The sequence below is a fragment of the Equus asinus genome, chromosome 14 (assembly GCF_041296235.1).
Source record: "Equus asinus isolate D_3611 breed Donkey chromosome 14, EquAss-T2T_v2, whole genome shotgun sequence".
NCBI classification, from domain to species: Eukaryota; Metazoa; Chordata; class Mammalia; order Perissodactyla; family Equidae; genus Equus; species Equus asinus.
Genome location: NC_091803.1, coordinates 12,563,749 through 12,634,157, shown reverse-complemented (window position 1 = coordinate 12,634,157; position 70,409 = coordinate 12,563,749). Strand labels below are relative to the sequence as shown.

General features: G+C 39.5%; 1 protein-coding gene across 1 annotated transcript; it reads right to left on the bottom strand.

The window, feature by feature from the left end:
* Positions 1-25,793: 25,793 nt before the first annotated feature.
* LOC106832277 (cytochrome P450 3A12) lies at positions 25,794-59,208 on the bottom strand. Its single transcript, XM_014842976.3, has 13 exons — positions 59,030-59,208; positions 55,300-55,393; positions 53,344-53,396; positions 52,388-52,487; positions 47,099-47,212; positions 46,749-46,837; positions 45,242-45,390; positions 42,044-42,171; positions 40,890-40,956; positions 37,584-37,744; positions 34,902-35,128; positions 28,793-28,955; positions 25,794-26,348 (listed from the first exon to the last, which is right to left on the bottom strand). The coding sequence occupies exons 1-13, from the start codon at positions 59,098-59,100 to the stop codon at positions 26,253-26,255; spliced, it is 1,512 nt and encodes a 503-aa protein (XP_014698462.1). The 5' UTR covers positions 59,101-59,208; the 3' UTR covers positions 25,794-26,252.
* Positions 59,209-70,409: the final 11,201 nt, after the last annotated feature.

Below are 70,409 nucleotides of genomic sequence, written 5' to 3'. Positions count from 1 at the left end.
AATCAGTGTGTTCATGGGTCTGACTTTTCCCAACCAAACTGGGAGCATCTTGCGTCTGACCCAGAGGCAGTCAGGAAAGGTCTGTGTGTCTAAACAGAAGCCTGCATAAGAACCTTCCTCCTGAGCTCCCAAGGGTGATTAAAGTTCAGATGAACCACCTGATACCATACGTTGGAAATTCCCCAGGTACCATAAAGATGAGTGGTGCCAATGGGAGTCCACATGTTGTTTCCAATATAGGTTTCAAGAACAGCCATGTGCTGTTTTCACTGAAGTTCTACTATGTGCCCAGCACCATGTTCCAAACGGTGTTAACCATCTAGCACTTCCTGCCTGTCCAGCAGGATCCAAGCACATGCCAGAGGCACAGAGCATCCCCAGTTCCTAAAGCAAGGAAGTTCTCAGCATGGAAACTGTCTGCATGGATATGTGGGGGCACCAAAATATCTATTCCACACCAAGCATAACTGAGTGCTACTTTTCCTTCCCCTTTCTCCTTTTTTCCTGTAGCATATATCCACAAAGTTCTCAGGAGAATGAAATAGAGAATGGGTTGAAAATCTTGATAGAAGTAAAGTTGGGTTTCTCTTTCCACCAACAAGCACTATGCCTGGCAAGAGAGCTCAGGAAGACTTGTTTATCCAAATAGATGACAGTGAGAGTTTTTCTATGTTCAGCCTTCCCTCCTGGCATTCCTACTGCAGATGCTGCACTCACCTCTTGTTTCAGAGCCTTGTACAAGCCACTCTCAAGGGCCTTCACCTCTCTCCATGGAGTCCAACACACACCTGGAAGGCAAAGTCCCTCCATGGAGACAACACACAGAATTCCTGAGTTGGAACAGAGGACATAACTAGAGGGATGAATGATGGAGTTGGAAAGAACAGGGAAGCAGCATGAGTGAGCAATCCAGGATCAGACCAAGTGTCCAGTCTAACCTTCTGGATCAGCTCTTTTCAAGCAGAAGCCATCTCTGCAGGTGGAAAACAGATGTCAGAGGACAATGCCAAGTACACAAGCCCAGATCTCACATTGGCTTCACCCAGAAGAGTTTTGTAAATTGAGGCTAAGTACTCCTTCAAAGAATGTGATCAAGGGGAACAGAGGGTCTCTGAGTCAAAAGTGACCTATAGAAGTGGGCACTGGAGAAGGCAGGGAGAGGAAAGAGGGAAACAGCCAGATCAGACCAGACATGAGACTATGAGGAAATGAAGGGACGATTGTAACAGTCTTTTGGGGAGGATGTAATCACGGGAGTCCAGGCCCCGGGGTCCCACTCCAATCTATCATTCACTCAGTTAACCATTTCCAAGACCCTTCCACTCTCAACTCCCCTTCTATCACATAAGGAGGTTAGACTCCATGTTCTCAGTGCCAAGGTACTATGAGTCCATGAGCCAAGTTCAAGACTTTAAAGATTGCAGAGAGAGACAGGATAAGGTGGCGGTGATGGCTGAGATCAGTAGGCAGATGGAATATGTTGCAACTCAAATAAAGTCACCAGTGATGACACATATCTGATGTTTTCCTACAGCACTGCCTCGGTGGCATAATCCTTGTTGAATATTAAACAGTGGCCTCAACTTGGCACATGAACCTTAGGAAGTTCAGTTATTATCAGACTAGCTCAGACAGGTTGAGAATATGAATTCAGCTTACCCCAGGAACACACTGTTGTAAGACAACTCTAGTGCCTGCCACTATATGTCAAGATTTCTTTGACAGTTTCAATTCTCACAGAATGTATCCACTGAAGAAGAACCGAAAAGGCAGATATCTGCATGCTCAGAAATTATGAACACCAAAGAAATGACCACATGGGAGTTGTTTTAAATATAATAGGTTCATACACATTAAATTATCAGGAGAATTTCATCAATAAAACCTAATGTTGGGGAAGTCACTTAAGCAGTGACAGAAGCCAGAACTTTCTCAAATACCTCTCAGAAACGAGGCAGGGACTCTGTAACACTCCCTTAGTACTCTGGTGAGCTGGTAGAATGGATTTTCCTTTTTTTCTACATGGTAACTGAAAACCATACAAAAATGGACAAATATAAAAACCTGTGTTATAGTAACTTCAGTTTGAAATTCCACATTTTATTCTATTATAGGACTTAAAGGACAAGGGCATAAAAATAACTATAAATTTATATTAGTAGTTATGTTATTAATGTACACTACATATATTAGTATATATATTAAACACACTATATAAAGATGTAATTTATGACATCAATAACATAAAGTGGGGTGTGTGGAGCTATAAAAGAGTATAGATTTTTCATGTGATTGAAGTTAGTTTAAAATAGTTTGTTATAATTTTAGGATGTTTTGTGTAACCCCCTTGGTAACCACAAAGAAATCTCTATAGAATATACAAAATAGGAAGTGAACATGGAATCAAAACATGTCACTACAAAACATCCACCAAACTCAAAGGATGACAGTAAGGGAGGAACTGAGGGGCAAAACAGCTCTAAGACAAACAGAAGACAAATATCAAAATGGTAATAGTAAGTCCTTCCCTCAGTAATAACTTTACATAGAAATATAAATGGATCAAACCACCCAATCAAAAGACATAGAATATGAGATCAAGTAAAACAAATAGAATCCAATTATGTTATGTTTACAAGAGATTTGCTTTAGATCTAATGGCATGAACAGGCTGAAAGTGAAAGTATGGAAAAAGATACTCTGTGCAAATGAAAACCAAAAAGGAGTAGGGGTGGCTATGTTAATATCAGACAAATTAGACTTTAATTCACTCCCCACTCTCTCTACCCTAGACAGACCCTCATCACCTCTGATCTAGACAGTAACCACAACCTCCTGGCTGATCTCCTTTCAGAGGGCCACCTATGCACATCTAATCAGGGTGTCCCTTAATTTGACCCCTCCCAGTCAGGCACTGCCTGTGCATTGTCCAGTGAGAGGTGACCATCCCAGCTAAGTTGTGTGTGCTCCTCCACACCTCATAATGCACTAGATGGTCCTTGCATACCCTGTGCTACTTCACACCTCCACGTCTTTGCTCAGGCTGCTCTTTCTGCCTTATTTTCCCCTGAATGCCCCCCCAACTTTAAGATGCCTCTCAGAAACTTACACATGATGGATTGAGCATATGCATGAACGTGTGAAGCCCCCTGAAGTCCCAGTAAAAATTCACTAAAGGGCTTTCTTAAAAGACAAAAATCCACGAGGAAAAAGACAACCAAAGAGAAGACAATGGCCATCAAACATTTGAGCCTAACGAGTAGATGTAGCCAAGAGTCATCACAAGCTCTTCATGCCAGACACCTTTCTAAGCTCTCTCCTTAGTCCTCACAATAACCATATGCAGTAATTACTCTTATTATCACCCCCTTTTCACAGGCACAGAGGTTAAGTCACTTGGGCAATGTCACACAGCCACAGAGCCAGGACATCAACCCAGGTGGTGTGGCCCCAGAGTCTATGCCTGTGACCACTGTATGTCTGCCATGAAAGGGCACTCACTTGGCAGAGCAGAAAAGGCTGAAGCTGAAATCTACAGCATTGAGGAGACCAGAATCAAGCGGAACCAGGTGTCTAAAGCCCACAAAGACTCAGGAGCTGAATGCAGCAGGGACCTCTGAAATTGCAACGTGTAAGTGAGGATAAAAACAGAACACTGTTTAAAATCTGTAGAACAGAGTTAGACTTCCATATTCCCTCCTGTACTAGGTTAAATAGTGTTCCACCCAAAACTCATGTCTACCAGCAACCTCATGGTGTGGCCATATTTGGAAACAGGGTCTTAAAAGATGTAATTTGTTAAGCAAAGATGAGGTCCTACTGGAGTGTATGAGCCCTAATTTAATGACTAGTGTCCTTATAAGAAGAGACACAGAGAACCAAAGAGGAAAGGCAGCTGTGTGAAGATGCAGGCAGAGAAGGAAGTGACATTTCCACAAGCCAACGATTTCTGGTAACCCCCAGAAGCTTGAAAGAGGCAAGGAGTACATTCTTTCTCAGAGCCTTCAGTAGGAATCCACACTCTGACACCTTGATCTCAAACTTCTGGCCGCCAGAACAGTGAGAGAATAAATTTCTGTTTTTTAAGAGACCAAATTTGTGGTACTTTGCTATGGCCATGTCTTCTACCCTTCAGAAGACTAAAGGAAAATTCTCCACACATGTTGAACTGGAAAGACTCTGGACTTGGGGACCCTTGGCAGAGAGGAGGATAGTACATTGAACTGAAAGCAGGAGGAACCATGAGATTTCCATCACCCTCTGCCACCTGGCCATCCAGCCAGACATCCACCTCCTGGGAAGAAAGCCAGAGAATTCCTCCTTGGGAAGATGCACAGCCCAAAGGATCTACAGATACAGATATTTAGGGGGTCTCCAGCCAGATGGCCATACACTAAGCCCTCTATTGACAAATCCCACACACTCTCAAGTACAAGAAGACAGGCAAGGACAAGGAACACTTAAAGGAAAGACCAAAAATAAATAAATAAAACAGAGAAAGGAGCTCCAAGGAACAGAAGCAACAGTCACAGCAGCCTGAGAGCAATGCTCACATGAAATAAGATCAGAGAGCAAATAGGAACACTTGTAAATAAAAAAATACAACAAAAGATACAAGACTCTGTAGAAAGGAAGGAAGGTGAAGTTAAGTAATTCACTCCAAAATAAAAATAAGTAGATGAAAAATGGGAGAGAAAAATAAGAAAACTAGAGAATCATTCCAGGTGTTTCATCATCTGACCAATAGGGATTTCAAAACAGATAAAAGAAAAAAAAATTAAAGAATTAATTCAAGAAAATTTCCCAGAACTGAAGGCTGATATTATGCATTGTCCAATACAGTAGCCCCTAGACATGTGTGGCAAGTTAAATTTAAGTACAAATTTATTAAAATCAGGTAAAATAAATCCAATTTCTCACTCACTAACCAACCACATCAAGTGCTCAATAGCCTCATGCAGTGGAGGACACCATACTGGACAACATAGAACATTTGCATCATGGAAGAAATGTTGATTGCACAACTCTGGTCTAGAATAGTGGATGAAAGGAGATCCACAAGGCATATGATCATGGATTTTCAGAACAGCTGGGACAAAAAGAAGATCCTGAAAGCTTCCAGAAAGGGGGTGGAGGGCAATAAATGGGAAGAGTATCAAACTTCTCATCAGGAATACTAGAGGAATGACTCTGTGTCTTCAAATTCAAAGAAAAAAATCTAGCTCATGCAGATTCTTTTCCCAACCATCAACCAAGCATGGGGGTAGAGCAGAGAATTTTTCAGAGAGGCATGTTCGCAAAAAACAACAAATTTATTCATTGCATCATTCCTCTGATAGCTACAAAAAAGATGCTTTCTACAAAAAACAAGGGAGACAATCAAGAAAATAAAAGTCGCAGGATCCAGGAACAGACAATTCAGCACAGCAGAAGCAAGAGGAATGCCCAGGACAACAGCCCTGCAGAAGCCTCCACAGCATACGTCCTGGACTAAAGCAAGGAGAAAACCTTAGGAGGATTTGACCTTGCAGAGAGCAGAGTTATACTTCTGGTGGAAAAATGGATGATAGGGAATAGAAAATTCATCAAATTACAACAAGGAATTCTTGATTCCAAGGAAAAAGGAACCGTTGTCAAGAACAGAAATGAAAACATGGAAGTGTGTGTGGCTTAATTGTAAATACTCCAGTCATATTGATGTAGACACTGATTTAAAATCAAATTATTTTCCCTATTTTGGGGAGTCAGGAAGTGGATGTGAGACAAGGAGGACATCAGAAAACTAAACTCTCATCTTCCAGATTAATCAAGAAACAGGAGTATAAGTATGTTATTTAATGATACAGCATTAACACCAGAAGAAACTTCTAAACGCTTTTAAAATGAATTCTGGAAGGAAAAAAAATGGAGTGGGGATCAGGTAGCACAAGGTCCCACTAGTTTTGCCATAAACCTTGTAAGAACTTCGACATTATGATGCATATGCATCTATAAATTTGATTTTTAAAAATAAATTATTGAAAGTCTCAGATCAGATGTGACATCAGCATCATGCTGGAGTTGGTTATTCCTTTTGTCTCTCCACTCTAAGTTACAACCAGTTGGACATTCATTGAACAAAAAATGACTCCAAACACAGCACAAGAGAATGCATAAGAGATCCATGCATCTATATATCTGAAGGTAGATGGACTGAACCTCTGGGAATCAGTGGAACTAGGAGAACACCCCCCTCCCCCTCCAGGCAGAGGTGATCCATAACAGATCCAAAGTGTGTTCCTGCAAACAAAGGCTGCAGGAGCATACACAGCATTCATGGCTTAGCCCCTACCGACCCTCAAGTGCATCCAGCAAGTGATGCACACACGGATTCGGGGCAAAGAGTGGAGCTGGTGACCCAACCCCCTCCCACTCCCCTGAAAGTGGCCTGGTCTTTCCCACAATGGGGACAGAATACAAAACATATATATTCCCACAAGGGGTGGGGAGCCCTGACTACAGTTATCAAAACACAAAGTCTTGTGCCAGCAGCCAGAGGCTTCACAAGTGAGGAGCAATAACAATCACTCCTTGCTTAACCGCTGACACTCCCAGCAATAGCAAGTGGACCCTGCAACCTGAGACTTCAGGAACCACAGCAGAACTGGTGACAAAGTGCCCAGTGGCAGCACCTCTGACTCTTAACAGCAGTACAAATGCTTTGTACAAGCCCCTGGGTCCCTGCAGGCTCCTGGCAAAGATAACAACACCATTGAACACTGCACCACTTGTAGAGATCCATCCAGCAACCCCAGGCTACCCAGAAGCAGCAATAACAAGTTGCGTGTAGGGAAGCAGCATCTGAGCTTCTGGAGAACTTGTGGAAAGCCAGTGGGGGAACACAAGACCCAGACAATCTCAAAAGCAGCAAAAGTGCTCACAGACTGGGGATCATGATGGTAAAAACTGAGGCTGCAATGACATAGTAAGCAACAAGCCACCAGCAACCTAAGAGGAACAAGCAGCAGAAAGAGGGCACTGACAAAGCCTCTAGCAGAGGCAATGAAAGGTGAAAACTGCAGATTCTCAAACACAACCAAAAGCTTCTCAGGACCAAAGCAACCAAAGCCTTATGCAAATAAGAAATGTGGTTACTGCCACAAATGCACCAGCATAGGAACATCTCATCAAGTGTTGTGAAGAACTACAGTAGCATGACACAACAGAAAGAAAATTACAACTCTCCAGAAACCAATATTGAAGTCACAGAAGATTACAATCTAATTGACAGAGAATTCAAATTAGCTGTCATGAGGAAACTCAACAAGTTACAAGAAAACTCAGAAAGGCAGTTTAATGAGCTCAGGAATAAAATTAATGAAGAGAAGGGCTACTTCACCAAAGAGATTGAAACTCTAAAAATACACAAACAGAAATTCTGCAGATGAAGAACACAGCTAATGAGAAGAAAAATAAAGTAGAAAGAATTAAAAATAGAGTAGATCATATGAAAGAGAGGATTAGTGAGCTGGAATATGAAAATCTAGAAATTATTGACATGGAAGAGGAGAGAGAACAAAGATTTTTTTAAAATGAAGAAATTCTATGAGAAATACATGACTCCATTAGGAGAAGGTACATAAGGATAATATATATCCCAGAAGGAGAAGAAAGGGAGAAAAAGCAAAGAACTTATTCAAAGAAATAATAGCTGAGAACTTCCCAAACCTGGGAAGGAACCAGATATAAAAGTACAAAAAGCTAAAAGAACTCCTAAATATCTCAGTGCAAAAAGACCTTCTCCAAGGCATATATTAAAACTGTCAAAAGTCAATGACAAAGAAAGAATATTAAGGTCAGTTAGAGAGAAGAAAATGACTTACAAAGGAACTCCACCAGGCTTTCAGCAGATTTCTCAGTAGAAATTCTACAGGCTAGGAAAAAGTGCAATGATATGTTCAACTTATTGAGGGAAAAAACTATTAGCCAAGAATACTCTATCCAGAAAAGTTACCCTCCAGATATAAAGAAGAAATAAAAGCTTTCCCAGACAAACAAAACCTGAAGGAGTCCGTAGCCACCAGACCTGCCTTACCAGAAATGTTTAAAGGAGCCCTCCTACCTGAAACAAAAAGACAAAGGTTTAAAAAGCTATGAGTAAGGTGATAAATAATTAGAATTATCTATTTAGAAATAAATATATAAATAGAATTATTCAGACAGAATTAGAAAATTGCAACTTGATATCAGAATAAGTTAGTAAACACTTAATTAAAACATAAAGGCTAAAGGGAAAGAAAGTGTCAAAAATAACTATAACCACTTCGATTTGATCACAAACTCACAACACAAAAAAAGAATAATTGTTAAAATTTTCAATACTATGTTGAAAGTAAGAGTGACAAGAGTGGTCATCCTTGTCTTGTTCCCGTCTTCAGAGGAATAGCTTTCAGTTTTTCACAGGTGTTGCTGTGGGTTTGTCATGCATGGCTTTTACTATGTTTAGGTACTTTCCTCCTATATCCATTTTATTGAGAGTTTTTATCATAAATGGATGCTGGATCTTGTCAAATGCTTTCTCTGCATCTATTGAGATGATCATGTGATTTTTATTCTTCATTTTGTTAATGTGGTGCATTGATTGATTTGTGGATGTAGAACCATCCCTGCATCCCTGGCATAAAACTCACTTGACTATGGTGTATGACACTTTTAATGTATTGTAGTAGTCATTTTGTTAATTTTTTTTTTTGAGGATTTTTGCATCTTTGTTCATCAGCAGTTTTGGCCTGTAATTTTCCTTTTTTGTGTTGTCCTTGTCTGGTTTGGGTATCAGCATAATGTTGGCGTCATAAAATTAGTTAGGATGCATCCTGTCCTCTTCAATTTTTTGGAAGAGTTTGAGAGGATGTGTTAAACGTTCTTTGAATGTTTGGTAGAATTCAATAGAAAAGTCATCTGCTCCTGGACTTTTGTTTCCTGGGAGGTTTTTGATTACTCTTTCAATCTCTTCGCTGGTGATAGATATATTTAGATTCTCTAATTCTTCTTGATTCAGTTTTGGGAGATTGTATAATTCTAACAATTTATCAATTTTTTATAGGTTATCCAATTTGTTAGCATACAGCTTTTCCTAGTATTCTCTTATAATCCTTTGTTTTTCTGGGGTAGCCATTGTAATTCCTCCTCTTTCAGTTTTGATTTAATTCATTTGAGTCTTTTCTCACTTTTTCTCACTGAGTCTAGCTAAGGGTTTGTCAATTTCTTTCTTCTTTTCGATGAACCAGCTCTTTGCTACATTGATTTTTTCTATTGGTTTTTTTAGTCTCTGTTTCCTTTATTTCTGCTCTGATTTTTATTATTTCCTTCCTTCTACTTATTTGGGGCTTTGTTTGCTCTTATTTTTCTAGTTCTTTTATGTATAGCTTTAGATTGTTTGAGATTTTTCTTGTTTTCTCAGGTAAGCCTCTATTGCTACAAACCTCCTTCTTTGTACTGGTTTTGAAGCACCCCATAAGTTTTTGGATGTTGTGTTTTCATTTTCATTTGTCTCCAGGTATTTTTTTATTTCTCCTTTGGTTTCTTCATGGATCCAATAGTTGTTCTGTAGCATGCTATTTAGTCTCCACATATTTGTGACTTTTCTAGGTTTCTTCTTATAGTTGATTTCTAGTTTCATAGCATTGTGGTCAGAAAAGATGCCTGATATGATTTCAATCTTCTTGAATTTATTGGGACTAGTTTTATCAATGTATAATCTATCTTTGAGCATGTCCCATGTGCACCTGAGAAGAATGATATTCTGTTGCTTTAGGATGGAATGTTGTCTCTATATATATTAAGTAATTCTGGTTTAATGTTTCATTAAAACCACAGTTTCCATGTTGACTTTCTGTTTGGATGGACTATCAGTGATGCAATTAGGGTATTAACATCCCCTACTATTATTGTGTTGCTGTCAGTTTCCTACTGTAAGTCTGTTAACACTTGATTTATATACTCTGAATAGCCAAAGAAATCCTGAGAAAGAAAGAACAAAGATGGAGGTATCACACTCCCTGATTTCAAAATAAACTACAAAACTATAGTAATCAAAACAGCATGATACTGGCACAAAAACAGACAGAAAGCTCAGTGGAACAGAATCAAGAGCTCAGAAATAAACCCACATATCTATGGACAGCTAATTTTCAACAAGGGAGCCAAGAACAAACAGTGGAGAAAAGAAAGTCTCCTCAATAAACGGTGTTGGGAAAACTGAAGACTCACTTGCAAAAGAAGAAATGTAGACCATTATGTTATACCATACACAAAAATTAACTCAAAAATGATCAAAAACTTGAATGAAAGACTTGAAACCATAAAAGTCCTAGAAGAAATCACAGGCAATATGGTGTATGACATCAGTCTTAGCAGTATCTTTTTGAATACCATGTGTTCTCAGGCAATGGAAACAAAAGAAAAAATAAACAAATGGGACTACATAAAACTCAAAATCTTCTGCACATCAAAGGAAACCATCAACAAAATGAAAAGACAACACACCAACTGGGAGAAAATATTTGCAAATCATATATCCAACAAGAGATTAATTTCCAAACTATATAAAGAAATCATGCAACTCAACACAAAAAGATGAACAACCTGATCACAAAATGGCAGAAGATATGAACAGACATTTTTTGAAAGACTATATACAGATGACAAACAGGCACATGAAATGATGTTGAACGTCACTAATTATTAGTGAAATGCCAATCAAAACTGCAATGAGACATCAACTCACACCCATCCGGGAGGTTATTATTAAAGACAAGAAATAACAAGTGTTGGAGAGGTTGTGGAGAAAATGGAACCCTCATACACTTCTGGTGAGAGTGCAAACTGGGAAGCCACTATGGAAAGCAGTACGTAGATTTCTCAAAAAATTAAAAATAGAAATACCATATGACCCAGCTATTCCACTTCTGAGTGTTTATCCAAAGAACATGAAAATAGTAATTTAAAAAAGACATATGAGGGGCTGGCCCTATGGCTGAGTGGTTAAATTTGTGTGCTCTGCTGCAGGAGGCCCAGTGTTTCGTTGGTTCGAATCCTGGGCGTGGACATGGCACTGCTCATCAAACCACGTTGAGGCGGCATCCCACATGCCACAACCAGAAGGACCCAGAACAAAGAATATACAACTATGTACTGGAGGGCTTTGGGGAGAAAAAGGAAAAAAATAAAATCTAAAAAAATATATATATAAAATAAAATAAAAAAGACATATGAACCACTATGTTTATCACTGCATTATTCACAAAAACCAAGACTTGGTAACAACCCAAGTGCCCATCAAAGGATGAATAGATAAAGAAGATGTGGTACAGGGGCCAGTCCCATTGCTGAGTGGTTACAGTTCCATGTGCTCCACTTCAACATCCCAGGTTCATGGGTTCAGAACCTGGGAGTGCACTACTCCACTCTTCAGCCATGCTGTGGAGACATCACACATACAAAATATAGGAAGATTTTCCACAGATGTTAGCTCAAGGCGAATCTTCCTCACCAAAAAAATTAAAATAAGATAAAGAAGAAAAGATGTGGTATATACATTCAATGGAATACTACTTAACCAGAAAAAAGACAAGATTGTCCCACTTGTGACAATATGGATGGACCTTCAGGTTATTATGCTAAGCAAAGACAAATACTATTTGATTTCACTCATATGTGGAAGAAAAACAAATACACAGATAAGGAGAATTGGTAATTACTAGAGAGGGACGAGGTGTGGGAGGGCTAAAGGGGTAAAGAGGCACATATGTATGGTGACAGAAGAAAACTAGACTTTTGGTGGTGAACATGATGCAGTCTATACAGCAGCTGAAATATAATAATATGCACCTGCAATTTACACAATGTTATGTATGAGTGTGACCTCAATAAAATATTTTTTTAAGTCTCAGATCAGGTGTCAGCTCCTGTAAACCCCCTTTGGGGACAAGAGTTCCTTCTCTGTACTCCCAAAGCACCAGGGCTGTTCTCCAACCATATTGAATTCATCTGTTCCTGGGTCTGATGTTTCCCCACCTAACTGGGAGTGTCTCGTGCCTGACCCAGACTGGTGCTCAGGAAATATTTGTGGGTTTCAACAGAAGCCTAGACAAGAACCTTCTTTCTGACCTCTCAGGCTAGTTTGAGGTTCAAATGGACCTCAGGTGTAAGGAAATCCCCAAATGACGTAAGGTAAGCAGTGCCAGTGGGAGTCCATGTGATGATTCCAATATGCGTTTCACAAAAAACCATGAGATGTTTTTACTGAAGGTCTAGTAAGTGCCCAGCAGCATGCTCCTTTGGGCATTAACCACCTAGGAATTTCCACCTGTCCCTCAGGGAGCCAAGCACAAGCAAGAGTGCACAGAGTATGCCCAGACCCAGAAACACAGAAAGCCTGTGGAATGGAAACTGTCTGCAGAGATATGTGAGGGCACCAAAGCACCTACTCCAATACATGCATAACTGGACGTTACTTTTCCTTCCCCTTTCCCCTTTTTTGTCTAGAGCATATTCCCTCAAAATTCTCAGGAGAATCAACTTAATAGATGATAGGCTGGAAATGTTGAGAAAAGTAAAATTGTGTTTGTTTCTCCACCAGCAAGCATCATGCCTGGCAAGACAACTTAGGAAGACTTGCTTATCCAACTGGATGACAGTGAGGGTCTTTCTGTGCTCCCCTTCCCTCCTGGCCTCTCAACTGCTGATGTTGTCCTCACCTTCTCTTCCAGAGCCTTCTACAAGCTACTCCCAAGAGCAAGCAGCTGTCTCCACGGAGTCCAACACAGCCTGGAAGGCAAAGTCCCTGCAGGGAGACACAGAATTCCTGGGTTGGAACGGAAAACATGACTAGAGCAATGAAAGATGGAGTAGGAAAGAACATGGCAGCAGCTTGAGTGAGCACTCCAAGATCAGCCAAAGTGTTGAGTCTGACTTTCTGGATTAGCTCTTTTCAAGTAGGAGCCACCACCAAAGGTGGAAAACAGATGTCAGAAGACAATTATGCCAAATACAGAAGCCTAAGCCTCCCATCAGCCTCACCCAGAACGGCTTTGTAAATTGAGGCTAAGCATTTCCTCTAAGTATATGGTCAAGGGCCACCAAGGGCCTCTAAGGCACAGAGTGACCTATGGAATGGGACATTGGAGAAGGCAGGGAGTGGAAAGCAGAAAACAGCCTGATCAGACCAGACATGAGATTATGGATGAAATGAAGGGACAATTGGAACAGTATTATTGAGAGAGAGTCATCATGGGAGTCTGGACTGCAGGGTCCCAATACAATCTGTTATTCACGCACTTGACCACGGACAAGACCCTTTCACTTTCAACTCTCCATCTGCCACGTGGGAGGTTGTACATTATGTTCTCAGTGCCCAGGTACTACGAGTCCATGAGATAAGTTCAAAACGTCAAAGATTGCAGAGAGAGACAGGAGAAGGCAGATGTGGTGGCTGAGATCAATAGGCAGACGGAATATGTTGCAACTCAAATCAAGTCAACAATGATGACACATATCTGATGTTTTCCTACAGAACTGCCTCACTGACATAACCCTTGTTGAATATAAAACAATGACCTCAACTTGACACACGGACCTTAGTAAGTTCAGATCACAATCAGAAAAGTTCAGGCAAGTTGAGAATATGAATTCAGCTCACCCTAGGCACACACTATTATGGGACAATTCTATGGCCTGCCACTAAGAGTCAAGATTTATTTGGCAGTTTCAATTCTCCCAGAATGTAGCCATTGAAGTAGAACATAAAAGGCAGATACTTGCATTCATAGACATCATAATCACCTATGAAAAGTCCCTATGGAAGTTGACTGAAACATAATAGGTTCATACCCACTAAATTTCCTGTGGGACTTTCATCAATAAAACCTAATGCTGGGGAAGTTACTTTAGCAATGACAGAAGCCAGAACTTTTCAAATACATCTCAGAAAGGAGGAAGGACTGTGTACCTTTCCCTTAGGATTTTGCTAGGTGGGGAGAAATGGATTCTGCTTTTCCTTTTTTTTTTTTTTTTTTTGCAACTCACTAACTCAAACCATAAAAAAATATATAGTTCTCCAGTAAATATAAATATATGGACAAATATAAAAACCTGTATTATTGTAACTTTCATTTGCAACCCTACTCCTTGTTCTGTTATGGGATTTAAAAGACAAAAGCATAACAATAACTATAAATCTATATTAATGGGTACACACTATAGACAGATTTAATTTATGACATCAATAACATGAAATGGAAGGTGCAAAGCTGTAAAGGAGTAAAGATTTTTTATGTGATTGAAGTTAGTTTAAAGCATATTGTTATAACTTTAGGGCATTTGACAAAATCGCTGTGGTAACCACTAAGAAATCTCTGTGGAATATGCACAATAGAAAATTGAAGGGAATCAAACATGTCACTACAAAACATCCACCAAACTCAAAGGAAGGCAGGAACTGAGAGGCAAAGAGCTGTAAGACATATGAAGACAAATATCAAAATGGCAACAGCAAGTGCTTCTCTATCATTAATTACTTTAATTATAAATATAAATGGATTAAACTACCAAATCAAAAGACATAGATGGTGACATCAAGTGAAACAAATAAAATTCAACTGTATTTTGTTTACAAGGGAGTCACTTTAGATCTAACAAAAGGCATAGCTTGAAAGTGAAGTGATGGAAAAAGATATTTCATGCAAATGAAAACCAAAAGAGAAAGAAATAGAGAAGAACTTCTACAACAGTCAGAAAAAAGTAACATAATAGCAATAAGTACATACTTCTCAATAGCTACTTAAAATATCAATGGACCAAATGCTCCAATCAAAAGGCATAGGGTGACTGACAGATAAAAAAAACAAGACCCATACATATGCTGAATACAAGAGACATACTTCAGATCTAAAGACACTCACAAACTGAAAATGATGAAATATAAAGAGATATTCCATGCAAATGGCAATGATAAAAAAGCTTGGTAGCAATACTTATATCAGACAAAATGAACTTTAAAACAAAAACTGTAACAAGAGGCATAATGATAAAGGGAAGAATCTAACACGAGAATGTAACACTTGTAAATATCTCTGCACCCAACATAGGAGCACCTAAATATATAAAGCAATTATTAACAGACATAAAAGGAGAAATAGGCAGTAACATAATAATAGTAGGGCACTTTAACACTCCACTTACACCAATGAATAGATCATCCAAACAGAATATCAATAAGGAAACATTGGCCATAAATGACACATTAGATCACATGAACTCAGTAGATATATACACAGCATTCCATCCAAAGCCACAGAATACACATTCTTTTCAAATGCACATGGAACATTCTCCAGGGTTGATCACATATTAGGCAAGAAAACAAGTCTCAATAAAATTAAGAAGATTAAAATAATACCACGCATCTTTTCTGACCACAGTGGTATGAAACTACAAATCAACTACAGGAAGAAAATTGGAAAAGCAACAAATATGTGGAGATTAAACAAAATTCTATGAATAACGATTGGGTCAGTGAAGAAATCAAAGAAGAAACCAAAAATTACCTGGAGGCAAATGGAAGCGAAAATATGACATGCCAAAATTTACAGGATACAGCAAAAGCAATTTTAACATGGAAATTTATAGGACTAGAGACCTACATCAACAAACAAGAAAAGTCTCAAATAAACAATCTAAAAATGCACCTAAAGGAACTGGAAAAAAGAACAAACAAAGCCAAAATTCAGTAGAACTTGGGAAATACTGAAAATTAGAGCAGAAATAAATGAAATAGAGAGCAAAAAAATAGAAAAAACTCAATGGTACCAAGAGCTGGTTCTTTGAAAAGACAAACAAAATTGACAAGGTTTTAGCTAGATTCACAAAGAAAAAAAGAGAGACACCTCAAATAAATAAAATCAGAAATTAAAGAGGAGAAATTACAACGTCCACCTCAGAAATACAAAATATTAAACACTATGAAAAGCTATATGCCAACAATTGGATAATCTAGAAGAAATGGATAAATTCTTAGAATCATAGAACCTTGCAAAACTGAATCAAGAAGAAGTAGAGAATTTTAATATGCCAATCACCAGTAAGGAGATCAAAATAGTAATCAAAAACTTCCCCAAACATAAAAGTCCAGGAGCAGACGACTTCGGTGGTGAGTTCTACCAAACATTCAAAGGAGATTTAACATCAATTCTTCTCAAACTCTTACAAAGAATTGAAGAGGAAGGGATGGTTCCTAACTCATTCTGAGGCCAACATTGCATTGATACCAAAACCCGACAAGCACAACACACAAAAAAAGAAAAGTACAGGCCAATATTATTGGTGAACATAGATGTAAAAATCTTCAATAAAATACTAGCAAAAGAAATACAATACATCAAAAAGACCGTGCACCATGATCAAGTGGGATTTATTCCAGTGAAGCAGGAAGGTTCAACATCCGCAAATCAATCAATATGATACATACATCAACAAAATAAAGAATACAAGTCACATCATCATCTAAATAGATGCAGAGAAAGCATTTGACAAGATACTACATCCATTTATGATAGAATGAATATAATGGATATAGAAGGAAAGTACCTCCATATAACAAAGTCCATACATGATAAACCCACAGCTAATATCATTCTCAATGGAAAAAAACTGAAAGCTATCCCTCCAAGAACAGGAACCAGACAAGGATACCCACTTTCACCACTCTTATTTAACATAATATTGGAAGTGCTAGCCAGGGTGATCAGGCAAAAAAGAAGAAATAAAATGTATCCAAACTGGAAAGTAAGAAGTGAAATTGTCACTATTTGCAGATGACATGATTTTATATGTAGAAAGCCCTGAAGAATCCACTAAAAAACTTTTAGACATAATAAGTGAATACGGTAAAGTTTCAAGATACAAAATCAACATACAAAAATCAGTTGCATTTCTATACACTGACAACAAAGTAGCAGAAAGAGAAATTAAGAATGCAACCCCATTGACAATTGTAACAAAAAGAATAAAATACCTAGGAATGAACTTAACCAAAGAGGGGAAAGATCTGTACACTGAAAACTATAAAACGTTGTTGAAAGAAATTGAAGAAGACAAACAAATGGAAAGATATTCCACACTCTTGGATTAGTAGAATTAAAATAGTTAAAGTGTCCATACGTCCTAAAGCAAGCTACAGATTCAATGCAATCCCTATCAAAATCCCAACAAGATTTTCACAGAAATAGTATAAAGAATCCTAAAATTTATATGGAACGACAAAACACCCCATATTGCCAAAGCAATCCTGAGAGTAAAGAACAAAGATGAAGGTATCATACTCCCTGAGATCAAAATATACTGCTAACCTTTGGCAAGCAAAACTGCATGGTACTGGCACAAAAATAGACACGTAGATCAATGGAACAGAATTGAGAGCTCAGAAATAAACCCACACATCTCTGGACAGCTCATTTTCAACAAGGGAGCCAAGAACATAGAATGGAGAAAGAAAAGTCTCTTTAATAAGTGATGTTTGGAAGGGCGGACCCAGTGGAACAGTGGTTAAGTTTGCACACTCTACTTTGGTGGGCTGGGGTTTGCTGGTTCGGACCCTGGGTGCAGAACTATACACCGCTTATCCGGCCATGCTGTGGCAGGCGTCCCACATGTAAAGTAAAAGAAGATGGGCACGGATGTTAGCTCAGGGCTAATCTTCCTCACAAAAAACACACACACACAAAAACCAATAATAAATTTAAAAAGTGATGTTAGGAAAACTGGGCAGCCACACCCAAAAGAATAAAAATAATCTACTATCTTACACTATACACAAAAATTAACTCAAAATGGATTAAAGACTTGAATGTAAGACCTGAAACCGTGAAACTTTCAGAAGAAAACAAAGGCAGTAGGCTCTTTGACATCAATCTTAGCAGCATATTTTCAAGTACCTTGTCTGACTAGGCAAGGGAAACAATAGAAAAAATAAATGGGACTACATCTAACTCAAAAGCTTCTGCACAAAAAAGGAAACCAACAACAAAACAAAACATCAATCTAACAATTGGGAGAGGATATTTGCAAACCATGTATCTAACAAGGAGTTAATATCCAAAATATATAAATAACACATACATCTCAACAATGAAAAAATGAACAGCCTAGTTAAAAAATGTGCAAAAGATCTGAACAGACATTTCTCCAAAGAAGATATACAGATGGCCAACAGGCACATGAAAAGATGTTTAACATCATTAACTATCAGGGAAATGCAAATCAAAACTACAATGAGGGGCTGGCCCCATGACTAAGTAGTTAAGTTCACGTGCTCCTCTTTGGCGGCCCAGGGTTTCATTGGTTTGCATCCTGGGCACAGACATGGCACTGCTCATCAAGCCATGCTGAGGCTGCGTGCCACATAGCACAAGCAGAGGCACTCACAAGTAGCATATACAACCATGTACTGGGGGGCTTTGGGGAGAAGAAGAAAAAAAAAAGAATAAGAAGATTGGCAACTGTCGTTAGCTCAGGTGCCAACCTTTAAAAAAAAAAAAGCTACAAGATATCACCTCACTCCGGTCAAAATAGCTATAATAACAAGACAAGAAACAGCAAGTGTGAGAGAAGATGTGGAGAGAGGGAACCTCTCATACACTGCTGGTGGGAGTGCAAATGGATGCAGCCACTATGGAAAACAGTATGGAGATCCCTTTAAAAATTAAGAATAGAACTACTGCATGATCCAGCTATTCCTCTACTGGCATATCCAAAGAACATGATAACATGAATGCATAAAGATACATGCACCCCTACTTCATTGCAGCATTATTCACAATAGCCAAGAGTTGGAAGCAACCTAAAAGCCTATCAGGGGATGAATGGATGAAGAAGATGTGGTATAGATGCACAATTGAATACTACTCAGCCATAAGAAATGATGAAGTGCAGCCATTTGTGACAACATGGATGGACTTCGAGGGTGTTATGCTAAGCAAAATAAGTCAGAGGGAGAAAGTCAAATGCCATATGATCTCATTCATAACTACAAGATAAAAATAGCAACAATCACATAGAGACAAAGATTGGATTGGTGCTTACCAAATGGGAAGGGAGGAGGGAGAAGGGTGAAAGGGGTTATTAGGCAAATGTATGGTGACAGATTGTAATTAGTCTTTAGGTGGTGAACATGATGTAATCTACACAGAAATCAAAATATAGTGATGTACACCTGAAATTTATATAATTTTACAAACCACTGCCACTGCAATGAAAAAAATAAGATGATGGTCTACTTTCATTCTTTTGCATTTGGCTTTCCAGTTTTGCCAACACCTCTTATTGAAGACACTTTCCATGCTCCATTGTACATTCTTGGCTCCCTTGATGAAAATTAGCTCTCCGTGGATGTGTGGGTTTATTTCCGGGATCTTCATTCTGTTCCATTGGTCTAGGTATCTGTTTTTGTTCCAGTACCATACTGTTTTGGTTACTATAGCTCTGTACTATATTTTGAAATCAGGGAATGTGATCCTTACAGCTTTGTTCTTTTTTCTCAGGCTTGCTGTGGCTATTTTGGATCTTTTTGTTTTTCCATATAAATGTTAGGATTCTTTGTTCTATTTCTGTGAAAAATGTTATTGGGACTTTGATAGAGATTGCATTGAATCTGTCGCTTGCTTTAGGACGTATGGACTCTTTAATTGTTTTATTTCTTCCAATCCAAGAGCAGAGACTATCTTTCCATTTCTTTGTGTCTTCTTCAACTTCTTTCAACAATGTTTTATAGTTTTCAGTGCACAGATCTTTCCCCTCTTTAGTTAAGTTTATTCCTGGGTATTTTATTCTTTTTGTTACCATTGTATTCTTAATTTCTGTCTTAATTGTCTGGTTCCTGTTCTTAGAGGGATAGTTTCAGTTTTTAATCCATTGATAATTTTATCAGCTTTGTGTTTGTCACCTATGGCCTTTATTATGTTGAGGTACTTTCCTTCTATACCCATTTTATTGAGAATTTTTATCATAAACAGATGTTGGATCTTCTAAAATGCTTTCTGTGCACCTATTAAGATGATCATGTGATTTTTGTGCTTCATCTTGTTGATGTGGTGTATTACCTTGATTGATTTGTGGATGTGGAACCATCCCTGCATCCCTGGAATAAATCCCACTTGATTGTCGTGTATGACCTTTTTAATGTATTGTTGTATTTGATGTGCTAGTATTTTATTGAGGATTTTTGCATTGATGTTCATCAATGATATTGGCCTGTAATTTTCTTTTTTGTGTTCTCCTTGTCTGGTTTTGATATATGGGTAATGTTCACTTCATAGAATGAGTTAGGAAGCTTCCTCTCCTCTTCAATTTTTGGGAAGCATTTGCAAAAAATATATATTAAATCTTCTTTGAATGTTTAGTAGAATACAACAGGGACACTGTCTGGTCCTGGACTTTTATGTTTTGGGGAGTTTTTGATACTGTTTTGATCTCCTTACTGGTGATTGGTATACTCAAATTCTCTATTTCTTCTTGATTCAGTTTTGGAAGGTTGTATGGTTCTAAGAATTTATCCATTTCTTCTAGATTATCCAATTTGTTGGCATATAGATTTTCAAAGTGTTCTTTCTAATCTTTTTTATTTCTGAGGCGTCTGCTCTTATCTCTCCTCTTCCATTTCTTATTTTATTTGAGTCATTTTTCTTGATGATTCTAGCTAAAGCCTTGTCAATTGTGTTTATCTTTTCAAAGAAGCAGCTCTTGGTTTCGTTGATTTTTTTCTATTAATTTTGTAGTCTCTATTTCATTTATTTTTGTTCTGATTTTTATTATGCTCTTACTTCTACTGAATTTGGGCTTTCTTTGTTCTTCTTTTTCCAGTCCCTTTAGGTGCAATGTTAGATTGTTTATTTGAGATTTTTCTTGTTTGTTGAGGAAGGTCTGTATTGCTATCAACTTCCCTATTAGAATCACTTGTGCTGTGGCCCATAACTTTTGGTATGTCGTATTTTCACATTCATTTATCTCCAGCTATTTTTTGGTTTCTCCTTTTGATTTCTTCATGGACCCAATCGTTATTCAATAGCATTTTGTTTAATCTCCACATATTTGTGGCTTTTCCAATTTTCTTCCTGTAGTTCACTTGTAGTTTCATACCATTGTTGTCAGAAAAAATGCTTGGTATTATTTTAATCTTCTTAAATTTATTGAGACTTGTTTTCTTGCCTAATATGTGATCAACCCTGGAGAATGTTCCATGGGCATTTGAAAAGAATGTGTATTCTGCGGTTTTGGGATGGAATGTTCTGTATGTATCTACTAAGTCTGACTGGTCTAATGTGTCATTTAAGGCCAATGTTTCCTTATTGATCTTCTGTTTGGCTTATTTATCTATTGGTGTAAGTGGAGTGTTAAATTCCCCTACTGTTATTGTGTTGCTGACTCTTTCTCTTTTTATGTCTGTTAAAATTTATTTATATATTTAGGAGCTCTATATTGAGTGAATAGATATTTACAAGTATTACATCCTCTTGTTGGGTTGTTCCCTTTATCATTATGTAGTGCCCTTGTCTCTTGTTATAACTTTTGTTTTGAAGCCTATTTTGTCAATGTAAGTATTGCTACCCCAGCTTTCTTTTCATTAGCATTTGTATGGAGTATGTTTTTCCATCCCTTCACTTTCAGTTTAAGAGTGACTTCAGGTTTGAAGTATGTCTCTTATACACAGAATATATATGGGTCTTGTTTCTTTATCCAATCTGCCATCCTATGCCTCTTGATTGGAGAATTTAGTCCATTGACATTTAAAGTAGCTATTGACAAGAATGCACTTACTGCCATTTTGATACCTTTTCTGGGTGTTTTAGTAGTTCTTCTCTATTCCTTTCTTCTTCTCATGCTCTCTTCCCTTTTAATTTGATGGTTTTCTTCAGTATTATTTTTGAGTTTCTTTCTCTTAACATTTTGTGTGTTTATTATAGGTTTCTGGCTTGTGATTACCATAAGGTTGATATATAATAACCCAGGTATACAGCATTCTGTGTTAAATTGATGGTCTCTTTAGTTTGACCTCTTGCTAAAAGCTCTACTCTATTAGTCCCCTCTTCCCACATATTATGTTTTTGATATCATATCTAACCTCCTTTTTGTGCATGTGTGTCCATTACCCTCTTATCATGGAAATAGCTAATTTTAGTACTTTTCTCTTTTGATCTTAATATTAGCTTCATAGATGATTGATCTGCTACCTTTGTTGTATATTTGCCTTTATCAGTGATTTTATTCCTCTTTTTTTTTCAATAATTTTCTTATTCCTATTGTGGTCTTCTCTTTTCCACTTAAGTCCCTTTAGCATTTCTTGTAAAGGTGGTTTCTTGGTGATAAAATCCTTTAGTTTTTGCTTGTCTGGGAAACTCTTTATCTTTCCTTCCATTCCGAATGATAACCTTGCTGGGTAGAGCATTCTTGGCTGTAGGTTTTATTTTCAGCACTTTACATAATATCATGCCACTCCCTTCTAGACTGTAATGTTTCTGCTGAGAAGTCAGCTGATAGCTTTATGGGGTTTCCTTTGTATGTACCTTGTTGCCTTTTCTTGTGTCTTTTAAGATTTTCTCTTTATCTTTAATTCTTGACATTTTAATTATAATGCGTCTTGGTGTGGGCCTCTTTGGGTTAACCCTGTTTAGTGCTCTCTGTGCTTCCTGTACCTGGGTTTTTTTCATTCTTAGGTTAGGAAAGTTTTCAGCTATTATTTCTTCAAATAGATTCTCTGCCCCTTTGTCTCTCTCTTCTCCTTCTGGGACACCTATAACATGGATGTTATTGTACTTGATGTTGTCCCAGAGGCCCCTTTGACTGTACTTATTCTTTTTAATTCTTTTTTCTTTTATCTGTTCAGCTTGGGTGATTTCCTCTAGTCTTTCATCTGGTTCACTGATCCATCCTTCTGTATCATCTACTCTGCTATTGAGTCCCCCTAGTGAAATTTTCATTTCCAGTGTTGTCTTCTTCATTTCTAATTGGTTCTTTTTTATATTTTCCAATTCTCTCTTGAAATTCTCACTAAGTTCACCCATTCTTCTCCCAAGATCAGTGAACATCCTTATGACTCTGTTTGAACTCTTTTTTGGGTAGACTTTTTTCTCTGTTTCATTCAGTTCTTTTTCTGGGGTTTTGTTCTGTTCCCTTACTTGAAATGTATTCTTTTGCTTCTCATTTTTCCTCTTCCTTTGTGCTTATATCTATGTATTAGGTGGGTCAGCTATTTCTCTTGATCTTGGAGAACTGACCTTATGTAAGAGATGCCCTGAGGCCCAGCAATGTGCTTCCCTCTCATCACCAGTTCCAGGGGTGTCCTCTGTGTGGACTACATGTGTCCTTATGTTGTGGCAGGGTTGTTTTTGCTGCAGGTTCCTGGGGAGGCTAGGCTGTCCTTTTGGCTGGAAGTTGCTGGAAGTATTGGCTGTAACTCGCTCATAACTGCCCCATTCACTGGAGAATCACCCTCAGCCAAACTAAAGTCACTTTACCTGAGAATTTAAGCATTTGTCCACAGCCACTGATTGGTCAAGACTCCACCCTAGACTGAAGTAGGATTCAAAATCCAGGAGATCCAGCTTTGGAGAACCCCATCTCTCAATCATTGGTGCTGCCTATTTAGATTAAAATAATACAAGTAGACTAAGGTGAGAGAAGGGGAGAGCTGTGAAAGACAAAAGGTGCTTTTGTGGCTGTTGCTCCCACAATCACGAACTTAAGGGAGAGTCTACTCAAAGAACTATTTTCCTAATCCATCTCAGAGTAAACTGCCAACTGGATACTTCATAACCCCCTGTATTTCCTACAAAAAGGATGTTCTCTTACTTTACCTCAATACAACCATCAAAGTCAGAAAGTTATCACTGCCATCTAACCCTCACACCGCATTGAATCCCTCCAGCTATCCCAACAATGTCCTTTATAGCAGAAAGACCCAAACCATGTGCTGTGTTTAGATGTCACTTCTCTTTAGTCTCTTTCAGTCTGGAACACTTCCTCGGTGTTTGGCTTTCATGACCTTGACTCTTTTGAAGGTGACACACCAGTCAGACAGGAGGAGTAGAACATTCCTCAGTTTGGGTTTGTCTGACTGGTTCAGAATTTCTTTCAGGTTTCCTTCCCTGGAAGGACTGTCACAGAGCTGATACAGAGTTCTTCTCACTACATCCCATCAGGTGATGCTCAATCATTTCTCCCTGTTCCTGGTGATTCTCTCTCTGATCACTTCATTAAGGGAGAGTCAGCCATATTTCTCCACTATGAAGTTACCCTTTCTCCCTTGTAATTAATGGGAATTTTGAGCAGCAGCACTTTATGTAAATATCCTCATCAAGGTGCAATTTATCCATTTATTTATATATTTCTGTATGTATTAATGTTTTCCTATTTTGTTCTGTGTGTTAAAATCTCATATCATCATTCTTTATTATGATGTTCAAATTATACCTGATTTGGTTAGTGGAAGCCCCTCAGGTTGGCTTCTGTGTCTTTTGACATGTGCCCATCACTGTTTAGCATTCGCTTTCTTTCTAGCACAACAAGATATTCCAGGTTCAGCTTCTACTTTCCCAGTCCCAGCCCTGGAATCAGTCATTACTCCAAGCAGCCCTGAATACTTTTACTGGAAAATTATATTTATAAGCCAAGATCTTGGCACCAGGTACTCATTGGTATTTCTAAGCCTTATCAGTGGAGAGAAGCAGGGGAGACATGTTTTTATACACACACACACACACCTGTGCAAGTGCGTCTATCTATCAATCATCTACAATATAGAAAGCATGAATTTACTGATACATTAAGTTCCAATCTCTGACTCTGCAGAATTCATTATGGTTTACTCCCTTTCCAAATCATTGACTCCTTTCTCCAACAGTGAGAAATCTGGCTTCCATCATCCTTAATATAGTTGATCAATCCCCCTTTATGTGGCCAATCCTCACTACATCACTTTCCACTCATGAATGCCCTCCTTGCCCTACTTGGATTCTCCACACCCTATTTAAGCTCTTGGCTAGTCTCACCAGTGCAACCCTCTGCATGGAGCCCCTTCTCAATTTGCTTGTCTCCCACACCCATGCCAGACTGCCATTCCCTGTACATACCCTCCCCATCCTACTCTGCTCTGACTTGGAGGCACTGTAACTCCTTTCTCTGCCCCCTCCCCCAATGTGTGGCTGCCCACCTTGAGTGCCCCACCTGCTTGCTATAGGACTGAATCATCCAAGAAGGGAAGAGGAGGGGAAGGAAACGGCAGAAAAGGAAAAGGAAGAACCCATGCAGTTTCTGATACCAACTGAAAGTAGAGAAAACTTGTAGCCTTTTTGCCCAATCAATTGACCAACCAACCATTTTTTTATTTGATCTCCATTGTGTTAAGACATTTGGAAGATGAGGATGGATCACAAAGATGTACAAGAAAACTTGTTTCCTGCCATCAGAAAAGTCAAGAGACATGAGACGAAAACATTAAATCAAAACTAATAAAATAATAAGTACCTAAATTGAGTGTTACAAAAAATATGTGCTCCAAAAAAGGGAGAATTAAACTATGAATATACTTTCTAAGTAATGGGAAAAGTCACAGTAGATTAACTCTCACCTATCTCAATATATCAAATGGGACTTCTGAAAAAGACCCCACCCAACCAGTGATTGTGATGGTCAAAAACATTTAGTCACTGGCTCTCACTGATTCAGTTCTATAGATTCCCTTTAATGTGCACAAAGGAATAAGATAATACTTTTGTAAAGAGATATTTATTGGCTTGCTCAGTATAATGATTCATATAATATTCAAAATGAACATGAAATATAAATTTCACTACTACAGTCAGCACAATAATTTTTTTTCATTAAAGTTTGTTGATAAAATTGTTGAGAAACTTTTATTCTTGATCACTGCTCAGGAAAAATAGATGGTACTAACTGGGGGTGGATGGAGCTCATCCTGTGAGAACCAGATAAGCTGAGTCCATATATCTGACAGTTATATAGCCCCCTCCTTTATATCACACAGCATATAATACTCTACATAGGCATTGATAAATTTCAAAGAATGTAAGAATCTCTAGGCATCCATCAAATACAGTAGGTTAAGCCCATCTTAATTCCGGGTTTTATTCATAAAGTAAATTGAGGTCTCTGATGTTCTGAGATACAACTTCCTTGAAGAACAAAACAGAAGTCCTTGGGGAAAGTCAGGCTCCACTCACTGTCCCACCTCTGGACTCAACCTTTAGAACAATGGGTTTTTGTGGTTGAAGAAGTCCTTGATTGCCTAATTTCAGGGGGATCTGCAACAGTTAAACAAGCATATGAGAATTGACTTATAAGCTTCCCCAAGAACAGAAGCAACGTTGACAAGATACATTGAGAATAATAGTGCTTCACAAACATATAAAAACTACTTTTAAGATCATATATCTTCAATTATTTATACTTAGTCTCTAAGCTGTATCTGTGTGTAAGTCTGTGTGTGTGTGGATAGTGAAAGCTTTCATCCATCCATTCATTCAACAAAATATTTATGCAGCGCCATTTTGGACCAAGACAGAGATAAAACCATGTTGGCTTGTGTTCATTTTTGATAAATTTTTAGTAAAAAGAATGAACTATTAAAATTTAAACCAGATTCTTAAGGATTATGGCAAACTATTTACAAAAGCAGCATAGAGTTAATTTTGTGTATGTTGGAACTTGCAATTAATCCTGAGTGGGGATTACACATTTTAATTGTACAAACAATCCTTGACTTCTAAAGAGTTCAGTCACCTATCCTAGTGGTACCCATCCAGTTTCATGATTGGAAGAGATCTTTGTGAAGCATTATGCCTGTTTTTTAATCTCTAGGATCCCCCATGTAGTGCAAATGGGGAATTTCTGACCTACAGTGTTTTGACTGATAGTTTTAGCTCCATTCTCACCAAGTCACCCTTTCAGTGGTGGTGGAGCCAGCATCAGAGTCATCTTTGGGACTCAGTTGACTGAAGGGCAAGCAAATTGTCATGTAGGGTGAGAAGCGCCAGCCTGTGGATGACTGGGAGCTTGCAGATAGTGCCTGCCCATCCAAGGTGTGACAGAGACCTGCTTTCTCTCAGAGTTCAGTCTTCTGTTTGTACACACTTACAGGACTGCCACATAACTGCCCTAAAGCCAAAAATAAGATAGAAACCATCTTTATCTTCCTCTCTCCTTCAGAGACACTACATAAGGGGAGGAGTTGCATATTAAATGCATGAGTCCTAGAAATAAGCCTTATTATAGGGCCTTGTTTGATATGAAACAATGGCAACCATTATTTATGTTCTTCAGAGGAGAGATTCCAGATCTTTCTATAAATATACAACCTTGTTATTTTATCATTTCAATGGCATACATGAATTTCCTCTGCAGAAAGACAGACAGACACACACACATGCACACACACATACATAAATATCATTTGTTAAATTTTTCTTTTTTTTTTTTGGTGAGCACAATTCACCCTGAGCTAACATCCATTGTCAATCTTCCTCTTTTTGCTTGAGAAGATTGTCACTGAGCTAACATCTGTGCCAACCTTCCTCTATTTTGTATGTGGGATGCCACCACAGCATGGCTTGATAAGCAGTGTGTGGATCTGTGCCTGGGATCTGAACCTGCGAACCACAGATGGCCAAAGTAGAGGGCGCAAATTTAACCACTACACCACTGGGCTGGCTGCATATTTGTTAAATTTTTAAAGATAAAATTGTTCAAAATTTGTAACCAAGAGCTGTAAATAAACTTCAACTCACTCCTTAGGCATTTACTGAATGACTACATGGCACCAGACAAAGTTAAAAACATTCTTAGGTACAAAAAAAACATAGAGAACCAAACAGGATGGTTTAATGACAAAATATTAACTTTCATGGTCCAATTTATGAGATACCAGCCTGCAGAAACTGATAGAGCATAGGAGAGAATGGGCTCTGGACTAGATGGGGAAGGCTTCATGGAGGGGTGTGGGGATTGAAAAAGGACTTGAAAGGTGAGAACAGGATGTGAAGGAGAGCAAGAAAAACATTCATTAAGTTATTACTAGGATGTAAAAGGAGCCCAGCTTGACTGGAGCAGGGCTCCTGGAAGGTGAGGTCAAATAGCCAGGATGACCCTGGTTGTGGGAATCCTTCACATCTGGTAGAAAACATTTAAATCAATGATTCTCAACTTTGGCTACACATGAGATACAACAGGGGTGTTTTTAAGCCCCACTCTTATGAACTATTTTAGAATTTCTGAGATGACCTAGGCATCAGGATTTTTTAAAGCTCTCCATTGATTTCATTATATAGACAATGGTTTAGAACTGCTCTCACAGAGCTTCTGTAAGGTCTGGTGGAGAAGACTATCCTTCAAAAGAGAGGACGTGGTAATCGCTGCACTTCGTGGCTGTGCATAACACTTCCCTTTCCTCCCAATGGGCTAGAAATAGAATTTTAAACTTTGCTCAAGTTCAAAGAACTGCACATAATCATGTCGGGCTAATTGAATTGACTCTAGATGACCTTCATGGCTGAGTCTTTATAATGCCACAGACTTAGTAGTCCACAGCTGAAGGGCCCTAAAGGTCATAGATGGCTCCAAATAAATTCTCTGGCAATAAATAAATTACTCTTTGAATAGAACATATTCTTTTACATAGAGAGAAAGATGCCCCAGATAAAAAAAAAACTCCCAAATAAACATTATTTACACAGAACATTAGCTCTCTGACCTGTGTTTCTTTACAAGGTTTGAAGGAGAAGTTCTGCAGCATTCTGACAAGAGCAAGTTTCATGTTCATCAGAGCGAACCTCATGCCAATGCAGTTTCGAGGTCCAGCTCCAAAGGGCAGGTATATATAAGGATTTATGCTGTCCTTGTTCTCCTTACTGAACCTGGTTCCACAACAGTAGATGAAAACAAGTTAATGAAAGAGAAAAACCACAAGAGCTAGGAAAGTGAAGTCAGCATCATAGTGGAGTGAGTTGTTCCCTTTGTGTCTCCCCTCAAATTTACAACCAATCAGACATCCTTTGACCAACAGCGGATTACATACACAGCACAACAGGACACATAAGAGATCCACACATCTGTACATCTGAAGGTGGGTGGATTGAAACCCCGGGAAGCAGTGGAACTAGGGGAGCATCCCTCTCCCACTCCCTTGGCAGCAGCAGTTCAGAGTGTGGATCCTCATGCTGGACATGCGCCTTCTGACAGTCACTGCAAGTAGAGCAGAAACAGGTGCCACAGCTCACATGACTGTGAGTAGAGACTAAAGAGTGGGCACTGCAGCTTGAATAACTGCAAGCAGAGCAGAAACAGTGGGCATAGTGGGAGCTGAGGAAGAGGGCACTGTGGCTCATACAACTGGAACCAGACATGGCTTGAGCAAAACCAGTAAGTGTCACTTCCTGTTTCCCAGGGGATCCAGCATGCATGCGCTCCAACCCTCCCCTGGCAGTGGTCAAGTCTTTCTGACAGTGGGGATTGTATGAAAAAACTCAGATTTCCCCAGCTGCAGTGGGGTACCTTGTCCTGAGTTTTCAAAACACAATGGCCAGCGCCAACGACCAGAAGATGCATGAATTAGCAGCAACAACACCCTCTCCCAGCTTAGCCCCTGCTCAAACCCAGTGACGGCAGGTGGAACCTGCAAGCATAGGCTTCAGGAACCACAATAGAACCATTGACCAAGCCCCGAGTAGACACATACCTGACACCAACTCCACCAGCAGCAGGAGCTACATACAAGTCCCTGGGTCCCCAGGCCCCTGGCAGTGACAGCAACACCCATGAACCCAGCACCCCTGGCACTGATGTAATCAGCTCTGTCAGACAACCCAGGAGCAGCAGTGTGAGTGGCACACAGTGGACCAGCGTCTGAGCCCATGGAGAACCCATGAAGATCCAGTGTAGGAACGCAAGACCCAGGTGACCCTGGAAGCAACAGAAATGCTCACAGCCTGGTGACCTCAGCGGTGACACCTGAGATGGCAGTGACATCATAAGCAGAAAGCCATCACCAATCTCAGAAGCACAAGCGGCACAAGGAGGACACTGACAATGCCTGTAGCAGAGGCAGTGGAGGGAGAAAAGTGCAGGTTCTCAAATACAACCAAAAGCATCTCAGAACCAAAGTAAGTAAAGCCATACCCAAATAAGAAAGGTGGTTACTACCACAAATGCACCAGCAGAGGATCATTTCATCAAACATCATGAAAAACTAAAGTAACATGGTACAACAGAATGAAAATGACTACTCTCCAGAAACAAGTCTTGAAGTCACAGAAGATTACCGTCTAACTGACAGAGAATTCAAAATAGCTGTCATTAAGAAACTCAATGAGTCACAAGAAAACTCAAAAAGTTAAATAAGCTGGGGAATAAAATTAATGAATAGAAGAAGTACTTTACCACAGAAATGGAAACTCTAAAAAGAAGACAGAAATTCTGGAGATGAAGAACACAGTTAAAGCAAGAAAAATAATGTAGAAAGCATTAAAAATAGAGCAGACCATATGGAGGAGAGAGTTAGTGAACTCAAAAATAGAAATCAAGAAATGATTCAGGTGGTGGAGGAGAGAAAACTGACTTTTTTTAAAAAATGAAGATATTCTTCGAGAAATATCTGACTCAATTAGGAAAACATAAAGATAATAGGTATCCTAGAGGGAGAAGACAGGGAGAAAGAAGCAGACAGATTATTCAAAGAAATACTAGCTGAGAACATCCCAAACCTGGGGAAGGAACTGGACATGCAAGTACATGAACTTAATAGAACTCTTAATTACACCAAGCCAAAAAGACCTTCTCTGAAGCATATAATATTAAAACTGATAGAAGTCAATGACTGAGAAAAAATATTAAGGACAGCAAGGAAAAAGAAAATAACCCACAAAGGAACCCCTATTAGGTTTTCAGCACATGTCTCAGCAGAAACCCTACAGGCTAGGAGAGAGTGGAATAATATATTCAAAACACTGAAAGACAAAAACTATCAGCCAAGAATACTCTATCTAGAAAAATTATCCTTCAGTTATGATGAAGAAATAAAAGCTTTCCTAGACAAAAAAAAAAAATCTGAGGGAGTTCACCACCACTGGCCCTGCTTTACAAGAAATGTTCGAATGAACTTTCTTACCTGAAACACAAAGGCAAAGGTTTACAAAGCTTTGAGCAAGGTGATGAATAGGCAGAATCATAAAATGGCAAATCTATAAAAGATTGGTTAGTAAACACTTAATTATAACATGAAGGCTAAAAGGAAAGAAAGTATCAAACATAACTATAAGCGCCTCAATTTGGTCACAAACTCACAGCACAGGAAAAGAATAATGTGACTACAATAACCTAGAAGGGAAAGAGGAAAAAGATGGAACATACATCGGCTAATGGAGATAAGATGCTATCAGCAGAAAAACGGCTACTTAATTTTTGAGATCTTTTATACAAACATCATGGTGACCACAAAGCAAAAGATCAGAGCCGAGTTACAAATCATAAATGAAGAGAAAAACATCACGGAAAACCACCCAACTGAAGTGGCAGACAGAAATACAAAGAAAAAAAACAATGGAAATAAATAACAACCGTAAAGCAAAAGATAAAATGGCAGTATTAAGCCCTCATATATCCATAATCACTCTAAACGTAAATGGATTGAATTCACCCATCAAAAGACACAGTGTAGCTGAATGAATTAAAACCAAGACTCAGCAACATTCTCCCTCCAGGAAACAAATCTCAGGTCTAAAGACAAACATGGGCTCCAAGGGAAGGGATGGAAGATGATGCTGCAAGCAAATGACAACCAAAAAAAGACGAGTGTAGTCATACTTATAACAAACAAAATAGACTTCAAGCCAAAAAACATAACAAGAGACAAAGATGGACATTATATAATGATAAATGGGACAAACCATCAAAAAGACATAATATTTATTAATGTATATGCATCTAAGATAGGAGCTACCAAGTATATAAAGCAATTATTAACAGACCTAAAGGAAGAAATTGCTGGGAACACAATATTAGTAGGGTCGTTAATACCCCACTTACATCAATGCATAGATCATCCAAAGTCAACAAGGAAACAGTGAACTTAAAGGAAACACTATAGCAAATGGACTTAATAGACATACATAGAATGTTCCATCCAAAAACAGCAGAATACACATTCTTCTCAGGTGCACATGGAACAGTCTCAGAGACAGACCATATCTTGGGAAACAAAACAAGCCTCAATAAATTTAAGAAGATTGAAATCATGTCAAGCATCTTTTCTGACCACAATGCTGTGAAACTAGAAATCAACTAAAAGAAAAAAGCTAGGAAAGTCACAAAAATGCGGAGACCAAACAATATGCTACTGAACAACTATCAGATCAATGAAGAAATCAAAGGCGAAATCAAAAAATACCTGCAGACGAATGAAAACAAAAAACAACATACCAAAAATGATGGGTTGCAGCAAAAGTGGTACTAAGAAGGACGTTTATAGTAATACAGGCCTATCTGGAAAAAAACAAGAAAAATCTCAAGTAAACAATTTTACACTGTGCCTAAAAGAAATAGGAAAAGAAGAACAAAGCCCAAAGTCATCATACTCAATGGTAAAAAACTGAAACTTCTTCCTCTGAGAACAGGAACAAGACAAGGATACCCACTCTCACCACTCTTATTCAACATAGTACTAGAAGTTTCAGCCAAAGAAATTAGGCAAAAAAATAAAAGGGATCCAAATTGGAAGGAAGAAGCAAACTGTCATTATTTGCAGATCTCTTGATTCTATATACAGAAAACCTTCAAGAATCGACCCAAAGCTATTAAGAATCATCAACAAATACAGCAAAGTTGCAGAGCACAAAATCAACATATAAAAATCAGTTATATTTCTATACTCTAATAAAGAACTAGCAAAAGAGAAATCAAGAATACAGCCCCATTTATAATTTCAATAAAAAGAATAAAATACCTAGGAATAAACTTCACCAAGGTAGTACAATACCTAATCACTGAAAACTGTAAGACATTATTAAAAACAGTGGAAGAAATACCTCCCATTATTTACATTGTTATTTTCTCTTCTCTTCTCTTCCTCTACTCACCCTTCTCTCTATCTCTCCCACAGAATAGCTTACATCAGATGATTTACATGGTCATATGATGCTACTCTACTGTAATATAATCACTGGTTTCCTTCTCTATCTGTTCCACTAGGCTATAAATTCCTTGAAGGTTAGACCTACGTTTTATTCAATTTGATTTCTCAATACGTGATTACATGAAGAAAAATTGTGGATTTCTGGAAAGTGATAATGGCATTGTGGCTATGTACTTTTAAAGAGTCCTTATATTTTGGAGAACTTTCTGGAATAGTTATACATGATATGCCTTAAAGTAGTATGGAAACCAGGAGAAGGGTAGCAGTGGTGTGAGATGATACAGCTGACATGCGCTGATGCTTGTTGGGCAGGTGGTAGACACATATATGCACATTGAAAGTATTCCATAGACTTGTGTCTATAGAATATGCTTATGCATATGTCAAAACACATATATTTGTGTATATATCAAAAATTCTTCTTAATAGGATTTTTTTAACATTTAGATTTGTCACTGCTTTGCCCAGTCCCTGACACACAGTAAGCACATACTCTCTGTTTAATGACTGAATCAAGAGAATTACAGTGAGTGGTCTCTAATTTTACGTTTGTGAAGCTGCAGGAGGGGAACCACGAGCTTGGAGGAAACACAGATGTCCCCTGGTCCAGAAAACAGAGGAGTTGGTCAACTCTGACTTCTTCTTTCAACAAGTACTATGTGTAGATGCTATGCCAGCACTAGGGACACCATGGCCAACAAGACAAGGTCCCTGCCATCTGGGAGCTTATACTCAGGGGTTAATAAAAGTCTAGATCCATGCTAGTGCCCTAGAAAGTGCATTCCAAATTTTGCTCACCAATGAAATAAATGCAAAAGCATCAGCTCTTTCCAGAGTTCAAGCTGTGCCCAATTCAGATATTGGTTCTGATTTCCCAGAGGAACATGCTCAAGATCCCTCTGGGGAGGATGTCTCAGACATCTAGAGAGCAGATGACTTCATTTTGGAAGGGTCACCCAATACTGAGAGCAGAGGGGAGCTGGCACAGGAGTGCAGTCACAGACAGGACTTGAGGACCTGTGTTCACTTCCAACATCAATGAGGCTGCTTAAAACATCAGGGTTGAGGACCTCTCAGATCATTACCTGCACTTTCACAATAGTGCTAGCCAAAACAACACCAATGTTTAAAAAAATGGAATGCAGAAATTTTGGTGGTAAATTCAGAGAGCTGAAGAGAACAGCACAGAAAAACACAGAGGAAAAATAAGCCTATATTCCCAAAGTCAGATAGTGGTTCAGTAAATTAGGGCAAATGCATGCAGTCACACACAAATATATACACTATATATATATAGTAACATATGATGTTGTTTATAGTTTACTGGTAAATAAAGCAAGCAGTTCACATCCAAATAAAATATATTATCATTCTAATTTTTAAAAATCTATACATACAGAGAAAAGCGTCCATGAGGATATGCATCACATTGTTAATGAGGCCTATCTTAAGGTATTGGCACTGTGCGCAGCTATAATTTTCTTTTTTCTAGTCCACAGTTTGTAAAATTTTGACAATGACCACTCTTGTCATAAGAAAAAAAAATGCCAAAAATAAAAATATGTACAAATAAATGATTGTATAATCACTCATTTGTCCTTTATCCTAAGAGATGTCATGATATGCTCTAACCAACCTGGATAAAGGTAAGTTCCCTTTCCCAGGGGCCCTGTACCTTTCAGGACGGAACTCCTCAGGCTCTGGCCAGAACTCTGGGTGTTTGTGAAGAGCAAAGGTTGGCACCATCACCACTGTCCCTTTAGGAATGAACACCCCATTGATTTCCACATCTTTCTTACAGACCCGCTCAAGTCTAACAGCAATTGGGAATAATCTGAGGGATTCATTCAACACCATGTCAAGATACTCCATCTGTACCAGGGCATCATAGGTGGGAGGAGCCTGGGAAGAAAGAAAGAGGTTTTGATAAACTGAGATTTGGGATCAACTTTCCACTCAATCTCTGCAGTACTATTGAAATGGTAGGAGCACAAAAGAATAATTTATTTGACAAAGGACCTTAGCATTTATATATATTTTAATATCTATCATACCCTTTGACCTGCCCAATGGCCCGCTGAGATATGTGGAGGAGCTAGGTCTATGAAACACCGTTGGGACAATCCCCTGAACAGGGACTGAAATCCCTCACATTACCATGTAGTGGTTTTTCTCTCTCAAGTGAACACATGTGACTAATATACTATGACCCTTACTCTTAAGTGAAATATGCCAAAGTCACGATTTCCTTTCAAAAGAGAGGCCACATATCTGTACCAAGAAAAGAGAATGTGTAAAAGAGTGAATCCCCTATTCATCATAAAGTTTTTAGTCAAAAAATCCTATTTGATAACTCTTCCATTTATAAATACATAATCTCGAAAGAAACAGTATTATATAAAAACTCTATAAATAATTTGGAAAGAAACAAGTTCCTTTCTAAATCAAACATGACAAAAGAAGGATAAGATTGGATACTACCAGGGAACACAATTTCATTTCTAGGGAAAGTTTTAAAGAATATTGGAACCCCACTCTCAGACCCATCCTCTGTTGCTGAAACAGTCTCCTAATTGTCACTTCAGGATTTGACTATAAGCTCTGAAGATATAAACAAGCCACTCCAGCCCCAGAGGCTAGGTCTCCATACACCACAAATAATTCCAGTTTGGGCAAAGATCAGAAAAAAAGCATGGACAATACGTGGCTATCACCTGGTGTTATATTGACGAGGCAATGTTGTAGAGCTTAATAGTTTGGCTCAGGAGCCTGATACCCTGAATCATAGCTTGGCTTCTTCACCACTAGTTATATGACTAGCATATGAAAGTTATTTCATCTCTTTCTAGTTCAGTTTTTTTTGACATGTTCCATGGAGATAATTAGAGTTGTCACTTCATATGGTTGTGTGGCAGAGACATTCACTGTTCACCCAACATCCATGTAGTCCCCTAATTTCCCAGCCCACTTTAACTTAGGGGAAATTAGCTTTGCTGATGGGCTGTGAGCTGAGATGGTGTATGTCACTTCAGAGACCAAACATTTGGAAAGCCAGCAAGCAACATTCTACCTTTTTTTCCACAGCCAACAGGAAGGACTCATGTTCCAGATAATCAGGGATAATCAGTTACTTAGGCTAAACCTAGCCTATCCTGACTAACATAGAATTTTATGCAGATTAATTCATTTGTAAATAGAAAGCATTTACAAGAGACATATTTATTCATATGCAAATGTTAGGTACTCACGTTGTTATTATCCTTGTAATTATTATTATAAAAAAGGGAGACACAATGGTCAGCTAGTCTCTGTCTCTAAGTGACCTTTTCATCATACTGAAAACAAAAGAATCCCAATATGGGCTTTATCAGAGAAAAAAGATAATCTCTAATTTGGATGGCCCCTAAAATGTTTTCTTATCTTATGTCTGAAGGACCTAAGACTCATAAAGTTCATAAGACTTGTCCAAAACCATAGTGAGAACTCAAAGATATGTCTTTTACTTCATACCCTATAGTCTTTCCTCTACACCAGGCTTCTCTTAATCTGCAAAGTCTACTCAGGGTGGTATAGTGCACTAATGGTCCCAATTCTTAACTCTTTCCTTTGTCCATGACCTTTCCATTTAACTTTGTGGTGCCCTCTCATTCTGACTCTGGGGTTGGCCTTGTGGTTTCCTTTGAACAAATGCAATGTTGGTTAAGTGTGATGCAAGCACAGATTCGAAATGCACCCATATGACTGGGCTTCTTGCTCTTGCCCTTTACTATTGCCCTGAGAAGAGCACACTCAGGCTGGCTTTCTGGAGCCTGAGAAACATGTGGAGCTAAGTCCTGCGAGCTAACTTAGACAAGGCCAGCCTAGATCAGCCACTAGCCAAATCAAAGCAAGTCCAGCCAAAATCAACAGAGATAACTATCCAGACACTTGAGCAATAAATTATTATTCCTAGATGCCACTGATGCTTCGTGATGTTTTACCTGGCAATATTGCGGCAAAAGATAACAGATAAGCCAGGACCAGCACTTTTTTTCAAAGATCTTATACTTACGTGAGTAGCATACATTGCCTAGGTTTCTCCCTTTGTTTTTGTTTCTTTGGATCCAGCTTGAATAGAGTAGGTGAAAGAATTGATGTTTCTGCTTTTTCAAAAAAATAGGGTGTTAGGTAGCATGAAATGTAGAAAATTAGGGTCCAGTGAGTGGAAAAGCAATGTTTATTCAATCATGGCCTGAATGTCAACTTCCTCAGCACATGATGACTTTCTTTGCTCTACTTTATGCTCAGCAAGTGGTGAGGAGAATCCTTGCTAAGACTTCACCTTCTCCCTCCCTCTCCAAGTATCTCATCCACTCACCTTATTGGGGAAAGTCGCATCAATCTCCTCCTGCAGCTTCTGCTGGACATCAGGGTGAGTGGCCAAAAAATACATAAGGAAGGAAAGAGAACTGCTAGTGGTCTCATAGCCAGCAAAAATAAAGATAATAGATTGGGCCACGAGCTCCAGATCAGACAGAGCTAAGAGGAAAGGAAAGACATGTTAGGTAAAGCAGGTCAATGTAAAACATCACAGTTCAGATACTTAGAAATCCAAGTGAAATTCCCAAACCCCTAAGGAAAATAATAGAAAATCAGTTCAGAGTCAAGTTGGGAGTGTTTTATACTCTGATGTCTATCTGACAGAGCCAGAAAAAGGAAAACATTGTCCTAATTCAATTTTCCCTAAAGTTTATGCTGTTCTTGGCCATCACCTCCTGGTTATGCCACTGGTCCCCAGCAACACAGATAGGTAATTTAAGAGATAGCATTTCTCTCTAACATATACAGCCTTATCAGTATGTCCCTTGGATAACCCTAAAAGTACTTTAGCTGCAAGTAATACGGAATAGCACTACCCCCAGGAAAAACTTAAATTACACTAGCTAAAATATAGAATTTGTTAAAGTGTGTGCAATTCTAAGGCTTAACTGTAGAGAAAATTAAAGGATCTTTCCTCTAAACATGTTTGAGGGAATTTAAGAGAATAATAATGGACTACAGATAAACTCTTGCTACTCAAAGTATGCTCCATGGACCAGCAGCATAAGCAGCATCTAGGAGCTCATTAGAAACACAGAATTTCAACACCTACTCTAGAACCATCAAATCAAAATGTGAACTTTCATGAGACGTGATGTTTTGTGAGCACAACCTAGCTTGAGAAGTATGGATTGTACCTTAAGAGGCATCAGGTAATGGAAGACCTGAGCACCAGTCTTCAATTGGAATATCTCAGACGTATACAGGAACTACAGAGACACACAAAATGCTAGAAGAGTGGTGATTGACCCTAGTCTAATCAACATCACTACAATAGAAGAAGAAAGAATGTGTCAATATAGGGTATTAGGTAGCATGAAATGTAGAAAAATAGGGTCCAGTGAGTGGAACAGCAATGTTTATTCAATCAGGGCCTGAATGTCAACTTCCTCAGCACATGATGCCTTTCTTTGCTCTACTTTATGCTCAGCAAAAAGCCCTTTTGTTTATAAGTTGGCCTCCATTTTCACCTTTTCCTGGAAGAAACTGAGCATGGTCACACTCTAATCTATTTGCTTGGGACTAGATTAGGACATTTAGGTACTTAGGACACTGAAATAAACGTGGTTGGTACCTGCTACAAACATGTGATTTACAACCAAAATACTGCAGAAAAAGTGTAAGAGAGATCTACAGAGTTCTGACTTCCCAGTGATGACTCCTGTGATGCTGTTGTGGGTAAATTCGACTACCAAATCCTTTCCCCCAGTTAGCATAAATCTCATGATACTCAAAGTTTAGAGCTGTGCTGTCCAATGTGGTAGTCATGTGTGTCTATTTAAATTTAAATTTAAGTTACTTAAATTTAAATATAATATAATGTTCCATTTTTCAGTGCCACTGGCCACATCTCAAGTGTTCAATAGCCACATGTGTCTAGTGGTTACTGTATTGAACAGGGTAGATAAAGAGTATTTCCTTCACCACAGAAAGTTGGATTGGCCCATATAGACAGATAGAAGTAGACATAGATATAGATATACTTCTAGTGGTGTGATAGACTCAAATCATCCCTGCTCTCTAGGACCAACTGTTAAATATTAGAAAATTCTGTGAGATGGCTATCAAGCCATTGGTAGCTTGAAATTAACCATATAGGACTAATCATGTCATGGAAAGAAACTATAAATTAGGCCCTTTTTTGAGAGACAGACAGACAGAGTATGTTTACATCACTGGTTATGGGTAGACATAGAAACATTTCTGTTTATCAGTTCCATGTAAATATATTTGATGTTCTAGTTTTGCCAACTGAGAGGATCTGGAAGCAGAGAAACCCTGGAAGCAATGAGAACTCCTACATCCCAGATTTTGGTTTCTAAATGCCATTTATCTTTACAAAGAACCAGAGTGCCTTGGGGAATTGGTTGATTCCAGGGCTGGTTTGGAGAAATAGAAGAGAAACATGGAATGTCTTCCATCAGAAAGCAAGGAAGTGCTCGGAAAATAATATGTGAAAAGAAATAGAATACTCTGTATATTATAATGGTGGATATACAACATTATACATTTGTAAAAATGCATAGAAAGTACAACACCAAGAGTGAAACTTAAAGTAAACTATGGACTTCGGGCGATAATATGCTAATGTAGGTTCATTGATTGTGAAAATGTACCACTCTGGTAGGGATTTCTATTGTGGGGTAGACTGTGTATAGTTGGGGGAAGGGGGTATATGGGAAATCTCTGTACCTTTCACTCAGTGTTGCTGTGAATCTAAAACTGTTCTAAATAAGTCTACTGAAAAAATAAAATTAAAAAAAAAGAAGAAGAAAGGACACAGGAATCCACTTGAAAAGGATTCCAGTGGACAAACCTGAGAGAATTTGAGCATCAAAACAAAGAACGATATGAAACTAAATTAGTAATATATCATCATATTGACATAAATATATAAACAAGTAAATAAATGAGGGAGAATGGAAACCTCTCCTTACAATGGAACATCAACTCATAAATGTATAAAAAATGGTGGAATTAGAAAGTCATCATTTCAAAACTAACATAGTAATAATAGTTTCAATCTAAAACCATCAATGGATGATAAAACTAGTAGGTGAAATTTGAAGAGAAAGAGAATGTTTACGCAGTCTCAAAGGCTTCCCTCACAGTTTACTTATTAATACAAAGAGAAAAATAAAACTTTACAGTAGATTAAGCTAGCAAACACAACTTTAACCAAATGTCCAAATTAATGTCACCAACACTGGGGCAATGTGCCTCCTGATATGAGGAAGACTTGATGTGTATTTCCAGGGAGAGGTTTTGAATGAGTGGGTCTAGATGAGCCCTGAGAATTGATATGGAAACAAGATCCCCAGAGGTTCTGACATAGATGAACCTCATACCACTGAATGACTTTGGAGCATGAAATATTTGTTTATTGGTGCTCTTCAAGATTTGAAGAAAATTGTGCCTCTGTGTTTCTAGAAAGTGTCTCAAGCTACCATTTATATCTGAAAATCTGCCTTTCTTCAATTTGGCTTAAGTTCTCATCTGTCTGGAAAATTTTCTGCATGTTTTTAGAACCAGCCTCTCCCCATGAGCTTCCCCACAGTGGCCCTCTGACACATTCCTTGGTTACCTTTATGGGTGTCCAGTTCTTTGGAATTCTGAGAGTTAATCATCAGCTGAAGAAAATCAACTCGGTGCTTGAAGAAGAAAGAGATATTTCAATGATGGACAGTCACTTGTGTAATCAGAAATAACTTGGGAGTGCAGTATTTAGCTTCTTTCCTGAGAATATGGTCCCTTTAAGCCCAAAAGTCTGACTAGTGTTGCCTGAGTCATGAGTGAACAGAGCCACCAGATAAAAATCTTGGAGAGTAGGATGTTTCCCTAAGAGAAATCCAGCCACTAGGTCCAACTGCTTTTTTGGTTCTCCCTCTCTCTGATCTTTGGCTGTTCTGGCTTTTGAACACAGCCTCTCAGCCAGAGAGTTGTCTGCTCCCTCTCCTGACGTGCCTGCTTGCTCAGGAGGAAGTCCCTGACTTTGATCCCTTCTTTTTATACATCCTTAACTTTTAATGAATTACCACATAAATTAATCCCCTGACATTTGCAGAATTCTTCAGCAACTTTTCTCTGAACATTTTAAAGTGCCCCAAACTCCCAGAACTCTACACAATCTTCAGTAACTTACTGGGAGTACCCAGCCCTGTCTACCTGGCCTGCAGACATCCTAGTGCTGGTCTCCAGGCCTCATGAAGGCAAAGCTGGGTTAGCCAACTTGCAGCCTCAATGCCAAAGAAGACTCCTGCCCACTCCAGACTATGAGAGGGTACCAATTTAACACAGATTATACTCTACAGGTATCCTAATGGGGGCTTCCATTGGGAAAAGTGTAAAACAAGAGGCTTGGAATTGAAATGATTCTTTGCCAATCTAAGATCTGGGGAAATTATAATACCAGTAAAATAATTTTTAAGCAGAAATTTTTATCCTTTGACAATTTGTTGAAGGGAAGTGGTAAAGTTTTGTCTCAACAACATTCACACAGTGACACAGTAATTTTCATGCCTATTATTAAATTTTAAACATTGCCTTCTGACTCATTTTCTTATATCCCCCCCAACTTCCACCTTCTCCATTTTCCCCAAAATATTAGGAGTCTCCTGCTCTAAAACTTAGAGATCTCTACCATCTGAAAAAACTACAGTGAAGTGCACAAATCATATGTATACAGCTCAATAAATTATAAAAAGCAAACACACTCATGTAAGCACCACCATATTTTACCTTTTCTTTATCTTTGAGGCGACTTTCTTTCATCCTTTTTACAGATTTTATGAAAAAATCAGTAACACTTTTTGGAAACACAAAGACATTTAATACTTCAAAAACTGCATTAAGAAATGGAAAGAGTGCTGTAGGAAAAAGAAAAAAGAAAGCACAATGAAAATGCAAATTTTACCTGGAACAACTATAATTTTCTCTACCGATCACAAGAGTAAAAGACACCAGGGTTCTCAATCAGGAGCAATTTCATCAATCACCTTTGCTCAGACTTCCATGCGACACTTTGCTCAAATTTCCAAGCAAATGGTGAGTCCATATAGGGTCCATCACTACAGCTGTGAGATCAGTGGCCCCATCCACATCTTGGGAGTGACCAAAGGCACAAGATTGCATTCCTTAACCTGTTAGCTTTTTATCTATTGGACTAGTGTCTCTGAATAAACCAGACCATAGTCTGATACTTTAATTAATGGTACACTTCAAGAAATATGAGTCAGGATAGAAATAATACGTGATGTCTTTTAATCACAATAAAGTGAAATTATAAATCAATAAGAGAAAGAAAATTTGGAAATTCTTAAATATGTGAAAATTAAACCATACGCTCCTAAACAACCAATAAGTCAAAGAAGAAATCAAAAAGGCAATTAGAAATTACTTTGAAATAAATAAAATTGGAGACACAACATACCAAAACTTATGGGATGTAACAAAAGCAGTGCTCAGAGAGAAATTTATGGCTATAAATTTCTATGTTTAAAAAGAACAAAGGTCTCGAATCAATAACCTAACTTTCCACCTTAACACACTGAAAAAAGAAGAGCGAAACAAAGCCTTAAGCAAGCAGAAGAAATAAAATAATAAAGATGAGCAGAAACTAATAAAATAGAGAATAAAAAACAATAGAGAAAATCAATGAAACCAAAAGCTGATTCTTTGAAAAGAACTTAAGCTAGATTGACCAAGGAAAAAAGGAGAGAAGATTCAACTTACTAGCATCAGAAATGAAAGAGGGGACATTACTGCTGACGCTAAAAAATCAAATGAACTATAAATGAATACTATGAACAATTGTACACCAATAAATTAGATACTGTATGAAATGGACAACTTTCCAGAAAGACACAAACTACAGGAACTGACTCAAAAAGAAACAGACAATCTGTGGTGGTTTACCAGAGGGGAATGGGGCGTGGGAGGGTCAATGGTATAAAGGGGCACATGTACAGGGTGACTGATGACAACTAGACTTTTGGTGGTGAACACAATGCAGTCTATAACAAATTGACTTCCGTCATCCGACAGAAGTCGAAGTAAAAGGATGTACACCTAAAATTTACATAACGTTATATACCAGTGTGACCTCAGTAAAAAAAGACAATCTGAATAGACCTATAACAAGTAAAAAGATTGAGTTAGTAATTCAGAACCTAACAACAAAGAAAAGCTCAGACCCAAATGGTTTAATGGGGAATTCTACCAAATACTTAAAAAAGAATTAACACTAATTTTTCACAAACTCTTCCAAAAAATAGAAAAGGAGTGAACACATCCAAACTCATTCTACAAAGCCAGTATTTCCCTGATACTAAAACCAGACAAAGACATCACAGGAAAAACAAACTACAGACCAAAATATCTTATGAACATGGATGCACAAATCCTCAACAAAATATTAGCAACGGAATCCAGCAACATGTAAAAAGAAGTACACATCATAACCAAGTGGGATTTTTTTTCCAGGAATGAAAGGCTGTGTAATGCACCATATCAATAGAAAAAACTGAAAAACCACATGATCATCTCAATAGATGCCGAAAAAGCATTTCATAAAATCCAACACCCTTTTGTGTTAAAAACCTTCAGCCAGGTAAGAGTAGAAGGGAATTTCCTCAGTGTGATAAAGGGCATTCACAAAAAAACATAGCTAACACTGTACTTTAGAGTGAAAGACTGTATATTCTCCCCTAAGATTAAGAATAAGACTGGGATGCCTCTCTCACCACTCCTCTTCAGCATTGTACTAGAGGTTCTAGCCAGGAGAATTAGGCAAGCAAAAGAAATAAAAGGTATCCACATAGGAAATGAAGAAGTAAAACTATCTCTATTACCAGATAACATGATTTTATATATAGAAAATCCTAAGGAACCCCAAAAAGAAATGAAGGACTGTTACATGCTACAACATGGATGAACCTTGAAAACATTATGCTAAATAAAGAAAGCCAGCCACAAAAGATCACATGTTGTACGATAACATCCATGAAGTGTCCAAAATAGGTAAGTCTATAGAGACAGAAAGTAAATTGGTGGTTGCTTAAGACTAAGGGGAGTTGGAGGTCACAGTTAAAATGTACAGGGTATCTGCATTGATAAAAATGTTCTAATGATTGACTGTAGTGATGGTTGAACACATCTTTGAATGTAACAAAAATCTTTTTTTTCAGGTGTATTGAATTATAATTGACATACAGTACTGTATAAGTTTAAGAAGTACAGGATAATGACTTGATATACGTACGTTGTGAAAGATTAGCACAATGTTTCATTGACATCCATCATCTCTTACAGTCACAAAAAAAATTTCCCTTGTGATGAGAATTATTAAGATCTACTCTCTAGCAACTTACAAATATACCATACAGCAGTGTTAGCTATAGACATTATGTTGTGCATTCTATCCCCAGTATTTATTTATCTTATAATCAAAAATTTGTATCTTTTGACCACCTTCCTCCAATTCCTCCACCCCAATCCTCACCTCTGGTAACCAAAAATCTGATCTTGCCTCTACGAGTTTGGGGGGGGCGGGGGTGGGGAGTTTGTGTTTCACATATAAGTGAGATCATACAGTATTTGTCTTTCTCTGTCTGACTTATTTCACTTAGCATAATGCCCTCAAGGTCCATTCATATTGTCACAATGGCAGGATTTTCATCCTCATTATGGCTGAATAGTATACCATTGCACATTTATAACACATTTTATTTATCAATTAATCTGTAGATGGATACTTAGGTTGTAAAAACAATTGAATTGTACATTTTAAATGGGTGAAAGATATTATATATAAATCATATCTCAATAAAGCTGTTACAGAAAGAAAGAAAGAAGGAAGGAAGAAAAAAAGGAGGGACGGAGGGTGGGAGAAGGAAGGAAGGAAGGAAGGAAGGAAAAGAAAAATAATAGTCCACATACTTATTGAGAGAAGTAATGGATCAAGGAAATCAAAACTGAAGAGCTTCTTGGTATTTTCCACAAAGGGATCTTGTGGATTGTTGAGGGAGTCGATGTTCACTCCAAATGATGTGCTAGTAATCACATCCATGCTGTAGGCCCCAAAGATGCTGAGTAGAAAAAGAAAGACATGAAAAATTAAAATCAGCACCTCTTTATTCTCCTTATCCAACACATGCAGCAAGAAGTGCATGTAAACTCATATGCCCAGACAAGACAGGTAAAGAGCCACACACCTTCAGAACGTTCTGTTGGATCATCTGAAGAGTCTATGCTACCATCACATTCATGAGGTGTTTATCAGGTTCCAGCGATGCAGCTGGCCCTGTGCTAGGAGTGATGGGGACACTAAAACATGTTAAACCCACTTCTGAGCTCAAAGAGCTGAGTCATAGAGGGGTAGAGACCCATAATCATGCAAATTACAAACTATTGAGTTTGGCAACTAATGAGTTGTTTTGAGTATGGGCAACAGCAACTTTATAAGCACTGTGTTTGAGCAGGACAAAGGGTGGAATAATTAACTCTTCCTAAGGCAGTCAAGAAAGATGACATTGATCTGGGTTTGCCTCACTAAGTATCTATGCTCAGAGCTGATTCCTCTTTAGCATATTACAGAACAGCAGCACCCAGTTCTGACTTGCCAGGAATGTCATCCCTCCTTCTCTACACCCCTGCGAAGGCTCCTGAATGACGCACACTTCCTTAACTCCAGTAATCTCACATTGCCCTGAGGGCAGACTCATTTCTGTAAACGTAAGAACTAAGAATGTTCCTAGTTAAAAAACAATAATAATACAGCCTCCAACATTGATTCAGGTGATCCCATAGTTAAGTGACCATATGTCCCCAGGTTTCCCAGGACAATCCAAGTTCATACCTGTTGTTCCTGAATAACTAAAAATATCCCACTTTAGACAGTAGATTAAATGGTCACTCTACTCATAGCTTATACAGGGCCTTCTCTCTTCTGAGACTGAAGGAAGGAGAAGTGGTGGTAAGACTTTGTATTTAGTATTTTGCTGGGGATACACAGCAAAATCACGAAGGGGTTTAAGTGTTCCAAGTTCCACATTGTAACTGTCCTGCCCCACCCACTGCCCACCAATATGTACCAAACACCTTCCCCTCTCACTATTCCATACCATATACACTCAAAACTTTAGTATGATCATGTTTCTCTTTCGAAACTACCTATCTTTATCTTCCAGAATGTCTAAGGTGACAATTAAGCAGATAAATTAATCTTGGTTCATGTACACAGGTGAGAAGAGCCTCTCTATCCTGAATTCCCTGCCTTCTTGGGCAGGCCACTCCTTCTTGGATGACTCATTGGAGTTGTAACACCACACACATACTTCTGTTTGGTCACTAGAGTAACTCAACTGTGGGAATTTTGCCTCCATGACAGGTAGTTGGAGGGTCCAGTGACAGAGCTCAGAATCCCAGCAGGTACACTCCTACTCACTCTTTCAAGGTGATGGGCTTGCCTTTCTCTGCTTCCTTCTTCAGGTTCCTCACCAACACGTCTCCATACTGGCCAAGGATGGGGAACATCTAGACAATACACAATATGACCCAAAGTTAAATATGGAGAATCAAGTCCTAGGAGGACCTGGCTTTAACAAACATGGAGCAGTAAGTGACATTTTATAATGAATCTTATGACACCTCTTCTAGGACATAAAGATAAAAGACCATTTTTCAGTAGCTCAAATTCAGCAAAATACCCCTTGGAAAGAGACTACAATCTTATTTTCTACCTGACCCCAGATGCGTTATTTAAGTTTCTGATTAAAAGTCCTCTTCATTTCTTACCTCCTTGAGCTTTCCACTCGTGAAGGTTGGAGACAGCAATGTTCGTATTCTCTTCCATTGTTCATCCTCAGACAGAGAGATGGCACTTTTCATAAATCCGAATGGACCAAAAGGCTAGACTCAAAAACAAAAGACATTTTGCCCTACATGAGTTTTGGAGGTCTCAACAATTGTGGAAAATTTGTTAAATGGGCATCAGTTATTCAACAAATACTTAGTGACTGTATACTTAGTAGCAGGCCCTATGATACGTGCTCAATAAATATTATCCCATGCCTAGGTTCCTATGAGGGTGGAGGACACATCCAGCCAACTGTTGCAGTTTACAGCCTTGTATTCTAATCTCCTTTTAAATGAAAATGATCCATATGGTAGGAAAGCTGTTACTCCAAGGAAGAGACAGGAATAAGACCTAGTACATCCACCAGGGATGCTCAGAGTAGAAAGGGATTGGTGGCAGATAGCCAGATAGCCTTGGCAAACTGTGTGCTGCCTCAGGCAAGTTCTGTCCTTAGATATACATACAACACAAGCAACTCAAAAAAGAGGATATCTTAGTATGATGATTTTTTAAAACAATAGTAGTTAATACCTAAAAAACTAGTAATCTTTTGCTATTCTAAAGAGATGGTACAATCACATGGAAACCCCTTTGCATTACATTTTTCCTCTAGGGATACAAAGGAAAAAAAGATAATTCTATTTCTCAGCTTGAGATGGGTCTACCAAGCCAACCTCCTTGAGCCTTTCTTTTATCTTCCAAAACTATATTTTGCTTTAAAATGCATAGCTCCAATACTCATTCGTGATAAATGCTCAAAAACTAGGAAAAGAAGGAAACTACATAAGAGTATCTACAAAAAACCTACAGCTAACAAGACACTTGATGAAAGACTGGAGTGACATCACTAGGATGTCTGAGGAGAAGACTTCGGCCTCCATTGCCCCATAAACAACAACAATTAGACAGCTATCCACTAATGCTATCCTCAAACCTGAGAATAACTGCACAAATGGGTAGGGAGAATAGTTTCATTTTCCCTGCATCATCCCATCTCCCAGGCTAGCACTGCTAATGTCCAAGAGGGAACTCCCCAGGCTGAGAGACTTCCTTTTGCTGGGACTAGGACAGCAGGGCAAGTGACCAGTTTCTCCAGCCTTTCAGGGCACTGCACAAATGACCCAGTTGGCTTTTACCACACCCAGAGACTGACATAGCTGACACGTCTTGAGAAAGCTAGGAACAAAGAAGGGCAGGGACTGCCAGCATCAGCAATATGATGGAAGTGACCATGGTTCTCTGTTGCCTGCTCTGCAGAGGACTCCAGAAGCCATTGCTGCTGAGGAAACCAACAGCCAGCGCAGATGCTGCAGACACCATGCAGATGTTGCTTACTGTCAGCTCCACAGGCTTTCACATTCACAGACTCCAGCTGCCTGAGTCCTGCCGTGTGTCACTCCTCCCCTGCCAGAGCTGCCCTAGCCAGGGCCACTGATAACTCTCTGAGCCCTGGGATCTGCACCAGTAGCCAGCCCTGGGCTCTATGCCTGGGTGCGTGCATAACAACAGCCCAGGTCCCTGCAGCTGCTCAGGTGCCTAGAGCCAGCCCTGACTCCTGTCAGTGGACTGCACTGCCACATGTGCCCACAACTAACCCCTGCAGCCACACACCTGCACACTGCCAGCTTCAGCTCTAGTCACCAGCCCCAACTTCAGTGCGTGTGCCTGCAGTCAGGCCCCCACAGATGAGTGTGTGCATACCACCAAATCTGGCCACCACTGTTTGGTCCCTCACCACCTGATCTGGAGGTGATGCTTAATAACCCAATAGTACTTGCAGCCACTGTGGACCCTCCATAGCTCTTGCTGCCAAGGATCATGTAGTTGGTGATATTATGAACCCCAGCTGCTGAGCCAGCCATGCCCCCATGAAATGAAGCCGCTACATACCCACACACAGGGGACCTCACACCACTAGACTGAGGGTCACAGCATACTCCAGTTTGACCCAACCCTCAAGCAAAGGTCTTTTCTCACTGAAGTTAGCTCATAAAGTCTGGGAGAGGCGACTGCTTCAATTGCACAGACACCATTGCAAGTCTACAGAGACCACAAAGAACTAGGGAAACATGACACCAGCAAAGAACACAATAAACTTCCAGTAACTGACCCCAAAGAAATGGAGATCCACAAATTGCATGACAAAGAATTTGAAATAATTGTTCTAAAGAAGCTCAGAGAGGTACAAGAGAACACAGATAAACAATTCAATAAAGTCAGAAAAAAATTACAAAAACAAAATAAGTTCAACAAGGAGATATAAAACATAAAAAAAGAACCCAAAAAAAGAAATTTTAAAGCTGAAGAATACAAAGACTGAACTAAAAACTGCAACAGAAAGCTTCAAGGGAACCCCCATAAGGCTATCAGTGGACTTCTCAGCAGAAACATTGAAGGCAAGAAGAGGATGAAATGATGTATTCAGAGTTCTGAAAGAAAAAACCTACCAACCAAGAATACTTTACCTTGAAATGCCATCTTCAGAAATGAGGGAGAGATAAAAACATTTCCAGGCGAACAAAACCAGAAAGAGTTCATCACCACTAGACCTGCCTCATAAAAAAATGCTAAAGGGAGTTCTTCAATCTGAAAAGAAAGGATGCTAACAAGTAACATGAAATCATACGAAAATATAAAACTCACTGGTAAATATATATAGTCCAATTCAAAATACAGTAGTATTGTAATGGTGGTGTGCAAATCACTTACAACTCTAGTGCAAAAATTAAAAAACAAAAGAATTAAAGATAACTATAGCGAAAGTAATTTGTTACTGGATACACAATATAAAAAGATGTAAGTTGTGACATCAAAAACCTTAAACAGTGGGAGAGTAAAAGCATTGAGTTTTTGAGTGAGAGCAAAACTAAGTTGTTATCAACTTAAAATAGACTGTTTACATATGGAAAGTGATTTATGGAAGCCTCATGATAACCACAGCGCAAAAATCTATAGTAGATACAGAACAGATCAAGAGAAAGGAATCAAAGCATATCACTATAGAAAATCATCAAGTCACAAAAAAGAGAGGAAGAAGGAACAAAGGATCTGTGAAAAACCTAGGTTAACAAAATGGCAATAAGTCCTTTCAATCAATAATTACTTCAAATGTCAGTGGATAGATGAATAGATATAGAAAATGTGTGTGTGTGTGTGTGTGTGTGTGTGTGTGTGTATAAAACACACAGTGAAAAATTATTCAGCCTTAAAAAAGAAAGAAATCCTTTCATTTGTGACAACATGGATGAACCTGGAGGACATCATGCTAAGAAAATTAAGTCAGAAAGAGAAGGACAAATATCACATGACCACACTCATATGTGGAATCTAAAAGAGAAAAGTCAAACTGATAGTAACAGAGTTGAATGGTGGCTATCAGGGGCTGGGGTGGGGGAAAGGGATGATATTGTTAAAAGGGCAAAAACTTTCAGTTATAAGATAAACAAGTTCTGGAGACCGAATGAACAGTATCACGACTATAGTTAATAATACTGTATTTTATACTTTAAATTTGCTAAGATAGCAGATCTTAAGTGCATGTTACCACACACACAAGAAAAGGTACCTATGGGGGGTGATGGATATGTTAATTCATTTGTAGCAATCATTTCACAACATATACATATACATATATCAAAACATATTGTGTACCTTAAATATATACATTTTTGTTTGTCCAAAGTAAATAAATAAAAATTTTTAAATGGTGAAAGACTAAATGCATCCCCCTGAGATCAGGAGCAAGAGAAAAATATCCACTGTCACCATGCTTATTCAACATCATACTGGAAGTCTTAGCCAGTGCGGTAAGACAAGAAAAAGAAATAAAAGGCATACAGATTGGAAAGGAAAAATAGAAGTGTCTGAATTTTCAGGTGACACAATTGTCAAGGTAGAAAATCCCAAGGAACATAAAAAGAAAAATCTCTGGAACTAATAAACGAGCTCAGCAAGGTTGTAGCATACAAGATCAACACACAAAAATCAACCACATTTCTATATATTAACGATGAATATATGAAAACACATTAAAAACACAATACCGTTTAGAACCACTCCAAGGAAAATGAAATACTTTAGGTGTAAATTTAACAAAACATATACAGGATCCCTGTGCTGAGATTACAAACTGTTGATGAAAGGAATCAAAGAAAACCTAGATAAATGGAGACACACTGTATTTGTGAATTGAAAGTATTGACCTAATAGAGATATAGATTTTCCAAAAGAGATCGGCAGAGATTATGAAAATCTCAGCAATTTTTCTGTAAACGTAGGTAAGCTTATTCTAAATTTGTATGGAAAGGCAAAGGACCTAGAATAGCTAAAACAATTCTGAAACCAAAAAAAATAAAGTGGGAGGAATCATTCTACACGATGTTAAGACTTACTCTTTAGCTACGGCTATCAAGACTGTGTGGTACAAGTGGAGGGACATATCCATAGATCAATGAACAGAGTAGAAAATGAGAATTGGACCCAAACAAATAGGTCCAACTGATTTTTTTACAATGGTGCAAAACCTATTCAAAGGAGCAAAGAGAGCCTTTCCACAAACAGGCCTGGAGCAATTAAGACATCCATAGGTGACAAAAAGGACCTTGGCCTAAACCTCACACCTTAGACAAAACTTAATGCAAAACATATCATGGACTTAAAAGTAAAATATAAAACTATATGCTGTTTGGAAATAAAATAGGAGAAAATCTTTGAAAACTAGGGCTAGGTAAATAGTTTTCAGACTTGACACCAAAGCCACAACACATAAAAGGAAAAATTGATAAATTGGCCTCATCAAAATAAAAAATGTTTGCTCCACTAAAGACCCTGATAAAAGGAAAAGGCAAACTGCACACAATGACAATAAAAGAATAGTAAGAGGGAGACTTATGGTGATGGAACAATTCTGTATCTTGATTATGGTGGTTGTTACACAAATCTACATACATGATAAATTCTCATAGAGCAACACACACAAATGAGTCCACATAAAACTGATTAAATCTGAATAAGCTCTGTGGATACTACCAATGTCAATTTCCTGCTTTGATATTGTACGATAGTTATGCAAGTTATTACCAACTGGGGGAAACAGGATGAAGGGTAAGATGACATGGCACCACCTTGCTTTTTTTTTTTTTGGAAACTTCCTGTGAATCTATAACTATTTCTAAACAAAAATTTAATAAATAAATAAGATTTTAAATTAAAAAACGATGTATACCTACCCGCCGGTTTGTAAAGACAGAATAGCATTCTTTCACTAGTACTGTTTTGATCATGTCTGGATCTGTGATAGCCAGCACAGGCTTTGTGCCATGATAAGTCCTGTTGGGGAGACAGAGCCGATTAAATTAAACAAGCTGGATTCTACAGCTGGAGCTACACCTGCAGTCCAGACTTTCATCCTGACATTACATAATCCACATTCCTAGAGATTATGGTTAGAAATAACAATAGAACATTTGTTAAGTCTAGGTGGTGTGTACATGGGTATTTCCTGTACCATTCTCCATAATTTTTTCTTTTTTTTTTTTAAGATTTCCACCTGAGCTAACATCTGTTGCCAATCTTCTTTTTTTTCTTCTTCTTCTCCCCAAAGCCCCCGCGTATGTAGTTGCAAATTCTAGTTGTAGATCCTTCTGGTCCTGCTATGGGAGACGCTGCCTCAGCATAGCTTGATGAGCGGTGCGAGGTCCGCACCCAGGATCTGAACCAGTGAAACCCTGGGCCGCCAAAGCAGAGCATGTGAACTTAACCATTCAACCACTGGGGCCAGCCCCTCCACAATTTTTTCTATGTTTAAAATATTTCATTACAAAAAGAAAGGTAGGTTAGTGAATAACTGAAGGTAAGTAAATTGTCTAAGAACAAAACAATAATAAAGGAAAGTCTACCCACTCAGTCATGAAAATTTATAGTCTTGAAGATCCATCAAAACATGATAAATGCCTATGACATAATGTAAGATGAAAACTGTAGACATAGTGATCATAAATATGTAAAAATGTGTCTATACATGGAAAAAAGATTTGGAATGTTCAAAAAGTGATAGTAGGATTACAGATGATTTCATTCTTCTACTTCTAAAATTTCTAAAAGAGTCTCTGAACTGAGATTGCCTTCAACTCCAGGAAGCCTTGTCATAACAAGTCTAGCCAGTAGAAGTTTCCAGAATACTCACCCCCACATTTTTCCATACTTTTCAAAACATTTCTTATCAAAATCCCAAATACCCTGCAAGGAGAAACAAAATTACATTAGTAATCTAAATGTATTGAACGGCACCTCTAACTGGGACAAAAATGACTCAAATCCCATGAAATCAGTCTTACTATCTTTCACTGGCAGTGAGAAAGAAGCTCTTATTCCGAGACGTCTTAAAGGAAAGAAGAAAATGTTGAGGAGATATTTGACACAGAGAATTTAATTTTGACTTTTCTCCAAGTATCATAGATATTAAATGACTTACCCATTTCTATGAATACTAAGTAACTCCTTCTCTTTCTAAAGTGTTTTTGCTTGTGCAAGTGTTGTCTCTGAAATCAAATAACTCTCTGAATTATTAACTCTATGTACACATGAGAAAACTGAAGCTGAGAGAAAGGGAGAGCGGCCTACACACTCTTTGATCTCCTTGTTAAGCATCCTTTTCATTTATCTCCTGAGCCCTCTCTAGAATTCGAGCAGAATTAGGAAGTTAAAGACACAAGTGACCTCTTTTAGTCTAGCAGATTTAAGTAAGTCTAAGCCGTGTATGTTGAGTGAGAAAGTGAGTGAGTGAATGAATGAATGACAAAGTAGACTCGCCTTTCTGTTTTCCAGCTCAACATGGAAAAGATGGCGAGAGACCACCACTCCACAAAGGACAGAGGAAATTAAAACACATGCTCTGAATTTTCACTTCTGTAGCCTAAAAAAAAATCTTCAAATCACCAAGTTTCAGTTGTGACGTTTTGACTATGCAAAAGAAGATCCCAGGAATGTGGGTCTTGGGGTGCATTTACTAAGGAGATAATCTGGGAAAAGTGGAAAGGAAACTATTGTTTTTTCACAGGGAAGAATGTATGAATGTTTTTAGGCAGTAATTAGGGACTGAAAGCCTCTGTTGGGAGAATTGGGATCTGAGAAACGAGCCTCAGTTCTCACGGAAAGGAAATCTGAGGCGGAGGGCAGCCTGCATGAAGGGGTCTGTCTACTGGCCTTCTGGACCCGAGGTTTTAACCTTCTATCCAGTGGCCAGGCCCTGGGAGAGGCATCTGGATGAACCACAAAGTCTCCGCCAAAACTCACAGTCCATGTGTCACCTAGTACATTCCATTCACCTAGTGCATTCCATTCAGTGATGTTAAATTTTTAACAATGTTGTCAAATAATCTCCCTTCTAGTGCCTTTGTATAACTGAGTCTGCCTTTGTTTAAAGGAAAAACACAACTCAATTAGTGTTTAAATATTTGAGGTGGATAGATTATCACCTTGTTTCAGTTGTACCCACTCCCTGCTCAGACTCACCTATAGAGAGCCTCCTTTTAAGGAAGAAAAGTAAAGCAGAAAGCTCTTGTTCCATCTCTGAAATCCCAAATAGAACAAATAACTGCCAGGGTTTAGCAGTTCTTGAGAGAATTCAAGGATGTGCAAAATAACTGATGGTAAATACCTGGCTTGCCTAGGAAACCGAAGTTTAAAATTACCCAGGAGGAAGGAGACAAAACCAAATGGCTACCCAGAGTTTATGCTATGAACAGGGAAGTCTGACTCTAGTGTACGCGGCTTAATGAGCTACTACTGGGCGTTCCGTTCATTCTTTTCTCCTAATACTCAGTACAATTGTGCCTTCCTGGGAACCTGCAGCTGGCAGAAAGAAAACCCTCTTCACAATGCTCACAAGTTGGAACACCAAGTCCTGTGCTGAATCAACCAGAGAGCTGGGCTGTCCAACTGAGGCAAAACCTGACGCTAATAACAGCTGACAACATAGCCCTGGGGTCAGCCTGGTCACATGCTGGGTGGGGCCTACGATGTCATTTCTGGAAAATGTGAAGTCTCAGAACTTCTCCCTGAGCATGAGCATTTTTACTATAAAACTAAGGTGGGACTTGCAACCATGAGAAGCAAAAGAGGAAGCTCAAAGAATACTCACCTTATGGTAACTCAGAACATTTCCAAAAAAAGGCAGAGGTGTTGGCCCAGGAATTCCTAGCTTCTTAAAAAGTCCATGAGTGTAGGTCCCATATCTATAAAGTGAAAGAGAAAGCCAGGTCATAGGGATTGTGGAAAAGGTGCTGGGACTGGCCAGTGCCTGACTCAGAACCAGAACTCTCAAGAGAGGGAGGTAACGTGTGGGCAACGAATAATAACAGCAGCTCCAACAGCAATAACTACATTCACTCATCCTGTCCTTTCCCACCTCCACAGTGAGACCCACAAATAGTAATGATGAGTATCTAAAAACAGCTGAAGTCTCCATGGTCCCAATCCTAGAATGAATACTTGATAAATGTTTCGAAACTTGAGTGCTCCTGAGAGGTTCAGACTGGAATTCTCCCAACAATTCATTCATGTCTATTCAGTATGTTGACTCTTCCATGATTTGGAGATTCTCATTCTACGTGAAAAGGGGAAAAAATTTTTTCTGCTCCACTGAGATTTTTGTGTAACTACACCTACTCAGAAAAGAGAGTTACTTGAGAGCCTACTGTGACATTGTTCTTATAGTTTGCTCAGAGACTTTTATGCTTTGCCCTCCCTTCACACTCTGACCCCATTTTAGGATCTGGTTCATCTTAAATCTACCTTCATAGAGAGGCCTTGGATCAGCCAGTGTTCATCTTTCTATAGAATGAAAACCATGTTCAAGGCTTCCATTGGCCTCGTAGAAATATGTGTTTCAGTCACACACAAATCTCTTTTGTCAGGAAATTTGGCTGACCTGAGCTAGGAGAAGGGTAATTGGCCCATATGGTCCCTGAAGGATACTGTATAAAGGAATCAATGGATAAAGAATCCATTTCCAGACCATTCTTCCCTCATGGCATCTGGTCCTCCAAACTGTGATACTTACCTCCTGAGCACAGTGCCATAAACACAGATTTTTTTTTTTTAAGATGGCCACACAAAGCAGTTACTTTACTGCCTCTGTGGATCAAATATCTTAAAAATCTATCACGGTTAGTGCTCCCTATGACAGGCCTGCCTGCAACTCATCTTTGATGTGTCACGTGTGGAATCCCACAACTGGGGATTCTCGATCCTTGCAATTCTTCTCACTCTGGTGTTACTGAGAGATGGCAGAGTGGAGGAAAAGGAGAGGGTGAGGGAAGAGGCTGCTGACAGTGCTTTTAACCACGAAGTTGCTAGGCCTACAAGACTAACCCCATAGAGGCAAATTAGGAAAATATGGCTGAAAAGTGAACCACATATAAATGTTTCAATAGGCCCTACAAGTGCTTTCAGCTAAAAGATATGAGGCTGTCCAAACTTCGGGAACCTTCCTGTTGATAGCAAAAGATGTGTAATGCAACATAATGAGGAATCATAAAATGTTCTAGAGAGTTGAATTAAGACCTTGTCTCTTTTTCTTTGGAGATTAGCCTTTAAGGCAGTATAGGTCCCAAACATTCTACACAAATCCATCAAATCTTATAATATGTGATAAAATAAACCCCAAAAATTGTATGAAAGGACCTGCGCTTGAAGGACCCAGCAGAGGCACCTCAGCCAGGCCCAGAAGGGCATTTGGATCCTTCTTCCAGAATAGTTGGTAGAAGCATGTGCAGTGACTGCTAAAAATGAGGGTGGCCTCAGTTAGTCCCACCTCAGTTCCTTCTTTTGCCATCACAACTATTGCAAATCAATTAAACCAATTTCTGCTTCTGAACTTTCAATGTATTACGTGAACTCTCAAGTGAGTCCTAGCAATTGAGTGAACATGTCAGCAACATTGGTCTCCAAGGAAAGATCTGGTCTAGTGTCTAAACTCACATGGTTCCGTACCAAGGTAGAGGGTGGACTGGGTGAATTCTTCAGTTTCTTTCCAGTTTCCCCCTTTTTGATAGAGTAATGCTGCTTTTGGTACAAATGAAGGGACTAACAATAAAGCCAATTATTTTTATTACATTTACATTATGTTGGCATAAGGAGGGCATTGTCTACTCTACAACTACTGATTCCTGGCTGCATCAGTGTCCTAGGGCTACAGAGTTGTTTGCCCATTCTTGGCACTCTCTGGTGACATGCACACTGCCAGAGAGACCACACACAGAGTGACTTAGATGGCATCCCTGTCTCCAGGTTTCAAGCAGATGAGATGCTAACCCTGGTGCCCTGTGAGGGACCTCCTGTGGGACCAGCACCAAGGATCTGCTCCAAGGGATGAGGAATATTCTCCAGCTTCATCCTGACTCCTACCTGGAAGCCTCTCATGTCATCACTGGCTCACAGCCTCACTTACTCATCTGCAGTGAGAAATTAAGATACCTGCTGGGCAGGCATATTTAACATATATACAATCTACATAATGGAAGTATATATTTGTACACTAGTCTCACATTCCTGACATTATTCTACAAAGATGAGGTTATTTATGCACGTTCATAGTCACAAAGCCTAAACCAAAGCCTTCTTTTATCCTTCAGAAAGTACATGCTGAAAATAATCTTATCTCAGTAAAAGAAAAATCTAATATTAAATAGAATGAAGTTAAACCACATTAATTAATTTTAAAATGTCATCCGTTAGAAAATACATTGCCAAAATACCCAGAATTCCTAACATTTCTTTCAAAGAAAAAAATCAGATGTATGTTTTCTTTGTTCACATCTGTGTTCATGATTTCCTACTCTCAAAAAGTGAAATGAGACAGAGGTCAAATGTAACATGGAGCAGCCTTCCCTATCCACACGTGGAAAATAGCACCTCTGTCAACCTGATCCCTGATGCCAAGAATTCCACCATTGAAAGGACTTCCTCTGCTGGATGGTTTTGATTCATCCTCCTGTATTAACATGAGGGAAAAAAAATATTTAAAACCCAGATTGGCTTTCGGGGCTAGTGGCTTGGCAGGCTGCTAGCAGATTTCATATTAGGAGGAAAAGAAATCTCTATACTGATGGTAACCCTCCCAGAGAATGGAAGGAAAAAGTGAAAGAAAAGAAGACAATTTCAAGATTTCAGCCAGGTTTCCTCTGTTCTAAAGATTCTTTATTTAGGAGTAAATAGTACTGCATATTATGGGATGGAAGAATTCAGTCTTAGGAAAGGATTCCCAGAGAGGGGCTCAGAAAAATAGAAGAGCTGAGTCTCAGGAGAGAGATGGAGCAATCTCCAACACCTGCAAAGTCTGGGTGAACCAGGTTCCTGGTATAAATGCCAGCAGTGAGTGGGAGGTGAGCAGGAGCCACCTGAGTGACAAAGGGGCTGGTCCCTGTACATGTCTCTTGCAGAAGATTCGGGACCCAGAAGACAAAGATAATGAGACAGAACCAAAGCCACTTCCTCTTGCTTCCAGGATCTCCAGACCTTGGGAAGGGGTTAGGAGCCCACTGCCCAGGGTCCTGTTGTTTTTAATCTGTCTCTGGTGAATTCTGGTTGATTAGTCTAGGTCCACACTGGTAGTCAATCAGAAGATTATTCCCAGGAGCATATAATGTCACTAAACCCTCCTATCTACAGAAATTGAGAGTAGGGGTTTACTCTTTCAACAGATTTGAGTAAGATCAATAATAACCCCTCATGTGTTTGAGATGCCCAATGCTTAAGCAACTTCCCCTTCATTAACTCTTTTAGTCTTCAACACAGATAAGGGAAAGGGGGGCCCAATTAGCTCCCCAAGTTCATGGTTACAGAGGACACAAGCCTGGACAATTACTCACAGATAGAGGAGCACCAGGCTGGTAGCCAGGAGAACCCAGGTTTCCATGGAAAAGCTTGGGATCAGGTCCATGGCCACTTTCCTTCTGAGATTCTCTCCTCTGAGTTTTCCTTTCAGCAGTCGGTGCTACTGTTTGCAGGCCTGTGGGCACAGAGCTTCCTTCCAGCCCAGTGGAGATTCAATACAGCTGGAAGGTTTATATGCTGGGTAAGGGGGTGGGGCTGGAGCTGCAGCCAGTAGAAGGGCCACTTGTGCTCCACTTTCAGGTGCCACCCCCACCTGATACTTGGCAAATCATCATGGGCATACCAGGTTGATGTCCTCTGAGTTCAAATTCTGTGGGAAATCAATAAACAACTCAATCAGTGTTATCAGTAAGCCCAAATATTACAGAAATTCAAATAAAGCCACTGGCCTTTAATCTCTAACCTGCCCTTGACTCCATGGCTTCCCACATTCCAAAATACTTGAAATCCTTCAAACAACCTACGTCCACTGACAAGAGGACCTAGGGCCCCTTGACAAGAGGGTCCCTGAAGGAAAGGCATGACATGGATGAGATGGCAATGGCTGCACCAAATGGTAACAATCCATGCAGCTTCCTATCCTGCCCCTCAGAGGATCCTGCAGTAGACAGCCAGTTAGACAAATTCTTGACCAAAGAATGGTCCCCTCTCTCTGGAAAGATGAATGTCTAAGAAGAATGGGTATGAAGGGAGCAAAGAGGAGAACAGCATCCTGGATGGCCAAGTGAACCCCAACCACCTTAGTCAACAATGATATGGCAGATGTCACTATAGGCAGCAGGCACACTCCAAAAAGATGACATGAGGTTTTTCTCTGGACAAAGGGGTCAAAGCAGACGGCTTTTTTCTTTTTGATGAGTGAGGGGTTTTCTAATGGGTAGTGAGGAGTTAGTAAAAAGGAGGCTTGTAATAGCAGTCACTGTCACCAGTGAATCCCTCACCACATTCTTGATGGGAAAGATCTGAGGACTGGCTATCTGGAAACTATACCAGCGCATTGTCATCACTCTGACCCATGTTCTGTCTCTGTTTGGCCTGAAACCGTGGATTATGTGAAAAACAAAACCTCAAGTCTTCCTTAAACTCAACAAAAACAGAGGACATTTAAGCCGTGTTGGTGCACTTCCTTCTTTCTTTATCCTTTCTTGCTTTCAGCCCTTCTGTACCAAGTGATACTCACTGCTCACTCTTTACATTCCTCTGAACTGAAAGTCCCCAGGATTGCTCAACACTGGCCTGAGTAGGTGGATGTCTCATCGGTAAAACGCAGTAAGTCCCAACTATCTCACTCACCTCCATTAATTTTCTTGGGAGCTTGTCATGCAACCTGAAATTTCTGCTTTCACAGTTTGTCATCTTTGGGTTAAGGATTTCTGCAGGAGGCATCTGTTAAAATCTATAACTGACACTGGAAAGTGTATTGCATGAATACATCTATTCATCCATGGAATGATTCAAGGCCAAATGGGTGAATGTTATGTGTAGGTATCTTGCAGGCTGTGGGCTAGAAGCTATACAGTCCCCTTCCTCGGGAGCAGCATCCCAGTGGAGGGATAGAGACACATAACTATGCTCAGAACACAGATTACCCCTGGGATCTCTGGGATAATGGAGTCCTACCAAGAGAGAATTAAGCAGAGAAGTGGTTCCAAGTGGGAAAACCAACAAAGGACACACATGGGAAGCTGGAAGAAGATCCCCAGCAAAAGTAAGATACAAAGTCCCAGGAATTCCAATATGTTGCTAGCTCATTTTTTTGCCTTCCCTGGGTAGTGGTAAATAGGGTCATACTACTATCCCCAGTTTACAGATGTAGAAACTCAGGTTCAGTGACAGCAAGTGGTTTCCCAACAGCAATTGATCATAACATACTATAAATAAGCTAATACGAAGGGAGACTGAAAAGACTGCTGCTGCTCTGAGATGCCAACATTCAATGTTTGCCATTTCCTGGTAAGGGCCACTATGGGGACTAATGAGGCCCAAGGCTCAAAGAGCAAACTGGTGAAAATTCTGGTTCCTGTCTCAATGGAGACCCCCACAGCAGCTATCCCATGGGTCTTCCAGAACAAGGTTTCCACCTCGTCTCAGCAGGAACAAAGACAGATGCAAGTCAGGAAGATCTAAGGGTGTTGTTGGGTAGGATCTGCCCTCTATGCTCCCAGCCAGAGAAGTACACAGAATACATCCAAAGAAGGAAAAACTGAAGCATCATCTGATAACTATTGACAATTTAATTCCCTCACCTAAAAACAAAGCCTCTTATTCTTCTTGGAAACAAAACCTCCGTGGAAACTAATATGCATTCATCTTCCTCCAAAATGCATGCTCAGCTACAGTGATTTTGTAACTACCCCTAATATGACCCTCTGCCTGCCCTTAGTCACCTCAGGGCCTGGTCCAGCTGGTGGGGATCTATCCCAAGGGCGAGAAGCTAATCATTCCTTAGGACTAAAATGTAGCCAGCACTATGTGCTACCCAGTTCAAATGGCCTTGCTCTGCAAGAGGAAATATGGAAAGAATGATCTTTGTGCACCTTCATTCCACAGAAGGGATCACCTAACATGAAGAGACTCCCATACTAACAGTTGTCCTGAGTGTCTGAAGGAAGACACTGCGTGTTGGAAGAACACCCCACATACCCTGTGTCTCTCATCTACTTATTTGTGTACTAATGGGCTCCTCGTGTATTTTCAAAGCTCTGTTCCAAATAGTTAGGGGAAAAATATGACTAAGACCCAGACATTATTCAGGTTGGAGACATAGACAAATTAATACACAATTACAATACAGACAAGTAAAAATATTCATACAGTTATCAAAAAACATAGTGTCCTCATTAACAGAGAATGCCTTATCTTCTCTCTCAGCCTCCTTAGCAATCAGTCAAAGTTGAATCTCAACTAGCGTTCAGGGAAGCATTAGGCTCAGTATCAGTATAGATGGACAGGTTGTTAGGGACTCAGTGATGCAGGGATCACCATCAGTCTGACATTCCCATCCTTTTATATTGTTAGGCCATATGGCTCCTCTTTGGGAAGCCACTCCTGACTTCCACTGACAAAGCAAATTGCTGCTGGTATAGGATGGCACTGCTGCTCTGGAATAATTTGTGCATTAGATTCAAGTTTCACAGGTCACAATCTAGAGTATGCAAAAAAATGAAAGCAAGATTGTGTGCCTGTAACTCAGCTCTTGAGCCCCCATTCTTCTCAGTAGGGCTAACCTTGATCTTGCCAACTCGGGGTAAGCAGGTGTTAGTAAGTTTAGGTGGCTAGGGTTTGTTGTTGGTGGGAAAGTGGTGAGGAAAGTGGTAAGTCCTTGGACATTCTCTCTTGGCCCTGGAGGAGGGGGCACCTCTCCCCAGTGACAATGGTATGTTGGTTGGGCTCCATGCCTGCTATATTCAGGCCAGGGACCAAGACTGAATATAAAAGAATCAGGATCCCTGCCCTCAGGAAGGCATGGGGGAGAGAGATGCTAAACAAATAACCACAGAAAGAAATATTGAGTTATAAATCGGGACACATGCTACAAAGCAGCAGTGCTGGATGCAGTTGACCCTTCTTTCTTTCCTTAAACTCTCCCCTCCTTTTAAAGATATGAAGACAACAGAATCAATAGGACTTGATACATTGGAAGTGTGTGAACTTGAGCATGCCTTGGCTTGTGTCCTCATCCGTCTTTGAAGGAAATTGATGAGAATCAACCTAAGACATATCATTCCAACCACAAGTCCCCTTCACTGTCTGCGTCTTTCAGCCTCTGTATCTCTTGAGGATTTTCTAAACCCTTCTTCCTCCTCCTTTATTCTCCTTCCTGTCATTTCGGCTTCCCCAGGGCCCCTTAGCCCAGTCCTGAGGGACAAGATGGAGAGCAAAGATGTAGTAGGATGGACCCAGGAGAAGACAACCACCCATTTAAGCCCTGAATTATAAATTCTAGAGTGATCTCTCAACTGGGGCTGCAGAAAAAGAAGCACACCACACACCACACACCACACACATACACACAAACACACACACACACACACATACTTACACACAGACACGCTCACACAGCGCAAGACCTAACCTCAGGCAGTGAGAGGTAATATATATTGTTCTGAGTACTTGGCCAGCATGAACTGGTTCAATCCACCCAACGATCCTATACAATAGGTCTTATTGTGATCCCTATTTGATAGACGAGCAAACCCTGGCACAGAAAAGTTAAGTAAGCATTCAAGGTCTCATCACTAATTCCTAGAAGAGCTGGGACTCGAATTTAGATCCTCTAGCTTCAGAGCAAAAGGTGTTAACTTTATCCAAGCTCAGCCAGGCCTGAGGTCACACAGAATTAGAGGGCACTAGCACTAGAGCCCAGGTGTTCTGAGAAAGTAGTGACCAGTGCTCTGCCCCAACAGAGAGACAAGGTGAGGCCCCCTAGAAACCCATAAATGAAGGCTTGGGTGAGGTGGGGGGATGTCCTTTCTGACCCCCACACACATTGCACCATGCGGAAAGTCCCCTTGCCCTGCAGAAGAAGCACATCCATAGACTTTACACATAGAGAAGAGGAGGAGGAGACTTCCTCATGGATGCTCACTTTCTACTCCATCCCAGAGTGTCTCTTCCCAATAAACTAACCGCCAAGATCTCTACAGGGGTAAAGAATTTATAAAGTTCTTTCACATCCCTCTTAATTGATCCTCCAGACAACCGAGTCAGATAAACAGTGTTGGGATTATTTTAATTCCCACTTTACAGATGTGGAAACAGAAGCTCAGGGTGGGGAAGAATCTCGGCCAAGCAATTAAATTATGAACCCAGGGCATGGAGCAGATCTGGTGATTCCAAATTACACCAGTAGCATACCTGCTTGGATCGTAAGGGGCCTCCTGAAATAACTTGGCATGTTGTGTCAGGCTCACAAAGGATAAATATTTCTATCCATGCCTCCCAACACACTTCCACTTTAGTTGCAAAAATGCTACAGAGATGATTGTAACCACAAAAAAGACAGGCACATCCTTCTACCCATTACTAAATTATGCATTCAATAAACTAGAGGTGATGGCAGATAAAGGATGTTGCAAATAGTTCTGATACGTCACAACAAGAATCATTTGTGTTTCCAGGAAGCAGATAGTAAAAGGAGATGAAACCAATGACTGAAAGAGGAATCAGAGAATGGAAGGTAAACTTCAGAAGACCACATGCAGGGGAATTAATGCAACAAAAAGTGTAAGATGAAGGAAAAGAAGAGTGTCATGGGGTATGTTCAAAAGAGGGGCAAACCCTTGGAGGTGTCTCCCAATTCTTGCAATAAACCCCTAAAGTGTTTGATCATATCGTTGGCTGGCCTCATCCAGGGAATCTCCTACTCAGTCACAAAGCAGAGCCTGGTAAACATGGACCTTGTAACGTTCTTCCATTGTTAAACTCCCTCCAACCACTCCCATCATCCCCAGGATAAAATCCAAACAACTCAGGATAGGAATGCAGGACCCTTGTTCATCTGGCCATGGCTGATGAACTGAAGTCCTATCTCAGTCCACTTCCCCGTGTGTACATAGTGTTTTAAGCAAAGGCTATAATTTCTAACACCCCAAGCTCCCCAAATGAGACACGTCTGTGTTGTATATATCTGCACAGTCTCTTCTTGTGCCTGGAGCGGACTCAACTTCTTTTCCATCTGGTGAATTCCTAACCATCCTCCCGGAGTCAGCTAGGGCATCATCTCCACTGCCTCAGTAGGTAGCAGGTGGGATATGCCCCACTTCTGCAGACCCACAGATGCTACAGAGGAACACATTGTGACTCTCAGCCCAGGATACTCATTACAATCCATGTGCATCAGAGATTTAAAAGTACAGATGCTGGGCCCACCAGAATATCTGAAAGTAGGAGCAAAGAATTGGCATTAAAAAACAACAAAAAACAACAAAATTAAAAAATTTCTCCCCTAAAGGCTCTCTAATATGCAGATGATAATTGCTGATGGAGATGAGGTATATATCACATGGATCTTCTCCTTGAGAGCAGGAAGTTTGTCTTACCGATTCTGAATCCCTGGCCCAGCACACTGCCTGGCATATCACAGACACTAGTAAATGTTTGTTGAATGAGTGAAAGACTGTGAATGAGTAAAACAGATGAAGTTTAATGAGAGTCAAGACAATAGCGAGGAGTAGCCTGGAAATCCCAAATAAGAAACAGTATCAAGCCAGACACTGAATATGTCCTAAGCTGGTAACTATCTAGTAAGCTAGTAACCAGGGAGATAAATTTGGGAAAGAGTCAAGTAATGAGAATAATGACCAAGAAGGATCTGACTGACTGTGTGAGGCAGCCAACCATGTTATACCAAAATAAGTGCAAATACCACTTGGGGAAGTCTCTTTATTTATGGGGGTTGTTTGCCTCAGGTGTGGAGAAAACAAAACAGTTTCGCACATAAAACAAACTCACCATCACTGTGATTTAAGAGTCTCTGGAGACTGCTGTCACTGCTCCCTGTAGACCAGACTCAAAGCAGGGACTTGTAGAGAAGGTGGAGGGCATGGCTGGTTCCGATCCTGCCAACACATCAGAGAGAAGCCAACCTTGTTGAAGCCTCTTTAAGAGGTAACTGCTTCTAGAAAACACGAGTCTAGTTTCAAAAAATATTGATGTTTTTATTCCATCATGCCAACTGGGAGATATAATACTAAGCAAACAATATACTGTGACATATGACTGGAATATAAAGTTAAGTCCACAAGTACACATGTCTGAGAGGGAAAAGGCGTAATCTGCCATTTCTCAGCTGATCAATCAATATTCACTTGCTGCTTCTGCATTTCCTTTGTCAAAACCAAGCACTTACTACCACTTAGCTAGCAGCACACACTGGTAATTTTTTTCAAACTTGTGGGGTAAATACCTAAACTCAAGAAATTCATACCTGTTAATTTAATTGCTGCTAAGAATACTGAAAATTATTAACTGAACTATTAGAAGCAATAGGCTAGTTCCTAGGAAAACATAATGGACTAAAACCAACCCAAAAAGAAATAGTAAGAGAAATAGTCCAAAAGCTCCTGGAAAATTAAGCAGAAGTCAAAATCGTCCCACAACAATAACACCACATCCAGAGTGTTTTACACTAACCTTCAAGGAATAAGTAGGTCTTAGTCTGGTTTCCCAGAAAAGGAGAGAGGATTATACAGGGGCATAACTGCTAGGAGGCAGGGACCATTGACAGCCATCTTAGAGCCAGGACTGCAGAGGTGAAGCCAAGAGAATCTGAAGTGTCACATAAAATCAATCCACAGAATTGAAAAATACACATCATGCCCAGCTCATTCTACAAGGGCAGCTCAACTTGATTCAAATCAGATAGAAAAAGGACAAGAAAAGAAGAAGTGTGCCTGTCGCATGAGCGGCAATGAAAAGAGCTAAAAAAATTAGGAGCGAACCAATTGCAGCAGTGATGACACACCATGGCCAACGTGGATTTGAGCCTGGAAGCCAAGAGTGGTTAACAGAGAAAACATACAAATATCAGTTATCATGTTAATTGATTAAAAAGAAAAGTCACATCATAGGAATAATTTCAGAAAAATCTTTTGATGATATTCAACTCCCATTACGATATAAACACAATCTTAACCTGCTAATAGCAGGGAATTTTGTTAACTGATCAAAGTATCTACCAAAAAACATAAGAAAACATCAATCTTCATTGTATGAAACCATTATCCTTTTATATCATTTTAGTGTTTTACCACATGCACATTTAGCCTTTTCAAAATTACTAAGATTTTCAAAATCAAAGAAAATCCCGTCAATTAACTAAACTATTTGCTGTAAATGGGGAAAACAGCATTATTTGTTTTTGTCAGGAATCCAGTTTGTCTATATGAGGGTAAACAATTCTAAAATCACTGAAAAAAAATATCTTTCTCCTTTGTGAGGCTTCTGCAACTGACCAGCAAGAGGCAGTGGCGAAAGGACAGGACCAGTGGTTCATTCAGCCTAGGTACACAGGCTGGCGTTCTTGACCGTTAGTTAGAAAACCAACACTTTTGATAATCAGATGGAACTATTATTGAACCATCTCCCCAGGAAATAGACAAACACTCATCATTTTTGCACCCCATTCCAAGGAGTTCCCAAGGAGACATGTCACCATGGTGCCAGCACGCCCAGTGACTTTTCAAGGGGCCCAGCCCAGCCAAGTCACTCTACTCCTGAACTCCAGCACAAGATGCCCTATTCTGACTGATCACACAGTGATCCCAGGGCCATGGGTCCCTCTCTATAAGTCTGAGTTGGGTCTTCACTGTCCTGGCACTATGATGCACCATGGGTTGAAAGTGTGAAAAGACCATCACAAAGGCATCTATGCAGAGGACCCAGGTGGGGTGCTCCGCTGTGAGCAGACACCTCCAAAGGCAACAGGAGCTTTGGGAAGGCAGAGATAAGTGGGATCTGGAGCCACCTGGGGGGATGAGCTTCCCAGATTAGGTGACACTGTGCTTGCACACCATGCACACAGGAGTGTTGAGCCAAAAGCAGACAAAGAGAGAGGGCATTTCAGGCTGTGAGAATGTCCCAGCTAACCATCATTCTCACTGCTGAGTATGTTTGTCATTTCCTGGTTGCAAACACAGTGTCTAAATCAAGTCAACTTTATCACTGCTAAGAGGAAGTAATCAGAATACAGGCCGAGCTAGGGATCCTCTGCTTCTAGGGCCAAGGTTCAGCCCTGTCTTGGTCGGCAGGGGCTGGAGACTGGGCAGGGCCTCTGGAAGAAGCCACTGGGTTTGGTAGTCACCAAAGTGACCTCTGTTGTACTTGTTATGGTATATTTCTGGGATTTTAAACAATTTATTGAGGTAAAATTCACATAATATAAAATTAACCAATTTAAAGTGAACAATTCAGTGTTATTTGACACGTTCACAATGTTGTGCCACCTCCACCTCCATCTAGCATTTCCATTCCACCAAAGAAAATCCCTTGCCCATTAAGCAGTTTCTACCCTCCCTCTCCTCTTCCCAGAACATGATAACCTCCAATCTACATTCTGTCTTCTTGGATTTACTCATTCTAGAAGTTTCACGTAAATGGAACCATGTAATATGTGCCCTTTGTATCAGGATTCTTTCATTTAGGATAACGTTCCCAATGTTCATCCCTGTTGGAGCATGTGTCAGCACTTCATTCCTCTCATGGCTAAATAATATTCTACTGTATGGCTGTGCCACAATTTCTTTATCCATTCATCCACTGATTTGCATTGTTTCCAACTTTTGGCTATTGCGACTAGTGCTGCTATGAACATGAAGATACACATATTTGTTTGAGAAACTGTTTTCAGTTCTCTCAGGTGTATACTCAGGAGTGGAATTGCTGGGTCATATGGCAATTCTATGCTTAACTTTTTGAGGAACTGTCAAACTATTCTCCACAGTTTCTGCACCATTTTACATTCCCACCAGCAATGTTGGAGGGTTCCGATTTCTCCATCGTCTCACCAACACTTCTTATTTTCCTTTTATTTTAAAGCCATTCTAGTGGTTGTGAAGTAGTAAAATTTTTGAGATTTTGACTAAGTGCAACCACAATGGGGAAGAATCTGTGAGAAAATGCCAGAGCTAGAGGGGGACAAGGAAAGAGTGTGGCTGAGAACCTAGCCCAGGTGGCCTCTGAGCTCTCTATGGACTCCAGGGACATGTGTGCTCTCTGTTGTGTGGACAGCAAGCAGGTAAGGATCCACAAAATGTGACTGATATGCAGGCCCTCTGTGCGTTATATAAACACTCTCAGCCTCAGTTGCCTAATCCATAAATGAGAATTAATAATTATGTTGTTCCTTCCAAAGGAAACCAGACCAGACCACCTCCGGCCCATGACCTGCAGGAATTTGGGGCCTAGATCTGCAAGTCTGGCTCCTGGTGGCTTAGACTGAAGAAAACACGAGATGTTGCACAGCCAGACAACTGACACTCGAAAGGGCCTCAGGAAAAGTTCGCCCGGTATGAACTCATGGACAGTTCAAGCAGCAGTTGAGAGAGGACAAGAGTTATAGAGTAACCACAAATTATGTAATATATTTTCTTTTAGCAAGAAGAGAAGATGTGAGTTCAAGTTTTAGTTGAAAAAATAATTACAAGGTTGGGGGTTTGCTGAGTGTGGATTGCTTAAAATTTCCTTCTTTTCAATTGTGTTTAAGGAATACTTTTACCACCTTCTGTGTAGCGGGCACTGAGGTCACAAATGTTCAGAAACTTAATATCCAGTATTCTAATTGGGGCTGGCAGTGTCTGTCCAACAATGTGAGCACAGGACCCAGAGCTGGAGCACGAAGTCCCACCTTTCCCCACCCATGTAGGATCTTAAAGCCCTGCTTGGTTGAAGTTTTTTCCACATTCGTCCTCCTAGACTGGACCTAATCTGTGTCTAAACAATTCACAAATGTGAGTGCATTATAGGCAGAGAAAAGGCTAACCTCAAAGGAACCATAAAAATGGGTAGAGAGAACTCATTACCTCCCTATAGGCACAGTGTGTTTATAAAAATTAGTCAAGACTTCCAGGCAAGGCTGGAAATAGGGGAGGGAGAGTGAGGTATTTTACATGAGAAAAAAACTGCCAAAATCTACACTAATCATGATGAATTATACTCTAATATTTTTAAAAGCCAATATTCATGCAAAAAACCCATGAGAGATAAAATATCAAAATCTCATTAAAGATGGGATCAGTAGGTTAATTTTACTTCTATATTAGGATTCACCTAATTAATGACACATGTACTGCAGCGTTTAGAGGCAGAGTGTTATTTTTCAGCATCTTACACCTAAATGAGACAAAGAGTGAAATGGATGAATGGATAGATAGAGGAGTAAAGATAAGTGATAAAGCAAATAAAGCAAAATGCTAATTGTTCAGTCTGGGTGGTGGCGACATGGCTGTTGCTAAGACATTGTTTTCATCACATTCTTCAAATATTCTGCATTGAAAAATTGTCATTATAAATTTTGGGAGGTGACAACTATCATGTTTTTTAAGAGCTTAAATGTCTTTCAAACATTCCCCTGCCCTCTCCCCATTCGTCCTGCCGTGGTCAGACCCTCATCATCTCCCACATAGACAACAACCACAGCCTCCTGCTGACCTCACTACAGAGGGCCACCTTTGCACATTTAATCAGGGCACTCTCAAATTTGACCCCTCCCTCAGTCCAGCAATGCCTATGCCTCCTACAGGGGAGAGTTGGCCACACCCAGCTAGGTTCCCAGTGCCCCTTTTCAGACCCCATGCTGTGTCAGACCAGAGTCTTTGCAGGTCCCTGTACACCCTACTCTGCACCTTTGCTCAGGCT

Bases quoted from the DNA above. Each gene is read 5' to 3' on its own strand.
- LOC106832277 (XM_014842976.3), bottom strand. From the start codon at position 59,100: ATGGACCTGATCCCAAGCTTTTCCATGGAAACCTGGGTTCTCCTGGCT. The intron at 52,488-53,343 runs GTGAGTATTCTG...TCTCCCCAACAG, and splicing joins AAGTATGGAAAAATGTGGGG to GACTTATCATGGCACAAAGC. The intron at 47,213-52,387 runs GTAGGTATACAT...TTTTGAGTCTAG, and splicing joins CTGTCTTTACAAACCGGCGG to CCTTTTGGTCCATTCGGATT.